At 39.0% G+C, this 72,089-nt stretch overlaps 1 pseudogene; it reads right to left on the bottom strand.

Annotated features, from left to right (window-relative positions):
- Positions 1 to 33,451: 33,451 nt before the first annotated feature.
- LOC131224983 (metalloendoproteinase 1-like) lies at positions 33,452 to 50,927 on the bottom strand (annotated as a pseudogene).
- Between the last annotated feature and the right edge of the window lie 21,162 nt (positions 50,928 to 72,089).

Here is a 72,089-nt window from a genome sequence, read left to right as displayed (position 1 = left end):
GCCAACCGATCAATGGTTTGGATCTCACTTTGGACCTTAAGATGTGGCCGATGGCCCACTTAGATCATCATGATGTTTATTTCTTTGCATGCTTAGGGTCATCTAGACCGTCTAATTTAGTGGAGAAGGGATCTCCACCGTTGGATTTAATTTTAATGGACCCACATGTAATGGGACCCACTTGATGTATGATTTAGTGCAAGGGAGGGCCCATAGTGCCGGGGTCCCTCCATCACGCGGGTCTCACTCTCTATCTCTCTCCCTTTTATTTTATTTATTTTTGTTAATAAGGTTATGTGGCCCACTTGAATGGACCCCACCATGAGGTAGGTATTTTATCCAAACTATTTATAAGTGGGGCCCACCTTATATGTGTAGTACCCTCACCATTCATCAGTGGTGGCCTACCTGAGCAGGCCCACCTTGTATGGCAGACCGTCCAGCGTCCCTGGACGCTGGACGTTTATTTGGGAAAACACAAATACTAGCTTGGTTTGAGGCTTTGGGTGGCCCACTCATGTAGGCCCCACCTTGATGTATGTATTAAATCCATGCCATCCATTCCTTTTCCAAGATTGGACCAATCAGACTTCTAGGCGGGCCATATCATGGCAAACAGTGGGCATACCATTGAAACATCCCCTATTACTTTTATACACTGAAACAGGCCCAATATTGGGCTTGTTTTGACTGTCGTGAGGCATGGAGAGCCATTGGATGGCGTGGATTCACTAGATGTGGACCCCACCTGTAAAATCCTCGAATTTTCTAAAAAATAAAAATAAAAAATAAAAATTATACGTTAACACAGCAACTACTGCTGCCGTGTCAGACGCAGCAGGCAGCGCCTGCGCACGGCGTCCGGGCGGACGGACGTAGCAACAGCCACCCACGGCTGAAGCCGTGGGCCCCACCTTGATGTCTATTTACCATCTAACCCGTCCATAGGGTGGGCCACTACCTGACGTGGGCCCACCCCAAAAATCAGCTTGATCCAAGACTCAGGTGGCCCACACCGTAGGAAACAGTGGGATTAGACTTCTACCTTTGAAATCCTTTTGGGGTCCACAAAAGTTTTGGATTAGGGTGAGATTTGTTTTCACCCTTCAACTGGGCCCATGTGACCTTATCAACGGGTTGGATGGCATCTAAACATTATGGTGGGCCCCACATGGAGCCCACAGTGGTGTGTGTTTTAAAGCCGAGCCCACTGGGATGTGTGTGCATGCGTGTGTGGGTGGGTGCATGCGTGTGTGTGCGCGTGCGTGTGTGGTGTGTGCGTGTGTGCATATTTATATATATATATATATATAATATTATATCATATATAATATCATATGTATTATGTATATATATATATATATATATTATATTATATCATAATTAATATAATATTGGTGGGAGGCCCACCTCAGTTTGCTTGTGGCCTAGGGCCTGTGATTGAGGCCCACCTGGATATAGATGTAAGGCCCATGGGTTGAGGCCCATAGATGTATTAGGGGCCCATGGGTTATGACCCATTAAAAATGTTTTGGGGCCTATGAGTTTAGGCCCATTTGATGTACATATGGGGCCCAATTGGCGAGGCCCATTTGATACACATACGGCCCATAAGATTAGGCCCATTTGATGCATTCTAAGGCCCACGGGTTATAGCCCATTGCGATGTACATAAGTACCATTGGTGCGGCCTATTGATGTGGCCCACTTAATGAATATAAGGCCCATGTGATTTGGCCCATTTGATGTATTTACGGCCCAATGGGATGTACCTAAGGTCCATTGCAATGTGTGATCCCAACATGGGTTATGTAGTGATGTTTACGTCGGGCTATGCCTTGGGAGCAATGGTGGTTTGACGTCCACATTGCAAGTATAGTGTGGTTAAATGTCCGCATTATGACTTTCCCTAAGGCCCATTGTTAGGCTTGTACGTCTAATGTGTAGGCCGTCTAGGCCCATCTTTGTTATAATTATCATCTATCCTATATAGCATGTTTAGTTCCATGATTCATGACCATATGCATCATACGTATGCTTGATATGAGAAATGACTGATCATCGCATATGCCTTCGGGCAGATTGTTTAGGGGCTCCCGTACAGGGGGTGTTGCCCTACATGAGCGCACGATACGCGCAGGATTGCTGCATGACTGAATAGTGTGATTCATGCATTCACATTGTGTGATATGGTTACTGTACACCCTAGCGACATCAGGGCCGTAGCCTCCACAGACGTATCGTGGTTGGCAGGATTGGATACCGAAAATACTGTTCTACATGGGGTGCGATAGATATCCCTGGGTGAAAGTCCCTAAACCCTTATGGTACCAGGAGGTTGCTCCAACGTCTAGACCGAGTGGATGCATGAGCGCTGAGTGCCGATTACCAGACAGTTGCGCTTTCCACTGTGTCGTGGTCGGTTGGAAGGGGGTGCGGCCTTACCCGCCCGAGAGTAGGGGGCAATGGTAGGCTGAGTCTGACCAGCTCGAGGAATGGGTCCGCTACTGACGAGCCAAGCCCGATATTGGCAGGCGGATAGTGAGGTCTTTTCCACTTACCTTATTGCGCGCGATGGGGCGGCAATCTGGCTTGGAGTGTACTAGACCCCGGTGATATTCCAGATTTTTGAGCTGTATTGATATGTGGACGTAGATGAGGATTTGCATGCTTGAGTTGCATTTCGCATTGCATGGCCTTGGTATGGCCGACATCATTCTTTGCACCGCATGGCCTTGGTACGGCTAATGGTATCCTTGGCATTCATCAGCATGTTCCGCATTACTCTGATACTGCACAACTGTATTATCACCTTAAGCATGCACTTTCACCACTCTCTAAGCTTTCTATAAGCTTATGCACGACCGTTGCGTGCAGGTGACGTTGGATCGCAGCTGCGCTGAGGCTTGGGCACGTAGCTGATCTTTTTGGAGCTTTTGGTCTATCATCATTGTATTTCCCTTATGCTCATTGTACTTGTAAAGTTTTTGATTATAGTGGAAATGTGATGGAGTTTTTGTTTGTTGTTTGTGGGTTATGCCTTTGGTTATGCTTATTACAAATTAAACTGATGTTGAAAATCCTCCTTGTAGCATCCCAGGATCGGAACCTGGCGAATGGGCGCTGGGAGCCGAGAATGGGGTTCTACAGAGGCTGTCGGCACCGGATTCGGTGATCGGGAATTTTGTGAGCCCGGTTTTCGAGTTTGGGGCGTGACACAAGATACCAAACATCATTTCTCACAAATTGGTTAAGTTCTTCTTGCATCGCAACAATCCAATTTTCATCAGCAAGAGCTTCTTTTACGTTAGATGGTTCTATCTGAGATGTAAAACATACGTAATTGCATATATCCTCAAGTTGCCTACGGGTACGAACACCAGTGAGAGGGTTTCCAAGAATCTGTGTGGCTGGATGATCTTTAACAGTCCTCAGTTCAGAATCAGTCTGATTAGATGAAATATCAGATTTATCAATTACTAATACTTCATCATTATCTGAATTTGAGACTGGTGTGTTTAAGTGATCATCAATGACCACATTGATGGAATCTTGAATCACACCGGTCCTTTTGTTTAAAACCCTATAAGCTCGACTGTTTAAAGAATATCCTAGAAAGATCCCTTCATCACTCTTCATATCAAACTTTCTCAAATTTTCACGATCTCGTAAAATATAGAACTTGTTGCCAAAAACTCGAAAGTATTTGACAGTAGGCTTTTTATCGAACCACATTTCGTAAGCCGTTTTATTACTACCTTTACAAGTGTAAACCCAGTTAATAATATAACAAGTTGTATAGGCTGCTTCAGCCCAAAGATTCTTAGAGAGCTTCATACTATTCAACATGACATTAGCCATTTCTTGAAGCACTCTATTTTTCCTTTCAACTATACCATTTTGTTGTGGAGTTTTGGGCGCTGAGAATGCATGTAATATTCCCTGGTCACTACAGAACTTCTCAAAACCGCTATTCTCAAATTTAGATCCATGATCACTATGAATCTTACTGACTTGAGAACCTTTTTCAGTTTGAATCCTTTTGAGAACCTTTTTTACTTCTTCAAGGGTTTCTGATTTGTTCCTTAAGAAGACAATTCATGTATATCTGGTAAAGTCATCTACTATTACCAAAATATATCTTTTGCCACCTCGACTTTCTGTCCTGGTAAGTCCTACTAGATCCATATGGAGAAGCTCGAGTGGTCTTGATGTGGTATTGAAATTCACCTTTTTGTGTGAGTTCCTTGTTTGTTTGCCAATCTGGCATTCACCACATATTTTATCTAATTTTTGTAGTTTAGGTAAACCTCTTATAAGTTCCTGTTTGCTCAATCTATATAGATTTCGGTAGTGTACATGTCTAAGACGTTTGTGCCACAAATCAGACACGTCTGTTTGGACCATGTAACATGATTGATTAGATGAGTTGGATTCGCTAACAATATAGCAGTTTTCAGACGTTCTACGTCCAGTTAGTATTACTGAACCCTTGTTGTTTAGAATCTCACAACTTTGATTAGAAAACCATACACTATGGTTATTGTCGCATATTTGAGATATGTTAAGCAAGTTATGTTTTAGACCTTCAACATATAAAAAAATTTTAAACAAAGGAAGGTTATAGAGTTTAACAGTACCTTGGCCCATAATCTTGCAGTTGCTGCCATCACCAAATGTGACTGAACCATCAGTCATGTCTTTGAGATCGGTGAATAAACCTTTATCACCAGTCATATGCCTTGAGCATCCACTGTCTAGGTACCACTTTGAATGATTTGTAGCTTTGAAAGCGGTGTGAGCAACCAAGCAGCCAACTTTATGAACCCATTTCAGAACTGTTTTGGGTTTAGGAGTATAGTTGGTTTTCTTCTAATTGATGTTGTAAGAAAGACCTACTGAGTTAGATTTTAAGAGCTCCTTGAGTAAATCTATTATCTTTTCAGCAAGAGGGTTTCAGTTCTGATTTTTAAAGTTGACATGGCTGCTTTTAGGTTTTTGAAAAGTTTTTATATTTTTAGAAAAACTTTGATAAGTACTTTTCTCTTTTGAGTTTGAGGACTCTCCTTTCACAAACTTGGGAGGAGTATACTTTTGATTAGGAGTTGTATTCTTATCATAGCCCAATCCAGATCGATCGCCACTTTTTCTTGATCCGGATAATAGTTTTTCTAACTTTTGATCTCCTTGAGCATACCTCCATGTATCCTTTAAACTCAGAAGAGAAGATACTTCATTTTTACGTATCTCATTTTCAGATTTCAGATTTTCAATTAGCGAGGTTTTGAATTCTAAATCACATTTTGATTTTTCAAAACAATTTGAAATTTGAGATTTTTCTAAAACAAGTGATTCAAAACATTCTTTGAGTTTAAAAAACTTTTCTTTTTGAAGTTTAAGTTTGACAGTAATTTTACAACTTTCCTTGTATAGGGCATTATAAGCATCTTGAAGATCATCTTCATTTTCATAATCACTATTCAGATTTTCTTCACCAGTCAAATCATCATGATCTGAAAAAGTGAATTTGGCTAGAGTCATAAGGGCTTTAACTTCATTGCCCGACTCGGTCTCAGAATCTTCTGATTCAGAAGAAGCTTCAGAATCAGATGATTCATCCCAAGTAGCCAACATACCCTTTCTTTTTATTTTGTCCTTTTTAGGACATTTGTTTGCTAAGTGCCCATACTCTTGGCAGTTATAACATTGACTATCTTTCAAAGACTTCCAACTTTTAGATCTAGGTTTAGATCTTTTCTTATCATTTGATTTTTGAAAATTTACCCTTTTCTTGCTTTTGAAAATCTTATAAAATTTCTTCGCTAAAAGAGTCATATCGTCTTCAGAATTTTCTAAATCCGAGTATTCTTGAGAAATAACTTTAGAAGATTTGAGAGCACTGGATTTACTTTTAGGAGCTTTAAAGTTTAACTCATAGGTTTGTAAAGAACCAACTAGTTCTTCTACCGTCATATTATCCGTATCACGAAGTTCCTGAATTGCGGTTACCTTAGAGTTGAACCGTTCAGGAAGTGAGCGTAGTATCTTTGCACACACTTTACTTTCTGAGATTTTATCACCAAGACCCCACATTGAGTTTATAATGTCATTTAATCTTGTGTAAAAGTCCATAAACATTTCATTTTCCTCTATATGAATTTCTTCAAATTTAGTTGTGAGGAGTTGAACTTTAGATTTTTTGACAATTGTAGTACCCTCATGTGTCATTTCTAATATATCTTAGGCTTGCTTTGCAGTATCATAGGATATGATTCTTTTGAATTCATCCGGTGATAGTGCGCAAGTATTTGCATTTAGTGCTTTTGCATTGGCACTACTTTCATTTTTCTGAAGGGTGGTCCATGGTGTTACTTTCATTGATTTTGAACCATCAATACCAGTCACTTTAGTGGTAGGTGGGTTCCATTCAGTCACTGTGGCTTGCCACATACTCTCATCCATTGATTTGAGGAAGATTCTCATCCTGGCTTTCCAATAGGCATAGTTGGAGCCATCAAAGGGTGGAGGCCTAGTGACTGATAGGCTATCAAAATTTGACATCTTTTATATAGCTGAGATCGTTAGCTCAGGAATTAAATCCAAATAAAAGCAATAAGAGCGAGCTATTAGGCTTTGATACCACTTGAAATGGCCAAGCTATATGTCCTAGAGGGGGGGTGAATAGGATTATGCCAAATTAAAAATAAATACAGCGGAATATGAAATAAAGAATAGATAGCAATTAGAGAATAGGAATGGAAAGCAACCTAAAATAGAGAAATAGAAACACAAATTGTTCTAAGGACAACCTTACACCAAAAACCAAAGTTTATGGTAGGACAACCTTATTTCTATAACAAATAAAGAAACTGAAGCTCAACATAATAATAAAGAGATAGCAAAAATATAATGCTGAAATGTAAATCTAAATTATTACAACATTCCCCACTGTGCTTGAAATGTAAAATTTACAACATTCACATCCACACATACATTCCACAATTCTAAATGATAAAAGATAGGAAATATAAATCACACATCCACAACACAAAGAATTATAGTGGTTCACCTGTGTGTTCACCAATTATTAAACAACAGCCACACAGAATGCTACTCCACTCCTAATATCCTCACACAGGGGATATTAGCGTTCACTATCAAATAGGTTTTCACAGGTTCACCCAAAACCTTCACAATTGTGTCTTTTTCAAAGGGCTTACACAATTCAAAAACCCTCACTTCTGAGTTTTCTGGCTCTCCTTAGATAACCAACAACTTTGAGATTTTTCTGGCTTAACCTCAAACAAAACCAAACAATGTAAATTACACAAATTGTAAAATACCTGATTTTCTCCTTCATTGTAGCAGCCCAAAAGAACCAAGTCAGAGTAGAGATTTGAATGTCAAAGTTCAATGTCCAATACTCACTTTATAATGGTTCTAGGTTCTAATAGATTTTAAATTAAAACAAAAGGGCTACCTCTAATTGATTTTGATTCCAGAAAAAGGAAAACAACAATTCCTCTTTTTCAGATTAGATTGAAATGCAAGAAACAAAATCAATTAAGAAAGCTAAAGAAAGAGAATATTAAATATGCACACTTAGCTTATATGGAGCACCGACTTATCTCTTAGAAGACCGAATTAATTTAGCTTAAAGTTCATATTTTATTCTGAGATTCGTGCTCTATTTATAGGTGAGCAAATCACACATTCGACTGGTCTAAGAACCTCTACGACAAATCGTAGAACCAATAGATATTTAAAAATTCAGGCGCGATAAGATTTGACAGTTTTACAACTGGTCGTAGGTGATCTACGACTAGTCATGGGCTACGACTGGTCGTAGGTTCACACGACTGGTTGAAGTAGGTCGATTTTCAGCGCTGTACATTGAGTCGTAGCTCTACGACAGATCGAAGATGCAGTCGACACTGTACCTACGACTGGTCGAACAGTCCCCAGGACTAGTCGAAGCCTAACAGAAAATTTTTGATTTTTGTAACAAACTTATGACTGATCCAGGAATTTCTTAGACAGGTCGAAGCAGTGTTAGGACTAGTCGAACAAGTCCAAGACTAGTCTTAGAACAGACCAAACTCACTTATATAAAACATATGAATTATGTATCCAAAATGACCTACTCTAAAGGTCAACCTCAGGTCAGTCATACCTCAATAGTGAAGTAAGGACATTGAAACTTTAGAGACGAGTGACCTTTAAAAGTAATGGAGTTTGAAGTCTTGATGGAGCTCAATCTTGAAAGCTTCTTGAGATCTTGAGGCAGAACTTGAATGCATCTTGAGATCTTGATAACAATCTCACTTTCTCGAGTCTTGACTTGTGAACAGTGATTGTTAATTGAAATTGATCTTGAGTAGAGCATTGTTCTTCATATATGCAAGCTTCATAGTAGTGTCTTTGGCACCACAAATTTGACAACACACAGGGATATAAACTATGGCACTTACAACCTAAACCTAAACCTATTCTCAAATCCCTAAACCTAAACCCGAACCCAAATTCCTAAACCTAAACCTAAACCTAAACCGAAACTCAAATCCCTAAACCTAAACATACACCTAATCCTAATCTCAACTCTCTAACCTAAACCTAAACCTAAACCGAAACTCAAATCCCAAAACCTAAACCTACACCTAATCCTAGTCTTAACTCCCTAACCTAAACCTAAACATAAACTTGAAAACCGAAACCTAAACCTGATCCCGAACCCGAACCCGAATCTGATTCCCTAAACCCTAAGCCTAAACCTAAACCTATAACCTAAACCTAAACCTATACCTAAAGCTATAACCTAAACCTATAACCTATAACCTAAACCTAAAACTAAACCTAAACTTAACTCACTTAACTTAAACCTACACCGAAACCCAAACCTATAACCCTAACCCAAACCCGAATTCCTAAACCTAAACCTAAACCTATTATCAAATCCTTAAACATATAACCTAAACCTAAACCTATAACCTATAACCTACACCTAAACCTAAACCTATAACCTATAACCTAAACCTAAACTTATAACTTATAACCTAAACCTAAGCCTATAACCTAAACCTAAGCCTAAACCTAAACCTATAACCTAAACCTAAACCTAAACCTATAACATATAACCTATAACCTTAACCTAAACCTAAACCTATAACCTAAACCTAAACCTAAACCTATAACCTATAACCTATAACCTATACCTATATATAAGTGCCATAGTTTATAACCCCTTTTTGTTGTCAAATTTGTGGTGCCAAAGACACTGTTATGAAGCGTGCATATGTGAAGAACAATGCTTTACTCAAGATCAACTTTGATTGACAAACACTGTTCACAAGTCAAGATCTTAAGAAGCTTTCAAGTTCAACCTCAAGATCTCAAGAAGCTTTCAAGTTTGAACTACATCAAGACTTCAAGCTTCACTACTTTCAAAGGTCTCTCGTCTCCTATTTTTAATGTCCTTACTTCACTATTAAGGTATAACTGACCTTAGGTTGACCTTTAGAGTAGGGCATTCTGGATACATAATTCATATGTTTTATATAAGTGAGTTTAGGCTGTTCTAAGACTAGTCCTGGACCTTGTTCGACTAGTCCTAGCACTGCTTTGACCTGTCTAAGAATTTTCTAGATCAGTCGTAAGTTTGTTACAAAATTCAAATATTTTCTGTTAGGCTTCGACTAGTCTTAGGGACTGTTCGACTAGTCGTATGAACAGTGTCGACTACTTCTTCGACCAATCGTAAACCTACGACTCAAAGTACAGTATTGAAATTCGGCTAGCTTCGACTAGTCGTAAGCAACCTACGACTTGTCAAAGTAGACCTACGACCAGTCGTAGACTACCTGCGACCAGTCGTGAAACCGCCAGATCTTATCGTGCCCAAATTTTCAAATATCTGTTGGTTCTACGACCAGTCGTAGATTTTTTTAGACCAGTCGAAGACATGATTTGCTCACCTGTAAATAGAGTACGAATCTCAGAATAAAACATTGAATTTCAAGCTAATTTAATTCAGCCTTCTGAGAGATAAGTCTGTGCTCCATTTTTAGCTAAGTGTGCATATTTAATATTCTCTTTCTTTAGCTTTTCTTATTAGATTTTGTTCCTATATTCCAATCTTATTTGAAAAGAGGAATTGCTGTATTCCGTCTTCTTGGAATCAAAATCAAATAGAGCTACGCCCCATTTGGTTTAATTTAAAATCTATTAGAATCTAGAACCATTATAAAGTGAGTATTGGACATTGAACTTTGACATTCAAATCTCTACTCCGACTTGGTTCTTCTAAGCTGTTACAATGAAGGAGAAATTCAGGTATTTTACGTTTGTGTAATTTACTTTCATTTTTTAAAAAAAATTTGCCAGAAAAATCTCATTGTATTGGTTATCTGAGGAGAGCCAGGAAAACTCAGAAGAGGAGTTTTTTTAATTGTGTAAGCCCACAGAGAAAAACACAATTGTGAAGGTTTTGGGTGAACCTGGAAAACCTATCTTTGATAGTGAACACTGACATCCCCTGTAAGAGGATATTAGGAGTGGAGTAGCGCTGTGTGGCTGTTGTTGAACAATTGGTGTACACACAAGTGAACCATTATAATTCTGTCTTGTGGTTTGAATGCTTCTTTAAGTTTTATATCTCTCTTCATTCAGATTTGTGGAATGTATGTGTGGATGTGAATGTTGTAAAATTTATATTTCAACCACAGTGGGAATGTTGTAATAATTTAGTTTTAAATTCCTGCAATTTATTTCAATTCCTTGCTATTTATATATTCCTCTCTGGTTTGAGTTTTTGGTACAAAGGACATTCTAGAAATAAGGTTGTCCTGTTATAAACCCTTGGTTTTTATGGTGTAAGGTTGTCCTTAGAACTGAATTCGTATTAACCTCTCAATTCTTGTTTAGAGAGGTTGCTTTTATTTCAGCATTGTGATTTGATTTAGTTTATTTGGCTATCTATCTTTCTTTACTCCGTTGTTAAAGTTTTTTTTTGGCATCATCCTATTCAACCCCCCCCCCTCTAGGACGTATAGCTAGGCCATTTCAAGTGGTATAAGAGCTTAATAGCTCGCTCTTATTGCTTTTTATTTGGATTTATTTCCTGAGCTAACAATCTAAGCTATTTAAAAAGATGTCAAATTTTGATAGCCTATCAGTCACTAGGCCTCCACCATTTGATGGCTCCAATTATGCCTATTAGAAAGCCATGATGAGGATCTTCCTCAAATCAATGGATGAGAGTGCGTGGCAAGCCACAGTGACTGAATGGATCCCACCTACCACTGAAGTGACTGGTATCGATAGTTCAAAATCAATGAGAGTAACACCATATTTCTCATGGACCACCCTTCAGAAAAATGAGAGTAGTACCAATGCAAAAGCACTAAATGCAATCACTTACGCACTATCACCGGATGAGTTCAAAAGAATCATATCCTGTGATACTGCAAAGCAAGCCATGGATATATTAGAAATGATACACAAAGGTACTACAATTGTCAAAAAATCTAAAGTCCAACTCCTCACAACCAAATTTGAAGAAATTCATATGGAGGAAAATGAAATGTTTATGGATTTTTACACTAGATTAAACGACATTGTAAACTCAATGTGGGGTCTTGGCGATAAAATCCTAGAGAGTAAAGTGTGTGCAAAGATACTACACTCACTTCCTGAACGGTTCAACTCTAAGGTAGCCGCGATCCAGGAACTTCGTGATACGGATAATATGAGGGTAGAAGAACTAGTTGGTTCTTTACAAGCCTATGAGTTAAATTTTAAGGCTCCTAAAAGTAAATCTATCACTCTTAAATCTTCTAAAGACAACTCTGATTCTGAAGATGATATGGCTCTTTTAGCAAAAAAGTTTTACAAGATTTTCAAGAGTAAGAAGATTAGATCGAAACCTAAATCTAAAACTTGGAAGTCTTTAAAAGATAGTCAATGTTACAATTGCCAAGAATATGGGCATTTAGCAAACAAGTGTCCTAAAAAGGACAAACCCATAAGAAGGGTATGTTAGCTACTTGGGATGAATCATCTGATTCTGAAGCTTCTTCTGAATCAGAAGATTCTGAAATCGAGTCAGGCAGTGAAGTTAAAGCCCTTATGACTCTAGCCAAATTCACTTTTTCAGATCATGATGATTCAACTAGTGAAGAAAATCTGAATAGTGATTATGAAAATGAAGATGATCTTCAAGACGCTTACAATGCCCTATACAAGGAAAGTTGTAAAATTGCTGTGAAATTGAAACTTCAAAAAGAGAAGTTTTCTAAACTCAAAGAATGTTTTGAATCTCTTGTTTTAGAAAAATCTTAAATTTCAAATTGTTTTGAAAAATCAAAATGCGATTTGCAATTCAAAACCTCCCTAATTGAAAATCTGAAATCTGAAAATGAGAAACTTAGAAATGAAGTATCTTCTCTTCTGAGTTTAAAGGATACATGGAGGTATGCCCAAGGAGATCCAAAGTTAGAAAAACTTTTATCCGGATCTAAAAATGTGGTGACAGATCAAGGTTGGGCTACGATAAAAATGTTCCTCCTAAACAAAAGAGTACTCCTCCTAAGTTTGTGAAAGGAGAGTCCTCTAACTCAAAAGGGAAAAATACTAGTCAAGGTTTTTATAAAAATACAAAAGCTTTTCAAAAACCAAAACATAGCTATGTCAACTTAAAAAATCAGAACAGAAACCTACTAGCTGAAAAGATAGTTGATTTACTCAAGGAGCTCTTAAAATATAACTCAGTAGGTCACTCTTATAACAACAGACATAAGAAGACCAACTATACTCCTAAACCCAAAATAGTTCTGAAATGGGTTCTTAAGGTTGCTTGCTTGGTTGCCCACACCACTTTCAAAGCTACAAGCCACTCAAAGTGGTACCTAGATTGTGGATGCTCTAGGCATATGACAGGCGATAAGGCTTTATTCACCAATTTTAAAGATATGACTGATGGGTCAGTTACTTTTGATGATGGAAGCAACTGTAAGATTATGGGCTAAGGTACGATTCAACTCTATAACCTTCCTTTGTTTAAAAATGTTTTGTATGCTGAAGGTCTGAAATATAATCTTCTAAGCATATCTCAAATTTGTGATAATAACCATAGTGTATGGTTTTCTAATCAAAGCTGTGAGATTTTAAACAACGAAGGTTCAGTAATACTAACTAGACGTAGAACGTCTGAAAACTACTATATTATTAGCGAATCCAGCTCATCTAATCAATCGTGTTACATGGTCCATATAAATGAGACTGATTTGTGGCACAAACGTCTTGGACATGTACACTACCGAAATCTATATAGATTGAGCAAACGAGAACTTATAAGAGGTCTACCCAAACTAAAAAAATTAGATAAAATATGTGGTGAATGTCAGATTAGGTAACAAATGAGGAACATCACACAAAAAGGTGAATTCTGATACCACATCAAGACCACTCGAGCTTCTCCATATGGATCTTGTGGGACCTACTAGGATGGAAAGTCGAGGTGGCAAAAGATATATCTTGGTAATAGTAAATGACTTTACCAGATATACATGGGTTGTCTTCTTAAGGGACAGATCAAAAACCCTTGAAGAAGTGAAAAATGGTTCTCAAAAGGATTCAAACTGAAAAAGGTTCTCAAGTCAGTAAGATTCGTAGTTATCATGGATCTGAATTTGAGAATAGCGGTTTTGAGAAGTTCTGTAGCGACCAGGGAATATTAGATGAATTCTCAGCACCCGAAACTCCACAACAAAATGGTATAGTTGAAAGGAAAAATAGATTGCTTCAAGAAATGGCTAATGTCATGTTGAATAGTATGAAGCTCTCTAAGAATCTTTGAGCTGAAGTAGTCAATACAGCTTGCTATATCATTAACCGGGTTTACACTAGTAAAGGAAATAATAAAACGGCTTATGAAATGTGGTTCGATAAAAAGCCTACTGTCAAATACTTTCGAATTTTTGGCAGCAAGTGCTATATTTTACGAGATCGTGAAAATCTAGAAAAGTTTGTTAGGATACTCTTTAAACAGTCGAGCTTATAGGGTTCTGAACAAAAGGACCGGTGTGATTCAAGAGTCTATCAATGTAGTCATTAATGATCACTTAAACACACTAGTCTCAAGTTCAGATAATGATGAAGTACTAGTAATTGATAAATCTGATACTTCATCTAATCAGACTGATTCTGAACTGAGGATTGTTAAAGATCATCCAACCACATAGATTCTTAGAAACCCTCTCACTGGTGTTCGTACCAGCAGACAACTTGAGGATATATGTAATTACGTATGTTTTACATCTCAGATAGAACCATCTAACGTAAAAGAAGCTCTTGCTGATGAAAACTGGATTGTTGGGATGCAAGAAGAACTTAACCAATTTGTGAGAAATGATGTGTGGTATCTCGTACCTAGACCTAAAGACAAACACATCATTGTAACCAAATGGATTTTCAAAAATAAGTCCGACGAGCTTGGCAATATAATTCGAAACAAGGCTAGGCTAGTGGTACAAGGTTACACTCAAATTGAAGGTATTAATTTTGATGAAACCTTCGCCCAGTAGCACGGCTTGAATCAATTAGACTCTTTATATCCATTACATGTTTTAGAAAGTTTAAGATTTACCAAATGGATGTGAAAAGTGCATTTTTAAATGGCAATCTACATGAGGAAGTCTATGTTGAACAACCGATGGGTTTTGAAGATCCCAAAAATACTGATCATGTGTATCGCCTTAATAAGGCACTTTACGGTTTAAAACAAGCTCCTAGGGCATGGTACGAGAAGCTAACAAAGCTTCTATTAAGCCATAATTTTTAAATGGGATGTGTTGATAAGAATTTGTTTATTAAAAAACATAATGATCATATTTTAATAGTACAGATTTATGTTGATGATATCATTTATGGATCTACCCATACTGACATGTCTATTGAGTTTGCAGATTTAATTAAATCTCAGTTTGAAATGAGCATGGTTGGGGAATTGAATTATTTCCTTGGGTTGCAAGTAAAACAAAAACCTGATGGAATGTTTATTTCTCAATCTAAATATGCTATGAATTTGATTAAGAAATTTGGATTTGAGAATGGTAAGAACTTTGATACTCCTATGAGTACAACTTTGAAACTCTTAAAAGATTCTAAAGGTAAAAATGTGGATCCGAAATTATATCGGAGTATGATTGGTAGTTTACTATATTTAACTGCTAGTAGACCCGATATCGCTCTAAGTGTTGGTATTTGCGCTAGATATCAGTCTGAACCTAAAGAGTCGCACTTAATTGTTGTTAAGCGGATTATGCGATATGTCACAAGTACTGTTAATCTCGGTCTCTGGTATCCACATGAGACTAGTGTTCAATTAGCTGGGTACTCGGATGCTGACTGGGCTGGTAATCTTGATGATTGGAAAATCAACCAGTGGTGGTTGCTTTTATATTGAAAACTGTTTAGTTTCTTGGTTTAGCAAGAAACAAAGTTCTATATCACTTTCAACAGCTAAAGCTGAATATATCGTAGCTGGTAATGCTTGTACGCAGCTAGTTTGGATGAAATGTATGTTAAGTGATTATGAAATTAAACAGGATTCTATGCTATTATATTGTGATAATTCCAGTGCCATAAATATTTCAAAAAATTTAATTCAGCATTCTCGTACTAAGCACATTGACATTAGATTTCATTATATTCGAGAATTAGTAGAAGAAAAGGTTATATCTTTGGAATATATTCCTACCGAGAATCAACGTGCTGACATTTTCACTAAACCGCTCGACAAAAGCAGGTTTAACAAAATGAAATTTGATCTTGGCATGTGCATTTTAAAATGAGTATTTATGCCTATTTGTATCATATTATATATATTTGCTTGATTAGATTTCAGATTTTGTATATATTGCTTGAAATCAGATTTTTTGGCCGGTACTCGACCAGTCGTGAGTATACACGACCAGTCGTGCTACAACCGGTCGTGTACATCCATGACTAGTCGTGAATCGCGTGAATCACTTGAAATTTAGGGAAAATGCTTCATCTTCTTCATTTCTTCTTCACTCTCCAACGGGCCAATGCACGACTAGTCGAACCCTTCAAAATCTTCAAGGTTAGTGCTCCATTTGTATTTTTCTTGTAGATTTGAGTTTAGATTTCTTCTATTTTTCTCTTGAAGTTATCTATTTCAAATTTTGTTGAGATTTGGGATTTTTCTTGGGTAAAATCTGTTTTGAGAAAACCCACTTCTCAATCCTTTGCAACTCTCTATTTCCTTGAAATCCTTGTTGCAAATGGCATCTAGAGGGAGAAAGACAAACATCCCGTGGTCCATCTTCTTCCTCCAAATCGGCCCCTATCACTAAGCGTCATCTTTGAGCTCCCGAGGACGATCCATTGTGTAATGTTATTGTTAAACATCCTGTTGACATTAATCATGTTGCTCCTTTTGATATCTTTCTTATGCTCCAAGTTGTAGGTTGGGATAACTTATTACATTGGGGCAGGCCAGCATACCGGTACATTGCCCAGTCCATGTTTGCATGCATATGTGATTTTTCTTTGAAAAATTTATCTTTTAAGATAACCACAAGAGAAGGACCATTTGACGTTGATCGTCATTTGATTTCAGCTCTTATGAAAATTCCTGTGAATGATGAGGGCATTCATATCCATAACTTATCTGAAAAACCCTCGATATCTGAAAAATGTATACTCACAAAAGATTTATGCAATTTGGATATTTAATGGACACATAAAGGGAAGGCGCTTCCCTCAAAGTATCTGTTACCCAAATACAGAGTTCTTCACAAAATCTTTGTGTCTAACTTGTATCCTCGATCGGTAATAAATCTGAATTGACTTCCTTCATAGTTCGTGTTCTTCATGCTGTTGCTAGCGGTGCTCATGTTTGTCTACCATCCTTGATTTGTCACTCCATTATTTAGTTTCGACTCCATCCTGGTCACAGTGACATTCCTTTTGGTTATTTGATGACTGTGTTGACTACACATATGTTAGTCGATATGTCGGTTGGAGAAGCCCCGATCCATCATCTGATATTTAACAATTCTAATATCAATAAGATGAAGCCTGATTTCCTTCCTGGTCAAGGTGTTGGTGGTGGCAATGCTAAAGCTAAACATGAGGAAGAAGCTAGTGATCTTCTTCTTGATGATATCAACATGGATGATATTTTTGAAGAACTTGAATCTGATTCTGTAACTGATTCAGATTATGAGCCTTCTGAGTTTGATGCACGTCTGCATGCATTGGAAGATAAAGTTGAGAATATGAATGTTAAGATGGAAAACATGTCTGTTGCCCATGATTTACAATTCAAGTATATGCACAAATATCTTAGGCGCTTGAAAAAGGGCATGCATCAACTTGATCCTTCCATCCCTGCTCCTTCATCTGGTTCAGATTAGTTCTTTTAAGTTAGTTGGTCTGTTATAACTTTATTACTCTTGTGTTAGCTTAACTGGTTTCGAGACTGTAGCTATCTTTGACTTAGCTCTGTTTATGAATTATGTGGGTTGTTTATACTGGTTAATCATATCTTGTCTTATTTCACTCATATATCTCTTTCCTTATTTCTCCTCAGCCATCTGTTCTATGCTTCCTTTGTCCTATTGTGACAAAAAGGGGGAGAATGGATATGGATGTGATGTCTAATGATTATGTTACAAGGAGGGAGTAGCATTGTATGTTACTCAGGGGCAGTAGTATGTGCAGTAGTGGACTGTATGTTATGTTGAATATTGATTTATAGGTTTGCAGGTTCATGTTAGTATGCCGGTTGGTAACAACTGATGCATGATATAACAACTGGTGCATGATTCTTTAATCAGATATTCTGTGTTACGTAACATATCTTGGAAGTGTTTTGTCACTAATTTGACAAAGGGGTAGATTGTAAGTGTTATAGTTTATAGCCCCTTTTTGTTGTCAAATTTGTGGTGCCAAAGACACTGTTATGAAGCGTGCATATGTGAAGAACAATGCTTTACTCAAGATCAGCTTTGATTGACAAGCACTGTTCACAAGTCAAGATCTCAAGAAGCTTTCAAGTTTAACCTCAAGATCTCAAGAAGCTTTCAAGTTTGAACTACATCAAGACTTCAAGCTTCACTACTTTCAAAGGTCTCTCGTCTCCTATTTTCAATGTCCTTACTTCACTATTGAGGTATGACTGACCTTAGGTTGACCTTTAGAGTAGGCTATTCTGGATACATAATTAATATGCTTTATATAAGTGAGTTTAGGCTGTTCTAAGACTAGTCCTGGACCTTGTTCGACTAGTCTTAACACTGCTTCGACCTATCTAAGAATTTTCTAGATCAGTTGTAAGTTTGTTACAAAATTCGAATATTTTCTGTTAGGCTTCGACTAGTCTTAGGGGCTGTTCGACTAGTCGTATGAACAGTGTCGACTACTTCTTCGACCAATCGTAGACCTATGCCTCAAAGTACAGTATTGAAATTCGGTTAGATTTGACTAGTCGTGAGCAACCTACGACCAGTCGTAGACCACCTACGACCAGTCATGAAACCGTCAGATCTTATCACGCCTGAATTTTCAAATATCTGTTGGTTCTACGACCAGTCGTAGAGTTCTTTAGATTAGTCGAAGACATGATTTGCTCACCTATAAATAGAGTACGAATCTCAGAATAAAACATTGAATTTTAAGAAAATTTAATTCAGCCTTCTAAGAGATAAGTCTGTGCTCCATTTTAAGCTAAGTACGCATATTTAATATTCTCTTTCTTCAGCTTTTCTTATTTGATTTTGTTCCTATATTCCAATCTTATTTGAAAAGAGGAATTGTTGTATTCCGTCTTCTTGAAATCAAAATCAAATACAGCTACGCCCCATTTGGTTTAATTTAAAATCTATTAGAACCTAGAACCATTATAAAGTGAGTATTGGACATTGAACTTTAACATTCAAATCTCTACTCTGACTTGGTTCTTCTGGGCTCCTACAACGAAGGAGAAATTCAGGTATTTTACGTTTGTGTAATTTATTTTCATTTATTTTTCTTTTGGGATTTGCCAGAAAAATTTCATTGTATTGGTTATCTGAGGAGAGCCAAGAAAACTCAGAAGAGGGGTTTTTTTAATTGTGTAAGCCCACAGAGAAAAACACAATTGTGAAGGTTTTGGATGAACTTGGAAAACCTATCTTTGATAGTGACCGCTGATATCCCCTATGTGAGGATACTAGGAGTGGAGTAGCGCTGCGTGGCTGTTGTTGAACAGTTGTTGTACACACAGGCGAACCACTATAATTTTTTGTCATGTGGTTTGAATGCTTGCTTAAGTTTTATATCTCTTTTCATTCAGATTTGTGGAATGTATGTGTGGATGTGAATGTTGTAAAATTTATATTTCAAGCACAGTGGGAATGTTGTAATAATTTAGTTTTAAATTCCTACAATTTATTTCAATTCCTTGTTATTTATATATTCCTCTCCGGTTTGAGTTTTTGATACAAAGGACGTTCTAGAAATAAGGTTGTCCTGCCATAAACCCTTTGTTTTTATGGGGTAAGGTTGTCCTTAAAACTGAATTCGTACAACCTCTTAATTCTTGTTTAGAGATGTTGTTTTTATTTCAGAATCGTGATTTGATTTAATTTATTTGGCTATCTATCTTTCTTTATTCCGTTGTTAAAGTTTTATTTTGGCATCGTCCATTTCACCCCCCCCCCCCCCCCCCGCCCTTCCCTCCCTTAGGACGTATAGCTAGGCTATTTCACTATAACCTATAACCTACACTTAAACCTAAACCTATAACCTAAACCTAAACCTATAACATATAACCTATACCTATAACTTATAACCTAAACTTAAACCTAAACCAATAACTTAAACCTAAACCTAAACCTAAATGTCACGTCCCAAACTTGGAAACCGGGCTCACAAAATTCCGACCGCCGAATCTGGTGCTGATAGCCTCCGTAGTACCCCATTCTCGGCTCCCAGCGCGATTCTGATCATGGGATCCTAAAAGGAGGATTTTCCAATGTACATTTAATTCGTAATAAGCATAACCACAAGTTTACCCAAATCACAAAGGCAACATCATCACCACATATCCACTAATATAAACAGTTAAATATAGTGCTGAAATGGAAATACATGTATCAATAATCAAAGCTCCAGAAGACAGCAGCATGCTCCAAGCTCAACGGTGTTGCGACCTAACACTACCTACACACATCTATCGTGCATAAGCTTATAGAAATCTTAGAGGGTGGTGTAAGTGTGTGCGCAAGATAAGTGCCAAGGACACAAATATCAATATAAGCGGAATACTGGCAAGGCTATAAGTCATTCAATATCAGAGTAATGCGAAAACATGTCGGTAAGTCCATAAGTACTATGAGCCTTATCCAGGTTATGCGATGCAAAAATATAATAAGTCAAATATCATATACTGAGGATGCAATGTAATATGCAAATCCTGATGAGTCCACGAATACTACCAGTCTCATCCAAGCCATATAAATGTAGAAACATATCGACCCAAATGCCATATGTCGCGGATGTAATGCAATATGCAGTGCGATTGAAATGACCAAGCTGGAGTGTGAAGTCGGGATGATAGTACGTAGTATCGCAGGCTATGGGGTTCATCACAAGAGACTTCTATCCAAACCAGTCCTATACATAAATTTGGATAGCCAGACTTAATGTGGTAAACTCCTGACCTCAGGTTAGTCGCACGCCCCAACCAAAATCTTGGCCATTGTGAAGGTATACATATCAATTAGTTGCGCACCACCAGCCCGAGTGGATACTAAATGAATGAATGAATGAATGAGTAAAATACTAGGTATGTGACTCCTGCTTAATAAGTCCACATATCAGTACTGTACATCTATGAGATCATCACCGGGGTCGAGTACACTTTACATGCAATTGCCGCCCACTGGACACGCAACCATGCAAGTGGAAGAGACCTCACTATCCACCTGGCCAGTGGTCAGCCAATATCTACCCGGCACGTCGATAGCGGACCCAATTACGAGCTGGTCAAACTTAGCCTAGCTATGCCCACTACCCTCGGGCGGGTAAAGCCACAACCCCTTCCCAACCGACCATGACACAATGGGGCATCTCTTGGCCTCAAAGGTTTAGGGAATTTCACCCATAGACATCTATGGCACGCATGTAGAAAAAGATTTTTGGTGTCTAATCTGGTCATCCACGACCTGCCTATGGAGGCCATGGCCCTGATGTCATTAGGGCGTATAGTAATCACAATCACACAATGTAAGATGTATAAGTCTCGCAGTCCAATCATGCATCAATCCTATACATACCATGCACTCATGTAGGATAAATCCACCTATCAGGGAGTCCCATAAACCATCTGTACTATGGCATATGCAATGGTCAATCACATCTCATAAGAAATATGTAGATGATGCGTATGAGCATGTATCATGATGTTATGCTATCACATACTCATAATCGGTATCAATAACCAGCATCGATAATCAACATCGATAATCAGCCTCGATAATTGGCATTGACAATCGGCCTCGACATCCGTCCTTGATGATCGGCCTCGATAATCAGCCTCAATAATCATCCTTGATAATCGATCCCTACAATCGGCCTCGACAATCGAAATTGGCCTTGACAATTGGATTCGGCCTCAACAATCGAAATTGGCCTCGACATCAGAATCGGCCTCGATGATCGGTCTCGACAATCAGCATAAGGGAAGGTCACAATGTAGACATTTAACCATCATTGCCTATCAATGTGGACATTTAACCAACATTGCTCCCAAGGAGTGGCTCACATAGAGCCAAACTTATAGTGGGCCCATGGCCTCACACAATGGCCTAATATACATCACCATGGGCCTCTTTCAAGGGCCTAATACACATCACGATGGGCCTCACTCATGGGCTACATATGCATCACATTAGGCCTTGCCCATAGACCTCATATACATCATAATGGGCCGCAAAACATGGGCCACAAAATGGGCCTCATCATATGGGCTGGAAATTTATAACAATGGGCCACGTCCCATGGGCCTCATTCATGGGCCTCATATACACCATAATGGGCCGTATATACATCTCATGGGCCTTATACACGGGCAACATATACATCAATTGGGCACATCACATGGGCTTAATACATATCACAGTGGGCCGCATTACATGGGCCTCACATGCATTGCAAATGACCACTCACACTGGCTTAATATACATCACAATGGGCCTCAAGCCTGGGCCCTAATTACATAACATCGGGCGTCATCAAATGGGCCACATACACATCAAGGTAAACTTCATGATCTGAATGGTCTGGATGATCTAGATGGTTGGACGGTTTGGATATAACACGTGCCTCAAGGTAAGCCACATGTCCAAGGGGTGGATGATGGAGATATACAATACATGCATCAATGGTAGGCCCCACATGGCACCGTCCTGTGATAAACGGTGTAAATATAGAATACATGTATCAAGGTGGGCCACATTGTATAAGATAGATGGCGTGGATAAGAAATACATCACATCTGGCCCTACATGGATGGACGGTGTATACAACACATATCATCAAGGCAGGCCCCACCGCCAATTACTAATGGACGGTGGGAATACAACAGATACATCAAGGTGTGCCCCACCCACACGTGTCACACGTGTGGACGTGGTTACACAATACATCATGGTGCCATCTCACCGTCCTAAATCAAATGGACGGTGGAGATAAAGGATACATTCATCAAGGTGGGCCCATCCCATACGTGCAGCACGTGTGGGTGGGTCCCACCCACTAGGAAAATAGATGGACAGCATTGAAGAAATGAATGCATCACGATGGATGCACAATGTGGATCAAACACATGCATCAGCGTGTGGCCCACCGTCCCTCATATGGACATTGTGGATACAATCGGTACACCATGAGAGGGCCCCATGTCCAGCATTGTTCGGTCCTCAGGACCTACTGATGCTGTTGTGTACACACCAGCCAATCCCTCTTCCATAAAGGTGGGTCCCACATGGTCTGACGCACCCATGATATACATATACATGTATATTATATTATATAATATTATTTATTTTATATATTATTTTTTTTATTTTTGTTCTGCAGGTCAGTAGCGTTTAGCGTCCAGTGATGGACGGCTAGATACATTCATCAAGTGGCCCATGGATGCCACACATGTAAATGGTCCACGTGATGGACGGCATGGATGGAATACAAATATTGGTGGGGTCCACATCCCATGGACTGATGTACGGCCCTGATGTAGAATGCATACATCAAACTGGGGTCCCCACTATTTAGAAATCGATGGACGATGTGAATAAAACATATACGTCTGGTGGGTCCCACCATCCCTTGTTGGACGGTGCGGACACCACACCATTAGGTGGGCCACACCGAGAGAGAGAGAGAGAGAGAGAGAGAGAGAGAGAGAGAGAGAGAGAGAGAGAGAGAGAGAGAGAGAGAGACGTGAAGGGGTGGGACCCTGCCACTATGGGCCCTCCCTATACAATGCATACATCAAGATGGGTCCCACCATATGTGGGCCCTCAAATCACAACAAAAACAACGATGGAAGTCATGAAATCATCCACCTATTACTCCTCTTCTTTAGCTCCTTGGACTCCCTAGCTCCAAAGCTTCAAGTTTGATGGAGGATGATGGAGATTGGATGGTGGAGATTGGGGTAGGGAAGTGGGCCACACCTAGCTTCTTTCTCTCCTTAGAAGCTATGGACGGTTGCTTGGGAGAAGATAAGAGAGAGATGAGAGAGAGAGAGAGGGGTTGTAAGAGAGAGAGGGATGGGTGAAGAGAGAGGGAGTTGACTTTGCGGTTGCTTGTACTTGACATGTGAGCTGATTGATTGATGGGATATTCTCTTGGGATTTGAAAATGAGTGGCATTTTCCTCTAACTGAACGCGGGCTCACATCTCCTCTCCTGGGTATTGCATCGATGTGCGAGACGCGACATTCGAAAGCGGCGACGACGCAGTCGCAAAGGTACAAGTCTCAGGCCGAGCTGACTCAGATCGATAAGACTCAACTTAGGGTCACGTGCAAATGCTATCTACGCGTCGCGGGTCGCCAGAATTCGATCAGGAGGACCGCGGAAGCCTATGGAATGTTACGGTCTAGGATACGGGCCTGGCAGCTCTCCCCTGCTAATAAAAATTTTATGCTCAAAATTTAAATTATAATACAACCAATAAAGAGCTCACCAAGGGAGGGAAATCCTACCAGAACACAACATACCAACATAATTATATACCTAAGAGATAGGGATAACGCCAATGAATCTCAACCTTTTGCTCCCAAAATGCCTCCTCAGCATTATGATGACCTCATTGAACCTTGGATCCCGAATCAGAAACGATCGAAATTGGAATACTATACAGCCTCACAATGTCAACGGTAGGGAACTATATCAGAAAATCTATAAGTTATTCGATCTCAGGGATCTAACCATTATAAGTTCTCAACAATTATAGAGTAAAGGGTAGCTATCAGCAGATATGTGATGTTATCCTCAGGTATTCCCAAGTTATGCTTTGATACCATCTTCTGTCACACCCCAAACTTGGAAATCGGGCTCACAAAATTTTTGATTGCCGAATCCAGTGCCAACAGCCTCCGTAGTACCACATTTTCGGCTCCCAGTGTGATTCTGATCCTGAGATCCTAAAAGGAGGATTTTCTAATGTACATTTAATTCGTAATAAGCATAAACACAAGTTTACCTAAATTATAAAGGCAACATCATCATCACATATCCACTAATATAAATAGTTAAATACAATGCTAAAATGAAAATACATATATCAATAATCAAAGCTCCAGAAGACAGCTGCACGCTCCAAACTCAACACTGCTGCGACCTAACGCCACCTGCACACATCTATTGTGCATAAGCTTATAGAAAGCTTAGAGGGTGGTGTAAGTGTGCGCGTAAGATAAGTGCCAAGCACACAAATATCAGCGTAAGCGGAATACTGGCAAGGCTATAAGTTATTCAATATCAGAGTAATGTGGAAACATGCCGGTAAGTCCATAAGTACTATTAGCCTTATCCAAGCTATGCGATGTAAAAACATAATAAGCCAAATATCATATACCAAGAATGTAATGCAATATGCAAATCCTGACGAGTCCACGAATACTACCAGTCTCATCCAGGCCATATAAATACAGCAACATATCGACCTAAATGCCATATACCACGGATGTAATTCAATATGTAGTGCGAATGAAATGACTAAGCTGGAGTGTGAAGTCGAGATAATAATACGTAGTATCGTAAGCTATGGGGTTCATAACAAGAGACTTCTATCCAAACCAGTCCCATACATAAATTTAGATAGCCAGACTCAATGTGGTAAACTCTTGACCTCAGGTTAGTCACGTGCCCCAACTGAAATCCTGGCCATTGCGAAAGTACACATATAATTATTTATGCACTACCATCCCCGACTAAATAGTGAATGAATGAATGAACGAGTAAAATGCTGAGTATGGAACTCCTACTCAATAAGTCCGTGTATCAGTACTGTACATCTCTGGGATCATCATGGGGGTCTAGTACACTCTACATGCAATTGCCACCCATTGGACGCACAACCATGTAAGTGGAAGAGACCTCACTATCCGCCTGGCCAGTAGTCAGCCAATATCTATCCGGCATGTCGATAGCAGACCCAATTATGAGCTGGTCAAACTCAGCTTACTTATGCCCACTACCCTCGGGTGCATAAGGCCACATCCCCTTCTGAAATGACCATGACATAATGGGAGACACAACCTACTGGTATTCGGCACTCAAGCGCTCATGTATCCACTTGGTCTTGACGTTGGGGTATCTCCTGCCTCAGAGGTTTAGGAAATTTCACCCATGGACATCTATAGTACCCCATGTAGAAAAAGATTTCTGGTGTCCCATCTGGGCATCCACAACATGCCAGTGGAGGCCAAGGCCCTGAAGTCGTTAGGTCGTACAGTAATCACAATCACACAATGTAAGATGTATAAGTCATGCAGTCCAATTATGCATTAATCCTGCGCATACCGTGCACTCATGTGCGATAAATCCACCTATCAGGAGTCCCATAAACCATCTATACTATGGCATATGCAGTGGTCAATCATATCTCATAACAAACATGCAGATGATGCATATGGGCATGTATCATGATGCTATGCTGTCACATACTCATAATCGGTATCAATAACTAACACCGATAATCAACATCGATAATAAGCCTCGACAATCGGCATCGACAATCAACCTCGACATCGGTCCTCGATGATCGACATCAATAATTGGCCTCGACAATCAGCCTCGATAATCGGCCTATACAATCGGCCTCAAGGCCTCGACAATCGGATTCGGCCTCGACAATCATAATTGGCCTCGACAATCGAAATCGGCCTCGATGATCGGCCTCGACAATCGGCCTAAGGAAAGGTCACAATGTGGACATCTAACCATCATTGCCCATCAATGTGGACATTTAACTAACATTGCTCCCAAGGAGTGGCCCACATAGAGCCAAACGTAAAGTGGGCCCATGTCCTCACACAATGACTTAATATACATCACCATGGGCCTCTTTCAAGGGCCTAATACACATCATGATGAGCCTCACTCATGGGCTACATATACATCACATTGGACCTCACCCATGGACCTCATATACATCACAATGGGCCGTAATACATGGGACGCAACAATGGGCCTAATATACATCAGGTCGGGCCTCATCATATGGGTTAAAAATATATCACAATGGGCCACGTCCCATGGGCCTTATTCATGGGCCTCATTACATGGTCCACATATACATTGCATGTGCCTTATACACGGGAAACATATACATCAATTGGGCCACATCACATGGGCTTAATACATATCACAGTGGGCCGCATTACATGGGCCTCATATGCATCGCAAACGGCCTCTCACATGAGCCTAATATACATCACAATGGGCCTCATGCCTGGGCCCCAATTACATTACATCGGGCATCATCAAATGGGCCACATAAACATCAAGTCGGCCCCATGATCTGGACGGTCTGGATGGCCTAGATGGCTGGACGGTCTGGATGACCTTGATGGCTAGACGGTTTGGATATAACACGTGCCTCAAGCTAGGCCACATGTCCAAGGGGCGGACGACGGAGATATACAATACATGCATCAATGGTATGCCCTAGATCGCACCGCCTAGTGATGGATGGTGTAAATATTGAATACATGTACCAAGGTGGGCCGCATTTTATAAGATGGATTGCGTGGATAACAAATACATCACGACTGGCCGCACATGGATGAACGGTGTATACAACACATATCATCAAGGCAAGCCCCACCGCCCACTGTTAATGGACGGTGGGAATACAACAGATACATCAAGGTAGGCCCCACCCACACGTCTCACACGTGTGGGGTGGGCCACATCCATGACAGGTGGACGGCATGGCTACACAACATACATCACGGTACCATCCCACCGTCCTAAATCAAATGGACGGTGGGGATAAAGGATACATTCATCAAGGTGGGCCCATCCCACATGTGCAGCACATGTGGGTGAGTCCTACCCACCAGGAAAATGGATGGACATCGTTGAAGAAATGCATGCATCACGGTGGATGCACGGAGTGGATCAAACACAAGCATCAGCGTGTGGCCCACCGTCCCTCAGATGGACGGTGTGGACATAACAGGTACATCGTGAGAGGACCCCACATCTAGCATAGTCCGGTCCTCAGGACCTGCTGACACTGTTGTGTACACACCAGCCAATCCCTCTTCCATAAAGGTGGGTTCCACGTGGTGTGGCCCACCCATGATATACATATACATGTATATTATATTATATAATATTATTTATTTTATATATTATTTTTTTGTTTTTGTTTTGTAGGTTAGTAGCGTCCAGTGTCTAGTGATGGACGGCTGGATACATACATCAAGTGGCCCATGGATGCCACACGTGTAAATGGTCCACATGATGGACGGCATGGATGGAATACAAATATCGGTGGGGTCCACGTCCCATGGACGGACGTACGACCCTGATGTAAAATGCATACATCAAACTGGGGTCCCCATCATCTAGAAAATGATGGATGGTGTGGATAAAACATATACGTCTGGTGGGTCCCACCATCCCTTGCTGGACAGTGTGGACACCACACCATCAAGTGGGCCACACATCAAGAGAGAGAGAGAGAGAGAAAGAAAGAGAGAAAAACATAAAGGGGAGGGACCCTGCCACTATGGGCCCTCCCTATATAATGCATACATCAAGATGGGTCCCACCATATGTGGGTCCTCAAATCATAATAAAAACAATGGTGGAAGTCATGAAATCACCCACATGTTGCTCCTCTTCTTTAGCTCCTTGGACTCCCTAACTCCAAAGCTACAAGTTTGATGGAAGATTCTGGAGATTGGATGGTGGAGATTGGGGTAGGGAAGTGGGCCACACCTAGCTTCTTTCTCTCCTTGGAAGCTATGGATGGTTGCTTGGGAGGAAATGAGAGAGAGATGAGAGACAGAGGTTGTAAGAGAGGGAGGGATGGGTGAGTGATGGGTGAGTGAGTAATGGGTGTACTTGAAAAGGGATGGGTGGAGAGAGAGAGAGAGTTGACTTTGGAGTTGCTTGTACTTACATGTGAGGTGATTGATTAATGGGATATTCTCTTGGGATTTGAAAATGCATAGCGTTTTCCTTAAACTGAACGCAGGCCCGCATCTCCTGGCCTGGGTATCGCATCGGCGTGCGAGACGCGGCATCGGAACCACGGTGACGACACGGTCCCAAGGGTACAAGTTTCAGGTTGAGCTAACTTAGATCGACATGACTCAAATCAGGGTCACACGTAAATGTTATCTACGCATCGCGGGTCACCAAAATTCAATTGGGAGGACCACGAAAACCTATGGAATGATACGGTCTAGGATACATGCCTCACACTAAACCTAAACCTATAACCTAAACTGAAACCTAAACCTATAACCTAAACATATAACCTATAACCTACACCTAAACCTAAACCTAAACCTATAACCTATAACCTAAACCTAAACCTATAGCCTATAACCTAAACCTAAACTTAATTCACTTAACTTAAACCTACACCTAAACCCAAACCTATAACCCTAACCCGAACCCTGACTCGAATTCCTAAACCTAAACCTATTCTCAAGTCCCTAAACCTATAACCTAAACTTAAACCCGAAGATGCGGTTTTGTCACTTGCACATCTGAATGGAGTCCCGAGAGACCAGATTTCTCCTATTATAACTAACATGTTGGCTGTAACAATATCGAGTGCTTCACACAGTTTGGCATATACTTCTATAGTGTACGATAACTTACGCAGGGAGTACTTCAGATAGTTGATCCGAAGTTGTTTTGTATTACAAAGAAATACATGTATTTAATATAGAATGACGGTGTGTAGTGAAATTTTTAAATTTTACTAGAATGTTTGTAGTTTTATTATATTCTGCTTGCATTATAGTGTAATGGTCTAATCATATTTAAATCATCTTTCTAAGCATAAGCACAAATTTATTCTACCATCAACACTACTTGTATAATGTTTTAGTATATTCCACTTGCACTGTAAAGTTTAATGTGTTTATTATATTGATGTTCATACACTTGTACTGACATTGTTTAAATTTATAAGTTCATAGTTTACACATATTCAATCATGGCACCAAGTGAGAGATCACGTCGTTCGCGTACTGGATCTACCCCTTCCACCCGTGATGCGACGGAGACAGCATCGACGTTGCATGCTGGATCACAAGCGTCTGAGCTCTCGGTTGAGCATACACCGGGCACTGCATGTAAGTGTAGACATATATTTTTTTTAGTGACTTCTATTTATGTTTAGACTTACATATTTCTTTTACGACAACATTGTTGACCAGTCGATGAGGACATGGACCCACGTGTGGGTTAGTTTTAGAGTGACTTACACATGAGGGTATGGTGATGGTAGAGTTCCCACAGGACTACCTTAGACCTATTGGGGACAATGTTAGATTGTTTACGTTGAAGGTGGGTATCCTATGCCGATCTCTGATCTCCACCACCAACCCCGTTGGACAGACGTGACAGATGATATGTGGTAGCTCATCCGTCAGCACCTTCAGAAAAATTTTAGTAAATTAAATTTTCTTTTATGAAAATTCATTTACGTTTAAGTTATTTTCTTAATAAGTTTATCACATTAATCTATTATTTACAAAACTACAAGATAAATTTGTCTTAAATCTGAGTGTTCCCTACATTTCTCATATCGTCGACGACATGGTCAGGGAGCGGTTCAAGGAGTACCGCCGGGAATTACACCAGTGGTACAAGCAGTTTAGGACCCACAAGGAGGCCGTACTGTCCACACTGCCGTATGTGACTATAGACAACTGACGGATACTCTGTGAGAGATTTTCGTCTGAGTCTTTTCAGGTAATATTTACATATTTATGATATCTTAAGGTAACAATTAAATTCGTAATTAATAACAATGTATTATGAATAATGTGTTCAGAAGAGGAGCAAAATAATTTTGCGAACAGGGGAAAGTTAGAAGTGAGCCACGTAGCTGGTTCAAAGTCATTTGTACGATATCGTCACCATATAGTAAGAAATTTTTGGTGATTATTAAGTTAATATATTCTTTCCATGCATTTATATTAACACTATTTTTCTTTTAATTGCGCAGTGAGATTCCATCACCGGACAGGAGCCTAGACCAGTAGACCTCTACAAAGGGACTCACTGTCGGCAGGCGATGTGATCTTAGGTTCATCCTAAAGCCAGCAAGAATTGGGTAAAAATTCTTACATTGTAAAATTTAATTGTATTGATTTATAATAATGTCATTCGTTATGAAAATTCATATGTTTTCATTACAGGCGGCGATGGACACCATACGCAGTCAGCCTACTCCGGATGGTAGTCAGCAGGTGAGCTAGATATCCTGAGTGATGTGGTTAGCACCCTTTCTGGATATGTATGTGGGCTTGGCCATGGAGCTAAGTTCATGACACCCGCTAGAGCTGCCTCCAGCCGATCCATCGCTGGAGAGAGCGCCCTGCGCCGAGCTGATATGGCAAGAGAGGTTCAACATCTACGGCTCATCGTTAATGACATCAGAGAGCAGCTAGAGAGGCAGAGGGAGGAGGAGCAGCAGAGGCGGAGAGAGGAACAGAGGCGTATGGAGGAGGAGGAGGAGCAGAGGTGGAGAAAGGAGGAGATGCGACGGGAGGAGCAGGAGAGGAGGATCGAGGAGATGCGGGTGGAGCATGAGTGACGGATGTAGGAGATGTTTTAGCTCTCGCTGCACGCTTTGCCACCGATGTCCCACCACCTCTGCCTTTATCTTCATGAATTTTTTTTATTTTTTTTATGATTTATTTTATATACTAATGTTAAACTTATATGTATTTATGCATGGATGAATATGGGTTCTATATATGTGGATGTGGATAGAATTGTTTGTGTATGGATGGATGTGGTTTGTGTTTGGATGGATGTGGATGTGAATATGATGAAAATGTATTATAACAGGTGTATATCAGGAATTTTTTCTAGAATTTTGAAAAAGAAAAAGAGACTATTACCAACGAAATATTTCGTTGGTAATAGTAAGTCGACAACTTATACCGATGAAATATTTCGTAAGTAATAGTAGGTTGAAAACTTATACCGATAAAACATTTCTTAGGTAGAAATTAATACAAATATTTATACCAACAATCTAGATATGAGATATACTGACGAAATAATTCGTCGGTAATAGCGGTCTTATGCCGACGAACATATTTCGTAGGTAATGGTTTATACCGACGAAATATTTTATAGGAAAAGTTTATACTGATGAATATATTTCGTAGGTAATAGTTTATACCGACGAAATATTTTGTAGGTAAAAATCGATCTATATATGAGATATACCAATGAAAGAATTCGTCGGTAATAGCTGGCTTATGCCGACAAACATACTCGTTGGTATTATTAATCCACAGTTTTACTGACGAAATATTTCGTCGGTATAAGTTGTGTTTACCGACGAAATATATTATTTTTTGCCTACCAAAAGTAACATGTTTTGCTGACGGTTTTTTTCGTCGGTATTTGTTTTACCATTGCTGATGAAGTAATATTTCGTCGAGAAAAGCCTTAGCCACGGTCTTATTGCGATGATATTTCCGATGACATATTTCATCAGTAATAATCATTACCGACGAAAAAAGATAAAATAACGATAAATGTCATCGGTAAAAGAGCAATTTCCTGCAGTGAGAGATCTCACAAACGTTCAACGTGGCAGATATGTATGAATATCATGAACCGAGTCTGTTGAATAACTCGGGAATAAGTTATTTTTGAGTGGAGGGGACTGATGTAGGGTAAGCTGCAGATGCATTCTTAACATAGTTGGACCAAAAGAAGCCCGAACTGAAGCGGAAGTAATCCATCCAATCTAGGCCCAGTCCTACATAAGCCATAACGTAACTTGGCCCCAGGCATATCCAATTTGAAGAAATTCATTCTAGATAGGGAGAAATTGCCTTTTAAAGTGTTGACCATTAAATTAATCATAGTTTTTTATCCAAGCATTGTCACGAAACACATTACCTATCGATCTTTATGTAATGATGGTTCCAGGGTCAACCAACTTGGACAGTAGGTCACATCCATCCATTTCGCAAGAAATGCACACTTGTAGTTCAAAAATGGGATTTTAGGAAACTTTACTATTTTTAGTAATTTCAATGTCTTTTTTAGAGATTGATTGTAATCATGCTAGGAATCCACAGATAAGATTAATTTATGATTTATTTTTTTACAATACTTATTATTGTAGAAGTTCTATTCTAGTTGAATTAAGACTTGTATTAAGTTATAATTTTGCAGTTTAAGTAATTTTGAATTAGAAATTTATTTTTATCTTTTTATAAGTGATGTCATCATGAAATCTTAAGGATTTTGAATAATAAATTTTCAATATTTTCTTTTTATCTTATGGATTTAAGAATAATCCTATGAATTCAAGATTGAAGATGAACGGTGGTCTTTCTCTTCAAGCTCTTGCTTGTGTCACCTTGGGAGGACATTTTTGCACGCGTCACTATTCTTGCTATGATATACACTTCAACATGAAATTTTACCGCTCTCAGCATGTAAAACTGATATCATGAAAAGGAGCAACGGCAGTATCTTTGCAACAAAACCATAATATATTTTGTATTCTACTACAAAAACAATCCTTATATACTCTTTCCAGCAAACGGTTCCCATATACAGAATGTAAAGTGAAAGTTTGGCAGAGTTAACATAGGCCTTCCGAGCATAAAATTTGTAAATAAATATCCAAACAACCATTTGATAATAGAATCCAAACTCTATTATTCTCTATAAGACTTGTAAATATAGATCCAAAATATCCTTTTAGAACATAATCCAAATCCTCTATTCTCTTAAGCAAACAGGAAGACATTTTGAGTCGGGATATTTACGTACATAGACCTAGAACAAAGGAAAAATAACCAATCAACCAAGAGGTAGATACCTAATGATATGGATACGTCCTATGAGGACATGAATCAAGCAATATTATACAGGGTTCGAATTCCCTGTATATCATCCCCATTCAAATCCACTTTCTTCACCCCATCAGAAATATGTGAAAACATTATAGCTTCACGCACTGAAGAGTGGCCAAGTCCAAGTAAATGCCCAATCTCATGCATGACAATGGATTCCACATCGAAGGCACCTGCAACTGGGTCAGTGGCCCACCTTTCATCCGCATCGAAATGGAACCTTCCATTAGGAGGTTCAAAAGCATGTGCAAGTATTCCACTGCTCCCATCAAATGGGGCCGTGTCACCATGATTTCCCCTATAAAATTCGATCTTGAGTTCCGCAGTGTTAACATTTTGAGTCACCTGGAACGTGAAATGACTCACGCACGCCCATCTATCGAAAGGACTTCTACAAATAAACCTCAGGTCCTGTGCACCAATGACCTGAACTCTAGGGAGGAAACCATAGGTGATCTGTCTCTTGTGGGATTTAATCTATATGTGGAATAGGCCCACGGATCTGTCTGTGCATGGGACATGGCGATCAGGGGTTTAGATAGCGTACCTAGATGAGATGCCACCATGGAAGCTGGATAAGAATACCAGAATACTAGAATTCCTGTAGAACTTAGGATCTTCCTTTCCTTCACACCCTTTCTGCAACTCAAAAGATGGGACTCGAATTCTGTCATGGTGTAGGATCGGGGACCCAGCTCTCTTTTATAGAGTCTGTGCAGAGAGAGTTTGAAACCCATCACAACTCTCTCTACCACTCTCTACATTGCAGTATCCTAGTTCAACTCAAATTACTGTCTGCGAAAGACAGCTATAGCATTCCAGCCCTAGTACGCAAAGCTACGCAGATAGACTGCGTAGCGCATCACCTGAAGTGGGGCCCACTGTTCTACTTAATCATCAAGTCCAACTAAATGACAATCTAGACTGTTGATCAGTAAGGCCCACTAAATAGAGTTCTTACATTCTCCCACTTGGGCATCATTGAGCAACGTCAATGATAGTCATATAGAATAATTTTGAAAATAAGTTTTGAACTTTTTAGAAAATATCCAAATGGATAACCAATGAAATAGTTGGACAATATGAGTAACACTATTCAATCTAGTCAATTAAGACTGTCAGTATCGAAATGCGGTAGTCATCACAACATTTAATTTAGGTGAAGTGAGACTAAGCACGATCACAAGTACTTTCAATCTTAACGACATAGATCACAAACTAAGAAATGTGGTATAAGGATTATATACTTTAGTGTGATGATATGTGCTTATCCTTAAGAGGTCCTAAAGCTTTTACATGTCTCCAACAAGACACAACTGTAGTTCTACTTACTCAAAATTTATGCATATATATAGAGAAGCAAAAATAAATCTTTATATCAAAATCATCCAAATAAACTGTATAAAAATGAGATCTCTAAGTGTTAATGAAAATCAAAATACGCTCAACTCCCACTAACTGAAAACATCTGTGGGATCAATGACTCTCATGGATGTTACATGCTCTTGAAATAGTGTGATAGGGAGTCCTTTAGTGAGCGGATCTGCAATCATCTGCTTAGTGCCGATGAATTCCACGGACACTTGATGATTCTGAACCCTTTTCTTTACAACAAGATACTTGATGTCGATATGTCTCGACCTTGATGAATGCTTGTTGTTACTAGAGAAGGAAATAGCAGCCGAATTTTCACAAAATATTCTCAATGGTTTCGGGATATGCTCCAGTACCCGCAAACCTGAGAAGAAACTCTATAACCATAGTGCCTGATTAGATGCCTCATGGCAGACAATAAATTCAGCTTTCATAGTGGATGAGGCTGTGGTAGATTGTTTCACACTTTTTCACGACACAGCTCTTCCCACCATCAGAAGATGTATCCTGAAGTAGACTTTTTAGTATCAACGCAGCCTGCAAAGTCTGCATCTGAATATCCGATCAACTCCAACTGATCAAACCTTCTATATGTGAGTCCGAAGTCCTTCGTTCTCTGAAGATACCGTAATACTTTCGTCGCAGCTATCCAATGTTGCATTCCTGGATTAGATATATATCTTCCCAACATTCTAATGGCAAAGGCAATGTCCGGTCACGTACAGACTTGAGCATACATGATGCTCCCTACTACTGATGCGTACGAAAATTCTTTCATTTGATTCTTTTCTAAATCATTCTTTGAACACTGAAATAGACCAAATTTGTCGCCCTTTATAATGGACGACTTTCCTGAAGCACAATTTTGCATTCCATACCTTTCGAGTACCCTGGTAATATAGGCCCTCTGTGACAAGCTGAGAAGTCCAAGTGTTCTGTCACGGTGAATCTCAATGCTGATGACGTAAGAAGCTTCGCCAAGGTCTTTCATTTCAAACCTTTGAGATAAGAATTTCTTGGTGTCACTTAACATCCTGGTATCACTACTAGCCAACAGAATGTCATCAACATACAAAATCATCATAACGAACTTACTCCCACTGGTTTTAATATAGATGCATTCATCTGCAGTGTTTTCTACCAAACCATATGAGGAAATTACTTCATGAAACTTAAGGTACCACTGTCGCGATGCCTGTTTCAACCCATAGATGGACTTCTTAAGTTTGCAAACCAAATGTTCTGAGCGAGTAGCTACAAAACCTTCGTGCTGCAACATGTACACATTTTTATTCAGATCCCCATTGAGAAATACAGTTTTTACATCTATCTGATGTAACTCTAAATCCATATGAGCTACAAGAGCCATTGTGATCCTGAATGAGTCTTTCTTGGATACTGGAGAGAAAGTCTCCTTACAGTCAATACCCTCACGTTGGTTAAAACCCTTGGCAACAAGTCGGGCTTTATACCTTTCGACATTACCCTTGGAGTCCCTTTTGGTTTTAAATATCCATTTAGAATCAATCGGCCTTCTTCCAGTAGGTAACTCTACAAGATCTCATACTTTATTGTCCTGCATAGATTTTAGCTCATCTTTCATGGCATCAAACCAACGAGAAGAATCAACACTTTGTTTGACTTGTGTAAAGGATTCAGGATCCTTTTCCACCCCTATGTCAAAGTCGTGCTCCTATAAGTATACGATATAATCATATCGATTTACAGGCCTTCTCTCTCTTTCATATCTTCTCAATGGTTCAGCTTGTTAGGTTTGATCTTGATTTTCCTCATCAGTGGTTTGTATATAAGGTTCTACATAATGCTCTGCAGTGATTGCAGAATCAACTGTATCAGTAATATCCACATGATCTGGATTGACTATGACTGGAGTCACAGTCCTTTGTTCCTCAAATACAAAATTTCTTATGTTCGTACTCCCACTGTTTTCAGTTTCCTGAATGAATCTAGCATTCTCAGTCTCAACAATCTTGATGGAGTGGGAAGGACAATAAAATCGATGCCTTTTGATCTTTCTGGGTATCCAATGAAGAAACAACTTACGGTTCTAGGATCAAGCTTCTTTTCATGCGGGTTATAAACTTTGGCCTCAGCAGGACAACCCCAAACATGTAGATATTGGAGACTTGGTTTTCTCCTATTCCACAACTCAAAAGGATTTTTGCTTATTGCTTTGCTGGGAACCCTGTTTAGTATAGGAAGTGTGGATTGAATCACCCCATAGAGATTGTGGCAATGTCAAATTGCTAACCATTCTTCGCACCATATCCATAAGGGTACAATTGCGTCTCTCAGTCACTCCATTCTGCTTTGGAGTACCATGCATAGTGTACTAAGCAACAATGTCACAATCTTGTAGGTATTTAGCGAATGACCCTAGATTGCGTCCTGATTCGTCATATCTGCCATAGTATTCACCGCCACAGTCAGATCTGACAACTTTAATTCTCTTATCGAGTTGATTTTCAACTTCGGCCTTGTAGATTTTAAAAGCATCCAAGGCATCTGATTTTTCATTAATAAAGTATAGGTATCCGAAGCGAGAGTAGTCATCTATAAAGGTAATAAAATATTTGTGTCCACTCCATGATGCTGTAGGGAATGGTCCACAAATGTCTGTATGTATTAACTCTAATAGACCTACACTCATGGTTGCACCGTTCTTTCTAGTTCTAGTCTGTTTCCCTTTTATTCAATCATTGCATACTTTATAGTCAAAGAAGTCTAGAGAATGTAAAATTCCTTCTCGCACAAGCCTATTTAAACTCTCACGAGATATATGGCATAGCCGTTGTACCACAATATGGAGAAATTTTCATAGTCTAGCCTTCACTTAGATCCCATTTTAATTTCATGGAAGGTATTAATATTATAGACGCGAGAGGCAATCAAGTCTAACTGGTATAAGTTATTTGCTACAGAGCCGGTTCCAACTTTAATCGAATTAAAGTAAATTCTAAGACTTTTATTTCCAAAGTGAAATGAATATCCCAACTTATCCAAACAGGAAATTGAAACTAAATTACGCCTTATAGACGGCACACAGAATGTATCTACTAAATTCAATAAATGACCAGACTTCAACTTAAGCCTATAGACTCCTATTGCCTCCATGTCTACCTTGACACCATTGCCTATGTATATGAGCGCTCTGCATTAGTTGGTGGCCTAGCCTATAGTAATTCCTGCATAGAAGTGTATATGTGAATAGTAGTTCCTGAATCTATCCACTAGGAATCTGCTGACACATCGGTTAGATTAGATTCAAAACAGATAAGAACAGAATGATTACCTTTCTTTATGAGCCAATCCTTAAATCCTTCGTAGTCTTTCTTTAGATGTCCCACCTTTTAGCAAAAGAAGCACGATTTGCCTTTAACCCGTTTGCATTTAGATCCATTTCTAAATTGATTCTCATGGTTTTCAGATGGAGGACCAGAGAATCCATTATTAGAAGCTTGTTTCCTTTTCCTTTTACATTTATTCCCCTGCCCATGCCCTTGTCCTGAAGTCACCATATTAACATATTCAATTTTTACCATCTGCATGATCCTGTATTCTTCTTGGACGTACTGAGTAATGTGTTCATCCAATGTCCACATGTCCTTCAGAGTGTTATAGTTTACCAGGAACATGCCGAATTGGAAAGGTAGGTTGTTCATGATCAAATGAACCAGTTGATCATTAGTGAGTACAAGCCCTAGAGCATGGATCTTAGAAACAAGTTCAATCTGCTCTACAATGTATTCACGGATGTTGCCTTTTCCATTGTAGGACAAGCAAGTCAATTTATTCAGAAGAATGCCCACTTCAGATTTATCAGATTTCTTGAATTATTTTTCCATTTTAGTCAGGAAAACTTTGGCCTTATTTGTTTCAGGCATGGCACCCTTCATCGATTCAGAAATTGAATACTTAATGACTTTTAAGCATGTATCATTTGATCTAAACCATGCAACCTATCGATTATATTCAGCTTCAGTGGCATTATCAGATGGCTTTGGCGGTTCTGGTGTTATTAGGGCTAGATCTAATTAAAGATAGCCCAGTACAACTTCAATGACGCTCTTCCATTGAGCGTAATTAGATCCATTAAGGGCAGGGACTTGATTCTGATTAGTTGGAATTGAGACTGAAATAAAATAGATGTATTTATACTCACATTAGCTCATAATTTCACAAAGCAATTTAGTGAATGTAAATAAATATCAGGTAAATTTAATCAATTCAGTTGCTAAGGGAGGCATCAACTAAATCATCCAGGATGACGATGGGCCCAACCATCTTATCCTGGTAGGAATCTGTTACATCATCATCATTCCTCCTGTGGGCGGTAATAACAACTGTTAGTGATCCTCCTGAACATGAAGCTAAGTGATGTCAGTCACGTAAATCTGAGACACTCAACACCTGTGGGTGAGATGAGTCTTTCAGCTTTACATCACCAGCACCATTTACTTCACCCGTTCACATGATTGCCAAACGGTAATCGTCTATTTTTTTGTTACTGTATGCATGAAAAAATGTGAACGCAACTGTATGCAATCCTCCTTATCCCAATGTTATAAGTCTGTACTTGTAAAATTTTCATCGATTAAGGTCACTATGGTGGCTAACACAACCAAATCCAACATTACAAATATAAACTTAGGATTGCGATTATAATCCTGCCTCTCAATGGATTATATCCAAATTAGTCTAATACGGTCCACAAGATGGTCGGTATTGATCATTAAAAAATATAGGAACCTTAAAGTGAAACATACGAATAATTTTCACATTATATAATCCAATGGTCCATATCAACTATAAAAGGTGGGTAATGGGCTATAACTGGGCCGAATTAAGACTCTGAATGATGTGTTCACCATCAATGAGCATTTTAATTTAGACCTTTTAACATTTACATGATAGACATGGTTAAATAGATCCCTGCATTAGATTCCTTAAGATTGATAGTTTAGATCCAATGCAAATGATCCACGTGATTAAAGGTTTATTTTCTTTATCGTCTATCTTATGAATGGTATATATAGATCAGATGGGGCCAACATATGATCTTAATGGAATGTGATTAAATGGTCCAAAAGATGGGTCGGACAACCATTTATGCATATGAACTACAGATGGGCCCAGAACAAGTATCAGGACCAACAAAGGATTTAAAGTTGAACCTGTATACCCGACTAATGAAACCGGATTCTCAGATCTGATTAACACCCGTAATCAGGTTCGAATGCTTGTCCAGTTAAAGAAAGGGAGGATATCTCCCGACCGTAGAAGGGTAGTAGGCCCTAGCTTTAGATGGGGTCAGTCTCTGACCTAGCTATTGGAAAACGGTCTATTTTCAACCGAACAGCGGCTAGAAGAGAGGAATGGAGATCTCCTCTGATACAAGAGACCATGGCCGAATCGAGAGTCCTCGTCGCTGCCATCCTTCTCGAATCCGACACAGGTGGTTTCTTCCTCATGGTTGAGAGAAGAAGCATACACCTACAACCATGAAAATGGTTGCCGCGGCTGAAGATGAAGAGGACAAGCACGACAAGGTTTATAAGGCCATGCGTGGAGGCAGAAGAAACCAGATTGGGCCGAATCGGAGATTATACATAGAGCCGGTGGTGGACAGAGCATACATGGCTACCTCCATCGATAACACAGGTAAGGGTATGTAAAATCCCCAGTTTTGGGATTATCGGCTTCGAATCTGGGCTTTGAAATCATGAATCTAGAATCCCTAATTGAATGTCTGCATTTAGGGGTTCGAATCCCAAATCCCTAATTTTTTATTTTGGGGATTCTGAATCCGAAAATCCGTAATTTCACAATTTGGGGATTCCTATTTGAAAATCCCCAATCGACATCTGGATTTGGGGATTCGAATTCGAAATCCCTAATTCTGGATGTTCGAATTGAAATTCCCAATTTGAATAATTATTTTTAGAGTTTTCGAAATTCAAATCCCTAATCTGAATATTTTTGGATTCAGTGGTTCGAAAATCCCTGATCACAACTGTTTCAGGAATTCGAAAATCCCTGATGTGATCAGATATACCTAGATGTGATCATCCATACCTATGCATAGATGGCTTTGATACCAACTGTGGGATTTAATCTATATGCAGAATAGGCCCACGGATTTGTCTGTGCATGGGACATGGCAATCAGGGGTTTAAATAGCATACCTAGATAAGACGCCACCATGAAGTTGGATAAGAATACCAGAATACTAGAATTCCTGTAGAACTTAGGATCTTCCTTTCCTTCACACCCTTTCTGCAACTCAAAAGATGGGACTCAAATTCTGTCGTGGTGTAGGATTGGGGACCCATCTCTCTTTTATAGAGTCTGTGGAGAGAGAGTTTGAAACCAATCACAACTCTCTCTCCCACGCTCCACATTGCAGTATCCTAGTTCAACTCAAATTGCTGTCTACATAAGACAGTTATAGCATTCCAGCCATAGTACACAAAGCTGCGCAGATAGACTGCGCAACGCATCACCTGAAGTGGGGCCCACTGGTCTACTCAATCATCCAGTCCAACTGAATGACAATCTTGACCATTGACTAGTAAGACCCACTAAATAGAGTTCTTACATCTCTTGGAAGGAGGCCACCTGGGGTTGCTGGGAAAAAGTTGAAATGAGCCACGGTGTGGTGCATCTACAATGTCTGGGACACCACACCATGGCAACGCCACTTCTTGCAGCGTCTTCCCATCTGCCAATAACATTGAGATGGTAGTTGAGCTGGTAAGTCTTAACTGCCTGACTCCAGGGAATCATCAACTGTGTCGTCGTCACCACTGCCAGTTTTATTGTGGTTATGGTGAGGGAGGAACCAAACTTCTCAAGATATTACTTGATTGTATGGAGCCCTTTCACAGTCTGACCCTTGTGACATCCCTCTAGGGACTTGAAGGGTTCCTGATGTTGTTTTGTGGAATGGGACTGGATGGAAAGAGGGAACAATAGAAGCATAAGAAGGTGAAAAAGAGGGGAAGTAATAAAAGTAGAGCATGGTTTGGATGTCATTGCTATTCTTTTATTACTTTGATGCTCAAAATCTCTTACGTTTGAGGAGTTGAATACCAATCCACTCTATTTACAGTGGGCATGTATCTCAAAGAATCATGTTGCACGAGAGCAGATTGCATGTGCCCCCGGGCAAGGAGATATACCGGTGCCCGAGGTTGTGTGGGTCTCACAGATATGTCCATTACAAATCCACTCTGTCCATTTGTTTTTAAAGACAACAATTAGATAGGATTTCTCGGGCAGCTCCAAAAGTCAGATAGGCCACCACAAACTAAAAAGTGTTAACAGAAACATCTACGTCGAAACCTTCTTAGAGTTGAACATGATTTTGACATACCATCCAGACCGTTCACATGGTTATTATCACTCAGGTAAAATTATAGGAACAAATATCATCCCGATACAAAACTTCTTTCACCCCGGGCATTCAATCCCCACTATTTCATGTGGTATGGCCAACATGAGTTTTGGATATATATGATTGAGTTTTAGATTCCCACCCTATTGTGGTCTTTAAAAATAGATGGACGGAGTGGATTTGTCGCGCTGTGGGCACCACACAGCCCCAGGGACAGGTATATTTATGTGCCCAGGGCACATGCAATCCGCTCTCGTGTTGCACATGCACCGGATCGGTGCAAAGTCGTGGTCTCGATCTTCTCCGTTAGGCTAGAAATAAGGCATGCTTAACGTGGTGACCAGATGTCCAGGTATTTTGATTTGGGAAATTGACCGTACTGGCCTCGATGTATGGTCAAATTCTCTAAAGAGATTCAACCTTTCACATATTCCGACAGTGGCCTCCTACCAAGCTTCCGAAAATTACTTGGACCAAAATGTCTTTTGTCCTTGGATAAGTAGTTGTCTGGTTTTTCAGTGAATAAGAAGTTACGTCGTATTTAATGACATGTACGGAACCCTTTTTTTAGACGTGGGCAAGGTCAACTCGTGGGGCCCACACTGATGTATGTGTATAATCCATGCCACCCATCATTCTTGCTATGTCATTTTAGGAGGGCCCAAATATCAACTTGATCCAGAGCCAGTAAGGGCCACATAATAGAAAATAATGGTGATGGTGTCAACCACTGTTGATACTTTCCAGGCTTATTACATTATTTGTTAGAAGTAGACACCACACAAGGCAGGACTTTTTGAGCTCACGGTGAGCTAGTCGACAAGGTGGATGGAATGGATCACCCCATTGTGGGCCTTAAGCTATGGTACCAATGGCTGGGTAGTAAAGGAAGTTAACACGTGAAAACCACGATCCATATAACATGAAAACCACGACCCATATAACATGACAACTACGACCCATGCAAACCAAGACCCATGTGGGCCCACATTGATGTATGTATATAATCCATGCCGCCCATCCTTTTTGCCGTGTCATTTTAGGCTTATGGACCAAATTTCAAGCTGATCCAATGCTCCTATGGGCCACAAAATAGAAAATAATAGTGACTATTGAAACTTTACAGGTTCACTGTGATGTTTGTTAGAAGAGTCCATGGCAAGCTGGACGACAAGGTGGATGGATCGGATCACCCCATTGTGGGCCTTAGGCTATAGTACTGATGGCTAGGTAGAAAAGGAAGTGAATACGTGCAAACCATTATCCATATAACATAACAACCACGACCCATATAACATGACAACTACGACCCATGCAAACTATGACACATATGGGCCCACATTGATGTATGTGTATAATCCATGTCGCCCATCCTTTTTGTCATGTCATTTTAGGGCTAGGGACCAAATATCACCCTGATCCACTGCTCATGTGTGCCACAAAATAGAAAATACTAGTGACTGTTGAAACTTTCCAAGCTCACTATGACGTTTGTTATAAGTGAACACTGCCCAAGTCAGGATTTTTTGGGCCCATGATGAGCTGTTCGACATGGTGAATGGATCAAATCACCCCATTCCGGGCCTTAGACTATGGTACCAATGGCTGGGTAGTAAAGGACGTGAATACGTACAAACCACGATCCATTTAACACGACAACCACGACCCATATAATATGACAACTACAACCCATGTAAACCACGACCCATATAGGCCCACATAAATGTATGTGTATAATCCATGCCGCCCATCCTTTTTGCTGTGTCATTTTAGGCATAGGGACCAAATATCACCCTGATCTAGTGCTCATGTAGGCCACAAAATAGAAATACTGGTGACTGTTGAAACTTTCTAGTCTCACTGTGATGTTTGTTAGAAGTGGACAATGCCCAAGTTAGGACTTTTTGGGCCCACAGCAAGCTGGCCGACAAGGTAGATGGATCAGATCACCCCATTGTGGGCCTTAAGCTATGGTACAAATGGTTTGGTAAGAAAGGAAGTGAACACGTTGAAACCCACCATCCATACAACATGAAGACCAGGACCCATATAACATGTCAACTATGACCCATGCAAACCATGACCCAAATGGGCCCACACTGATGTATGTGCATAATCCATGCCGACCATCCTTTTTGTCATGTCATTTTAAGGGTAGTGCCCAAATATCAGCTTGATCTAGTGCTTGTGTGAGCCACAAAATAGAAAATAATAATGATTGTTGAAACTTTTCAGGTGCATTGTGATGTTTATTAGAAGTGGACATTGCCCAAGATAAGACTTTTTGGGCCCATGACAAGCTGGCCGACATGATGGATGGATCAGATCACCCCATTGAGAGCCTTAAGCTATGGTACTAACGGTTTGGTAGAAAAGGAAGTGAACACATTGAAAACCACAACCACGATCCATGCAACATGACAACCACAACTCATATAACATGGCAAGTATGACCCATGCAAACTACGACCCAAGTGGGCCCACAATGATGTATGTGTATAATTCATGCCGCCCATCGTTTTTTGTCGTGTAGTTTTAAGGCTAGGGACCTAATATCACCTTAATCCAGTGCTCATGTGGGCCATAAAATAGAAAATACTAGTGACTGTTCAAACTTTCCAAGCTCACTGTGATGTTTGTTAGAAATGGACACAGCCCAAGTCAGGACTTTTTAGGCCCATGACGAGCTAGCCAACACGGTGAATGGATCGGATCACCCCATTCTAGACCTTAGGCTATAGTACCAATGGCTGGGTAGAAAAGGAAGTGAACACATGCATGAAAAGGCCGAGCTAAAAGTCCTAGAGGAGCGGGGGGGGGGGGGGGGGGGATGAAAAGGACTGCCAAATTAAAAATTAAATGCGGAATTTAAACAAATATAATTAAAGATAGCAATTAAACAATCCCACAATGTAGAAATGTAAAACAACCTCAAGTGTACAAGTATTGAAAGACTGATATAGATGTTGTTCTAAGGACAACCTTACACCAAAAACCAATGGCTTATGGTAGGATAACCTGATTCCTAGAACGGTCTGTGTATCAAAATCTCAAACTGATACAGAGGAATAAAGAAATAAATAGCAAAGGAAATAACTAAGCTATTACAATATTCCCACACTTGCATAAAAGAAATTACAACATTCTCCACAAATGCATAAAGGGAAAATACAACATCCACAAAAAAAATATTCAATCAATCACCACAAGACCAGAAATTATAGTGGTTCGCTTGTGTGTACACCAACTTTTTAGAAAAATAGCCACATAACTACTCTACTCCTAATATCCCCACACAGTGGATATTAGCGTTCACTAAGAAATAGGATTTTTCAAGTTCACCTAAAACCCTCACAATTGTGTCTTTCAAGTGGGCTTACACAATTAAAAAACACCATACTCTGAGTTTTCTAGATCACCTCAGACAAACTAAAATAAAGAGATTTTTCTGGCACAATCTCAACGAAACCAAAAACAATGAATTTACAAAATAGTAAAATACTTATATGGATATTCTCCTTTGTTGCAGCCCGGAGAACCAATTCGGAGTAGAAGTTCAATGTAGATGTTCAATGTTCACACTCACTTGTGAAAAGGTTCTAAGTTCAAAATTGATTTTAAATTAAATCAACTTGGGCTAGCTTGATTTGATTTTGATTCCAAGAAATGGGAAAACTTCAATCCCTCTTTCAAATAAAATTAGAATGCAGAATACAAAATCTAATGCAAATAAAGCTAATTAAAGAGAATATAAAATGAGCACTAAATAGCTTAAGAATTTCACTAACTTATCTCTAAGAGCAACATATTGATTTTATTTAAATTGGATATTAAACTCTGAAATTCATGCTCTATTTATAAGTGTAGAAATCGCACCTTCGACTAGTCTTGAGGTCAGTTCGACTGGTTGAAGGACCAACAAACTTTTGAAAATTTGGGCACAATAAGAACAGACCGTTCCACGACTGATCGAAGGACCTGCTCGACCGGTCAAGCGGCCTCCATGACCGGTCAAGTCCTGTCCACGATTGGTCATGTGGAACCCTTTTTAATTGTCGGACTTTGAGTCGAGCCTGCAGGACTAGTCGAGCACTATTCACACAACCGGTCGAGCAGTCTTTAGGACTAGTCGAGGCAATAAAAAAATTTCAAAAATTAGTAACAGACTTAGGACTGGTCGAGGATTTCTTGGACTGGTCAAGCTAGTGCTAGGACTAGTCGAACTTAGTCAAAGACTAGTCAAAAAACAGATTATGCACTTATAAAATGACCCAATTAAATTATGTATTCAAAATGACCTATCCTATAGTCAATCTAGGGTCATTCATACCTTATAAGCAATGTATGAACATTGAATCTTCTTTTTCTTCAGTTGATAGTCATTCTTTGAAGTTTACGAACCTTGAGATCTTGACATATGATGAAGTTTGAACTTGAGACCTTTTGAAGCTTGAATTTGTAATACATTGAAGCTTGAGCTTGAGGTACTTGATTTGTACTTCAACTTGAACTTTGAGTATAAAAGTAAAGACTTGCCTTTAAATATAGCTTTGAAATCTTGAACTTTGAAACTTGGAGTGAACTATGTACTTGAACTTGTATATCTCTTAATCTTGCATTTGAAGTTCTTGAGATAAAGACCTTTGATCTTGTACATGAGATGCCCTATCTTGAATATGCAGATGAGCTATACAAGACACAGATTCCAAGAGGTTTTGACACTACAAAATTTGACAATCACAGGAGCTAGAAAACATAGCACTTACAATCTCCCCCTTTGTCAAATTTGTGATAAAACACACTTCATTAAAATAACATAAGCATTCCATGCATAATAAAGAATCATACACTAGTTATTAACAAGTCAAAACAATTCGCATCTACTCCCCCTTACTTACTCCCCCTTACAAAATAAAAATAAAAAATTCCACAATCCACAATTCACACATATCATAAGCATGATAAAATTCTCTCCCTTTTTGTCACAACATGACAAAGGAAGGAACCAATAAATGATAGTGGAAGTAGATAAATAAGAAAGAATAAGAAGAGTAATGAGGAATAAATGAACAAGATATTCAAGATAGTAAATTCATAAACAAGCATTGTTCAATCATGATCAACCATGTTCAACCCGGAAAACAAAAGAACTCCAAGTATCTAAAAGGTTATTACAAACCAAATGACCAAAAACTAATCTGAACCCGATGAAGGAGCAGGTATTGTAGGATCAATCTGATGAAGTCTTTTGTTATTACGCCTTAGATACTTGCGCATATATTTAAATTACAAATCATGGGACACATTCATGTTTTCAACCTTTTCCTCAAGTGAGCGCAAACGCGCATCAAAATCAAATGGCTGATAATTAGGATTATCTGCTGAATCGGATTCGATTTCATAAAAAATATCATCCATATTGATGTCATCTAGAGGCAAATCACCTTCTTCTTCATTTGCGGCATCAGCTCCACCAGCACCCATATTGACTTGGCCTAGGGCCAACTTCAAATTAATCTTATTAATATTGGAGTTGTTGAATGGTAAGTGATAAATTGGAGCTTCTCCTATAGGCATAGCCACTAAACTATGTGTGGCCAACACAGTCATAAGATACGCGAAGGGAATGTCACTGTCCTGGATGGAGACAGAACTAAATGATGCAATGACAAATCAAGGAAGGAAGACATACAGATGTACCAGAGATGATGGAATGAAGAATACAGACCATAAACATAGTGAGTTCAGTTTTGTTACCAGAACGAGGATAAACATTCAAAATGAATATCCTGTGAAGGATTTTGTATCTGGGTAATAAATACTTTTAGGTAAGCACATTTCTAGCAATATTCCGTTCTGCATCTATATTCCATAAATCTCTAGTAAGCATACGTTTCTCAGTTTCAGATGGTTTTGCTACTAAAGTGCTAATGGGAATACCTTCATCATTGATAGGTAAATCCATTAAGCCAGAAATAAGATGTCAATCCACATCAATTGGACCTTCTCTAGTTGAGATAGTGAATGTTAGATTTTCAGTAGAAAAATCAGTAATGCAAGCATACATAGCTTACGCAATGGAGCGGTATGCTGGCCCACCCTAAAGCAATATGTTATCTTATCTCACAGACTGAAGGAGAGGAAGGATATCAAATAGAGCTAGATGATCAACATTAACAGGTCGTTCAACTATAACATTGTGCAACCGAATATCTCGCACATAAGAAGGATCATCTTCGGGTGACCGAAGGTCGCGTACTGTTATAGGAGTCGACTTAGAAGTAGAGGGACCACGAGCTCATTTCTTTTTGGCTCTACCATCCATTTGTACCAAAGATAACAAAGAACAAAGAGATTACAAAAGATGTAGAGAGGGTTTTCACTATATCAGATTTTTGAGGAGAAAACCCTAAAAACAACTATGAATTAAGAAATAAATCACACCAATGATGAAAAGGGAGTGCAAAAAACTTGATTCTACAAAGAAAATGAAAACCATACAGTAACCTTGAAGAAATAGGAGATGGGTTCGACCGGTCGACCTAGGAGCTGTTGGAGAAGACACGCAAAATAAGGAAAAAGTAATTTTTCCCCCAAATAAAGCAACAAACCTGCGCTACATGGCTAGTCGAGTATATTCTTGATCGGTCGTGCCATGACTGGTCGAGTATATATTTGACTAGTCATGCACAGCCCAAAATATGCACTTTTCATAAAATTTGAAATTTTAAAAAAAATAACAAAAATGTACATTATGATACAGAAATGCATGAATAATCAATTTAAATTGCACATACTAAGATTAAATTTCAATTTAGCAAACCTGCTTTTGTCAAGAAGTTTGTGAATATGTCAGCAAGTTGAGTCTTAGTCGGAATATATTCCAAAGAAATTGTCTTTTCTTCCACTAATTCATGAATGTAGTGATATCTAATGTCAATATGTTTGGTTCGTGAATGCTGGATTGAATTTTTAGATATATTAATTACACTGGAATTATTAAAATATAAAACCATAGTATCTTGAGTAATTCCGTAATTGCTTGATATTCTTTTCATCCATACAAGTTGAGTACATGCATTACCTGCTGCAATGTATTTAGCCTCAGCAGTTGAGAGATATACAAAACTTTATTTCTTACTTTGCCAAGAAATTAAACGGTTCTCAACATAGAAATAACTAGCACTGGTTGATTTTCAGTCATCAATGTTACCAGCCTAACTAGCTAATTGCACACTAGTATCATGTAGATACCAGAGACCAAAATTAGCTGAACTAGCGATGTATCGCAAAATGCGCTTAACATCAATTAAATGTGACTCTTTAGGGTCAGATTGATATGTAGTGCAAATTCCTATGTTAAATGCAATATCAGGTCAGCTTGTAGTTAAATAAAGTAAACTTCCTATCATACTGTGATATAGCTTAGGATCCACATTCTTACTTGTATAGCCTTTTGAGAGTTTTAAGGTAGTACTCATAGGAGTATCAAAATTTTTCCCATTCTCAAATCTGAACTTTTTAACTAAGTTTAGAGCATACTTGGTTTAAGAGATAAAAAAATCATCAGGTTGTTGTTTAACTTGTAACCCTAAAAATAATTCAATTCTCCAACCATGCTTATTTCGAGCTTAGATTTCATAAGATCTGCAAACTCAACATTCATGTTAGTACAGGTAAATCCATAAATAATATCATCAACATAAATTTGCACTATTAAAATGTGATCATTATGTTTCTTTATAAATAATGTCTTATCAACACTTCCCATTATAAAGTTATGACTTAGTAGAAACTTAGTCAACTTTTCGTACCATGCCCTGGGAGCTTGTTTTAAACTGTAAAGGGCCTTTTTTAAGACGTATACATGATCAACATTCTTAGGGTCTTCAAAACCTGTTGGTTTTTCAACATACATTTCTTCATGCAAATCACCATTTAAAAAAGTACTTTTTACATCCATTTGATATATTTTGAACTTTCTAAAGCATACAATGGATATAAATAGTCTGATTAATTCAAGACGAGCTACTGGGACAAAGGTTTCATCATAATCGATGCCTTTAATTTGAGTGTACCCTTGTACAACCAGCCTAGCCTTGTTTCTAATAATATTATCAAGTTCATCAGACTTATTTTTGAAAATTCATTTTGTTCTGATAATGTGTTTATCTTTCGATCTTAGAACTAAGTACCAAACATCATTTCTAACAAATTGATTGAGCTCTTCTTGCATCGCAACTATAGTTTTCGTCAGTAAGAGTTAATTCTTGAAGTTAAATTCAAGCCATTTTTTTATGCAAGTTAGCTTGGCATTTAATGGTTGAAGTGGATTTCATATAATTATCAAAGGTGGGCCTACCTCTCATGATCCTTTTCTGTCCTATGGAGAACCTCTTCCCTTGACTTAATTACAAGTGCCTTTATAAGGTAATTGCTATCAAAGAAGTAGTACTTGACATCAGACATGAGCTAGAAAAGTATGTTGCATGATATGTTAATTTGAATCAATTAACCATTCCTCATTAGAATTGTTCGGAATTCCACATCAACTTTTAGTTCACTTTTGTCAGATATGACTTGGCTTATAGCATTGTCAAACCTAATTTTACTTGCTTTTCCCTTTTGGATGGTGCCTACTTTTCTTGCACATGGTTGCAAGTTTCATCATTCTTGAATATGAAGCAATTAAAAGTAAACAAAATATCAGAATCATCAAAGAATGCATGAAATGATCCCAATTTTCAGAAATTTACTAAAAACCAATCTTGTTTCATTTTCAGCATTAACTCCATTCGAAATTATCGCAACACAACAGGTTGGGCCTTTATCAGTGTCATTTTATACAGGTGTTGAGAGTTCCAACTCCATAGAAGCAGAAACTTGTACTTGAGATAATTACCAGTGAAAAATAAATGAATGAGTGAGGATAATAGCATCCCCCCTTTTGAAATCATGTTGAATTTCTTAATTGTTTAGATTAGGATAATAGCAACCCTACATAGAAGGAATATAGATACACTAGTAATTCCTCTCAATATGTTCATATGGATGTTTCTTGCCTTACTTACCTTTTATGTTGTTTTTAAATGTATTAGCTTGAAATTGATGGAGCAGACCCGGATGTGCGTCGGAGCTATCCGGATGTTGAGCGGGGGTCCCTGGAAGGTGGGAACCGCTGTTATGACCATGATGAAGCTATCCATTTCCTATAGACAGCATTGGAGTGGCCTGGCTATTTGGACAGGCCATGTCTATGTATTTGCTTGAAATTAATGGAGCAGACCTGGATGTGCGTCAGAGCTATCCGGATGTTGAGCGGGGGTCCTTGGAAGGTGGGAACTGCTGTTATGACCATGATAAAGCTGTCCATTTCCTATGGACAGCATTGGAGTGGCCTGGCCATTTGGACATGCCATGTTTATGTATTAGCTCGAAATTGTTGGAGCAGACCTTAGTATAACCCTAAACCTAAACCTACACCAAAAACTAATACCTAAAACTAAACATCATGGTGGGGACAGTGCCCTCGACCGTTGATTCCTTCCTGGGACCCACCATGGTGAATATTTGAGATCCAACCTATTGGTAAGTTCACATAGACCTAGACCTGAAGAAGGAATAACACAAATATCAGCTTGATCGAAAACTTTTGTGGCCCCAATTTGTTTCAAGGCCCACTTGAGCTTTGGATCTACCCCAAAACCTAAACTTAAACCTAAACATAAACCTAAACCTATTCTCAAATCCCAAAACCTATAACTTAAACCTAAACCTTAACCTAAACCTAAATCTATAACCTTAACCTAAACCAAAACCTATAACCTAAACCTGTAACCTCAACCTAAACGTAAATGTAAAACCTAAACCTATAACCTTAACCTGATCCCAAACCCGAACTCGATTTCCTAAACCTAAACCTTAACCTATTCTCAATTCCCTATAGCTATAACCCTCAACTCCCTAACCTATAATCTAAACCTAAACCTAAACCTAAACCTATAACCACAACCTAAACCTAAAACCTAAACCCAAACTTAAAACCTAAATGTATTCTCAAATCCCTAAACCTAAACCTACACGTAATCCTAATCTTAACTTCTTAACTTAAACCTAAACTTGAAAACCCAAACCTAAACCCGAACCCGATTTCCTAAACCTAAACCTTAACCTATTCTCAATTCCCTATAGCTATAACCTATAACCTATAACCTATAACCTATAACCTAAACCTAAACCTATAAGCTAAACCTGTAACCTTAACCTAAACATAAAACCTAAACCTATAACTTAAACCTAAACCTAAAACCTAAAGTTAAACCTAAAACCTAAATGTATTCTCAAATCCCTAAACCTAAACCTACACCTAATCCTAATCTTAACTCCTTAACCTAAACCTAAACTTGAAAACCCAAACCTAAACCCAAACCCGAACCCGATTTCCTAAACCTAAACCTTAACCTATTCTTAATTCCCTATAGCTATAACCTATAACCTAAACCTAAACTTAAACCTAAACCTATAACCTTAACCAAAACCTAAAACCTAAATGCATTCTCAAATCCCTAAACCTAAACCTACACCTAATCCTAATCTGAACTCCTTAACTTAAACCTAAACTTGAAAACCCAAACCTAAACCCGAACCCGAACCCGATTTCCTAAACCTAAACCTTAACCTATTCTAAATTCCCTAAACCTTAACCTATAACCTAACCTAAACCTAAACCTATAACCTACACTCATAACCTATACTTATAACCTAAACCTAAACCTAAACATATTCTCAAATCCCAAAACCTATAACGTAAACCTAAACTTTAACCTAAACCAAAACCTATAACCTTAACCTAAACCAAAACCTATAACCTAAACCTTAACCTAAACTTATAACCTATAACCTAACCTTAACTTAAACCTAAAACCTAATCCTAAACCTATAACCTATAACCTAAACCTAAACCTAATACCTAAATGTATTCTCAAATCCCTAAACCTAAATGTACACCTAATCCTAATCTCAACTCCCTAACCTAACCCTAAACCTAAACTTGAAAACCCAATCCCAAACCCGAACTCGATTTCCTAAACCTAAACCTTAACCCATTCTTAATTCCCTAAAGCTATAACATATTACCTATAACCTAAACCTAAACCAAAAACCTAAAACCTAAACCTAAACCTAAAACCTAAATGTATTCTCAAATCCCTAAACCTAAACCTACACCTAATCCTAATCTCAACTCCTTAACCTAAACCTAAACTTGAAAATCCAAACCTAAACCCGAACCCGATTTCCTAAACCTAAACCTTAACCTATAACCTATAACCTATAACCTAAACCTAAAACTAAAACCTAAATGTATTCTCAAATCCCTAAACCTAAACCTACACCTAATCATAATCTCAACTCCCTAACCTAAACCTAAATCTAAACTTGAAAACCCAAACCTAAACCCGATCCCGATCCCGAACCCGAACCCGAACCCGATTTCCTAAACCTAAACCTTAACCTATTCTCAATTCCCTAAAGTTATAACCTATAACCTAAACTTAAACCTTAACCTAAACCTATAACCTAAACCTAAACCTTAACCTAAACTTAAACCTATAACCTTAAGCTAAACCAAAACCTATAACCTAAACCTTAACCTATAACCTAACCTTAACCTAAACCTAAAACATAAACCTATAACCTAAAACCTAGACCTAAATCTAAAAACTAAATGTATTCTTAAATCCCTAAACCTAAACCTACACCTAATCCTAATCTCAACTCCCTAACCTAAACCTAAACCTAAACTTGAAAACCCAAACCTAAACCCGATCCCGAACCCGAACCCGATTGATGTAATAATGTAGCCCAATCACATGGCAACAAACAAGAAAATCTTGCTTTGTTGGCAAGCATATTCGAACTCAAGCATCACAATGCATCTATTTCTATCTCCACTATCTCTCATAGCATAGATTATTTGAGATTTGGATTTATCTCATTTTTAGAGTCATGTCCTAACACAATATGATAATATTAATAGACAAGGTGGATTTGTCACTAACATTATTCCAAGACCCATATAACTTCTCCTTATATGAAGTTGGGTAGGGCACATGCAGCTTGAATCCATTAAAGGAGATAAGGATCACCTCTCATATGTTCTCTCTCTTTTAATTTTTTTTCTTCCATAGGATTGTTTATTTTGTGGTGTCTGCTCAAATATACGTACAACATTTTATCATGTTAATATAATTATAAGTGGCCTAATCTCACCTTTCTAAAAACAACTAATAATAATTTCTACTGAATGAGAAATCACCAAGTACCATTAGGCTCAACCCAAAAGATAAATCAACATTTTCTTTCTTTCTTTTTCTTTTAACACACATTCACACACTAGAGTCACTTACAGCCACAATGGGTACTTGGACTCGTGACATTGTATTGAAACTATTTTGAATCTACCATGAAGGCATGAGTAAGGACCTAGGTGTGTGTGCACAATCAGCGATATGTTCACCACACAGAATTTTGTGAGCCGCACCAGGAAATAACCTATGAATAATTTTTTGCATTTTATTTATGATGTTAAACTTATTTGTATTTATGCGTGGATGAATGTGATGTGGATAAGATTGTTTGTGTTTGGATAGATGTAGTTTATGTTTGGATGGATTTACGTAGTTTGGGTTTAGATGGATATGAATGTGAATATGATGAAATATATTATATAACAGGTATATATCAGGAAGAATATATTATAACAGGTGTATATTGATTCTCTCAAATTTGAAAATGTGCTTTGAAGGCTCATAAGAGACAGTCCATGACAGTCTCATCCACGTTTTTTACCTACGAATATTTTTGTTGGTAAAAGTTTTTTTGTGCTTTTTACCGATGAAATTATTCGTCGGTAAAACTCAGCAGGAAAATTTTCAATTTTTTGATTTTTCAAAAATTCAAAACACCCATTACCAACGAAAATATTCGTCGATAAATATGGGTTTTACTGACGAAATTATATTTCGTCGATAAAAATAAACTTTTTGATTTTTTGTTTTTTCAAAAATTCAAAACACCCTTTATTGACAAACATTTTCGTCGGTAAAAGTGGTTTATTGCATTTATACCGATGAAATGGTTCGTCGGTAAAACTCAGGGCAAAATTTCTTTTTTGAAAAGAATAACACTTTTATCGACAAAAATTGTCGTTGGTAAAAATATTATTCTCGATGGTTTTGGTTCGTCGGTAAAAGTCAGGGCGAAAATTTTCTACCTTTTTTTCACCGACGAAACGGTTCATCCGTAAAACTCAAGGCCAAAATTTTTTATTTGAAAAGGATAACACTTTTACCAACGAAGCTTTTCCTTGGTAAAAATATTATTTCCGACAGTTTTGGTTCGTCGGTAAAAGTCAGGGCAAAAATTTTCTAACTTTAAAATAAAACATTTTTACTGATGAAAATTTTCGTTGGTAAAAGTGGTTTATTGCATTTTTACCGACGAAATAGTTAGTCAGTAAAACTCAGGGCCAAAATTTTTAATTTGTAAAGAAAATTTTTGCCCTAACTTTTACAAACGAACTAAAACCGTCGGGAATAATATTTTTACCGACAAAAATATTCATCGGTAGAACTCTTTGTGATAAATTTTCTAAGTTAAAAATACAACACTTTTACCGATGAAAATTTTCATTGGTAAAAATATTATTCCCGACGGTTTTGGTTTGTCAGTAAAAGTCTGGGTGAAAGTTTTCTAACTTAAATACACCACTTTTACCGATGAAAATTTTCGTCGGTAAAAGTGGTTCTCTGCTTTCTACTAACGAAAATATTCGTCGGTAAAACTCTTAGCGGGAAAATTTTCAAAATAGCGGTAAAATTACTTTTACCGACGAAAATTTTCGTCGATAAAAAAAATATTTCTAATGAAAAAAAATTTCATCGGTAAAAGTGTTGTTTTACCAACGAAAAAAATTTCATCGGTAAAACAGTACTTTTACCGACAAAAATTTTTTCGCCAGTAAAATTTTCGTCGCTAAAAACGCTGTTTCTTGTAGTGAAACTTTACTTTCTGGGATTCTATCACCGAGACCCCACATAGAGTTGATAATGTCATTTAATCTTGTATAGAAGTCCATGAAAGTTTCACTTTCTTCCATATGTATTTCCTGAAATTTGGTTGTGAGGATTTGGACTTTAGATTTCTTGACAATTGTTGTTCCCTCGTGTGACATTTTTAAAATATCTCAAGCTTACTTTACAGTATCACAGGATATAATTCTCTTGAATTCATTCGGTAATAGTATGCAAGTAATTGCATTTAGAGCCTTTGCATTCGCACTACTCTCACTTTTCTGAAGAGTGGTCCAAGAAAAATAAGGTGTGACTTTCATAGTTTTGGATCTGTCAGTACCAATTACTTTAGTGGTAGGAGGGATCCAATTGGTCACTGTGGCTTGTCACACGCTCTCATCCATGTATCTATTTCTCATCCTGGCTTTCCAATGGCATAATTGGAGCCATCAAATAGTGTAGGCCTAGTAACTAAAAGCTATCAAAATTTGATATCTTATAAAGCTCAGATCGATTAGCTCAGGAAATTAATCCAAAAGAAGTAATAATTAAAGCGAGCTATTTAGCTCTGATACCACTTGAAAAGGTCGAGCTAAAAGTCCTAGAGGGGGGGAGGGGGGTGAATAGGACTATGCCAAATTAAAAATTAAATGTGGAATTTAAACAAATATAATTAAAAATAACAATTAAACAATCCCACAATGCAGAAATGTAAAATAACTTCAAGTATACAAGTATTGAGAGGTTGATACAAATGTTGTTCTAAGGACAACCTTATACCAAAAACCAACTACTTATAGTAGGACAACTTGATTCCTAGAATGGTCTGTGTATCAAAATCTCAAACCGATATAGAGGAATAAAGAAATAAATAGCAAAGGAAATAACTAAGCTATTACAACATTCCTACACTTGCATAAAAGAAATTACAACATTCCCCATAAATTCATAAAGGGAAAATACAACATCCACAAAAAAATATTCAATTAATCACCGCAAGACTAGAAATTATAGTGGTTCGCTTGTGTGTACACCAACTGTTTAGAAAAATAGCCACACAACTACTCCACTCATAATATCCTCACACAGTGGATATCAGCGTTCACTAAGAAATAGGTTTTTCAAGATTTACCTACAACCCTCACAATTATGTTTTTCAAGTGGGCTTACACAATTTAAAAACCCCACACTCTGAGTTTTCTGGATCACCTCAGACAAACCAAAATAAGGAGATTTTTCTATCACAATCTCAATGAAACCAAAAACAATGAATTTACAAAACAGTAAAATACTTATATGGATATTCTCCTTTGTTGCAGCCCGGAAGAACCAATTCGGAGTAGAAGTTCAACGTAGATGTTCAATGTTCACACTCACTTGTGAAAAGGTTCTAAGTTCTAAATTGATTTTAAATTAAATTACCTTGGGCTAGCTTGATTTGATTTTGATTCCAAAAAATGGGAAAACTTCAATCCCTCTTTCAAATAAAATTGGAATGTAGAATACAAAATCAAATGCAAACAAAGCTAATTAAAGAAAATATAAAATGAGCGCTAAATAACTTTAAAATATCACTAACTTATCTCTCAGAGCAACGTGTTGATTTTACTTGAATTGGATATTAAACTTTGAAATTCGTACTCTATTTATAAGTGTAGAAATTGCACCTTCGATTGGTCCTGAGGTCAGTTTGACTGGTCGAAGGACTAACAAACTTTTGAAAATTTGGGCGCGATAAGATCTGACTGTTCCACGACTGGTCGAAGGATCTGGTCGACCGGTCGAGCGGCCTCCACAACCGGTTGAGTCCTGTCCACGAATGGTCATGTGGAACCCTTTTTAGTTGCTGGACTTTGAGTCGAGCCTGCAGGATTGGTCGGGCACTGTTCACACGACCGGTCGAGTAGTCTTCAGGACTAGTCGTGGCAATAACAAAAAATCCCAAAAATTAGTAACAGACTTAGGACTGGTAGAGGATTTCTTGGACTGGTCGAGCCAGTGCTAGGACTAGTCGAACTTAGTCTAAGACTAGTCACAAAACAAATTATGCACTTATAAAATGACCCAATTAAATAATGTATTCAAAATGACCTATCCTATAGTTAATCTACGGTCATTCATACCTTATAAGCAATGTATGAACATTAAATCTTCTTTTGCTTCAGTTGATAGTCATTCTTTAAAGTTCACGAAGCTTGTAATCTTGTCATATGATGAAGCTTAAACTTGAGACCTTTTGAAGCTTGAATTTGTAATACATTGAAGCTTGAGCTTGAGGTACTTGATTTGTACTTTAACTTGAACTTTGAGTATGAAAGTAAAGACTATTGTTTTGCCTTTAGATATAGCTTTGAAATCTTGAACTTTGAAACTTGAAGGAGTGAACTATTTATTTGAACTTGTATATCTCTTGATCTTACATTTGAAGTTCTTAAGATAAAGACCTTTGATCTTGTCCATGAGACGCCCTGTCTAGAATATGTAGATGAACTACACAAAACACAGATTCTAAGAGGTTTTGGCACTACAAAATTTGACAATCACAGGAGCTAGAAAACATAGCACTTACAGTGCAAACCATGATCCATTTAACATGACAACCACGACCCATATAACATGACAACTACGATCCACGCAACCCACAACCCATATGGGCCCACATTGATGTATGTGTATTATCCATGCCGCCCATCCTTTTTGCCATGTCATTTTAGGGCTAGGGACCAAATATCACCCTGATCCAATGCTCATGTGGGCCACAAAATAGAAAATACTGGTGACTATTGAAACTTTCCAGGCTCACTACGATGTTTGTTAGAAGTAGACACTGCCCAAGTCAGGACTTTTTGGGCCCATGGCAAGCTGGCCAACACGGTGAATGGATCGGATCACCCCATTTTGGGCATTAGGCTATGGTACCATTGGCTGAGTAATAAAGGAAGTGAACGCGTACAAACCACGATCCATTTAACATGACAACCACGACCCATAAAACATGACAACTACAACCCATGCAAACCACGACCCATATGGGCCCACATTAATTTATGTGTATAATCCATGTCGCCCATCCTTTTTATCGTGACATATTAGCGCTAGGGACCAAATATCACCTTGATCCAGTGCTCATGTGGGCCACAAAATAGAAAATACTAGTGACTGTTGAAACTTTTCAGGTTTACTATGATGTTTGTTAGAAGTGGACACTGCCCAAATTAGGACTTTTTAGGCCCACGGAGAGCTGGCCAACACGGTGAATGGATCGGATCACCCCATTCTTGGCCTTAGGCTATGGTACCAATGGTTGAGTAATAAAGGAAGTGAACATGTACAAACCACGATCCATTTAACATGACAATCACGACCCATATAACATGACCCCATATAACATGACAACTACGACCCATGCAAACCACGACCCATATGGGCCCACATAAATGTATGTGTATAATCCATGCTACCCATCCTTTTTGTCGTGTCATTTTAAGGCTAAGGTCCAAATATCACCCTGCTCCAGTACTCATATGGACCACAAAATAGAAAATACTAGTGACTATTGAAACTTTCCAGGCTCATTGTGATGTTTGTTAGAAATGGAAACTGCCCAAGTTAGGACATTTTGGGCCCAGGATGGATCGGATCAGCCCATTGTGGGCCTTAATCTATGGTACCATTGGTTTGGTAAAAAAAAGGAAGTGAATATGTTGAAAATCATGATCTATACAACATGACAACCATGACTCATATAACATGTCAACAACGACTCGTGCAAACCATGACCCAAATGTGCCCACATTAATGTACGTGTATTATCCATGTCGCCCATCCTTTTTACCGTGTCATTTTAGGGGTAAGGCCCAAATATCAGCCTGATCTAGCGCTTGTGTGGGCCATAAAATAGAAAATAATGGTGAATGTTGAAACTTTCCAGGCTCACTATGATGTTTATTAGAAGTGGACACTGCCCAAGACATGACTTTTTGGGCCCACGACAATGTAGCCGACAAAGTGGATGGATCAGATCACCCCATTGCAGGCCTTAAGTTATGGTACCAATGGTTTGGTAGAAAAGGAAGTGAACACGTTGAAAACCACAACCACGATTTTTATCCATGCAACATGGCAACCACGACCCATATAACATGGTAACTACGACCCATGCAAACCATGACCCAAATGGGCCCAGATTGATGCATGTGTATAATCCATGCCGCCTATCCTTTTTGCCATGTAATTTTAGGGCTAGGGACCAAATATCACCCTAATCCAGTGCTCATATGCGCCACAAAATAGAAAATACTAGTAACTGTTGAACTTTTCCAAGTTCACTGTGATGTTTGTTAGAAGTAGACACTGCCCAAGTCAAGACTTTTTGGGCCCACGGCGAGCTGTCCGATATGGTGAATGGATCGGATCACCCCATTCTGGGCCTTAGGCTATGGTGCTAATGGCTAGGTAATAAAGGAAATGAACAGGTATAAGCCATGATCCATTTAACATGACAACCACAACCCATATAACATGACAACTACGACCCATGCAAACCATGACCCATATGGGCCCACATTGATGTATGTGTATAATCCAAGCTGCCCATCCTTTTTTATGTGTCATTTTAGGGGTAAGTCCCAAATATCAGCCTGATCCAGTGCTCATGTGGGCCACAAAATAAAAAATAATGGTGACTGTTGAAACTTTTCAGGCTTACTATGATATTTGTTAGAAGTGGACACTGTCCAAGGTAGGACTTTTTGGGCCCACAGTGAGCTGACCGACAAGGTGGATGGATTAGATCACCCCATTGTGGGCCTTAAGCTATGGTACCAATGGTTTGGTAGAAAATGAAGTGAACATGTTGAAAACCACGATCCAAACAACATGACAACCAAGATCCACATAACATGACAACCACAACCCATATAACATGACAACTACGACCCATGCAAACCATGATCCATAAAACATACAAACCATGATCCATATAACATAACAACCACTACTCATGCAAACCACAATCCATACAAAATGACATGGGAAAAAGGATGGGCGGCATGGATTATACAAATACATCAATGTGGGCCCATTTGGGTCATAGTTGCCATGTTATATGGGTTGTGGTCACACCCAGATCCATAGCTCAAGTGGTAGACTGAGTGAAAGATACCTCATTACAACACTGAGGTCTTTGTATCAATTTCCTAGGGGGGGCCAACAGTGTGGTGTGAATTGACAGCAGGTGCACTAATAAGCTAACAAATAATAATAATAATAAAATGCATCGTGGTTGTCATGTTATATGGATCGTGGTTTGCATGTTGTATGGATCGTGGTTTACATGGGTCATAGTTGTCATGTTATATGGGTCGTGGTTGTCATGTTCTATGGATCATGGTTTTCATTAGTCAAAGTTGTCATGTATATGGGTCATGGTTGTCATGTTGTATGGATCATGTTTTGCATGGGTCATAGTTGCCATCTTATATGGGTCATGGTTGTCATGTTATATGTATCGTGGTTTTCATCGTGTTTACTTCCTTTTCTACGAAACCATTAGTACCGTAGCTTAATGCCCACAATGAGGTGATTTAATCCATCTACCTTGTCAGCCAGCTTGTCGTGGGCCCAAAAAATCCTATCTTGTACAGTGTCCGCTTCTAATAAACATCACGGTGAGCCTAGAAAGTTTCAACAGTCACCATTATTTTCTATTCTGTGGCCCACACAAGCGCTGGATCAGGCTGATATTTGGGCCCTACCCCTAAAATGACATGGCAAAAAGGATGGGCGGCATGGATTATACACAAACATTAATATGGGCCCATTTGGCTCGTGGTTGTCATGTTGTATGGATCGTGGTTTTCAACGTGTTCACTTCCTCTTTTTTTTTTCAAACCATTGGTACCAAAGCTTAAGGACCACAATGGGGTGATCCGATCCATCCACCTTATCGGCCAGCTTGTTATGGGCCCAAAAAGTCCTAACTTGGGCAGTGTCCACTTCTAACAAACATCATGGTGAGCCTAGAAAGTTTCAATAGTCACCAGTATTTTCTATTTTATGGCCCACATGAGCATTGGATCAGGGTGATATTTGGTCCCTAGCCCTAAAATGACACGACAAAAAGGATGATTGGCATGGATTATACACATACATCAATGTGGGCCTAAATTGGTCGTGGTTTGCATGGGTCGTAGTGGTCATGTTATATGGGTTGTGGTTGTCATGTTAAATGGATCCGCACCACGTGTTCACTTCCCTTTACTATCCAGCCATTAGTACCATAGCCTAAGGCCCAGAATGGGGTGATCCAATCCATTCACCGTGTTGACCAGCTCACCATGGGCCCAACAAGTCTTGACTTGGGTAGTGTCCACTTCTAACAAACATCACAGTGAGCTTGGAAAGTTTCAACAGTTACTAGTATTTTCTATTTTATGGCCCACATGAGCACTGGATCAGGGTGATATTTAGTCCCTAGCCCTAAAATTACGTGGCTAAATGGATGGGCGACATGGATTATACACATACATCAATCTGGGTCCATTTGGGTCATGGTTTTCATGGGTCGTAGTTGCCATGTTATATGGGTCATGGTTGTCATGTTGCATGGATAAAAATCATGGTTGTGATTTTCAACGTGTTCACTTCCTTTTCTACTAAACCATTAGTACCATAGCTTAAGGCCCGCAATGGGGTGATCTGATCCATCCACCTTGTCGACCAGCTTGTCGTGGGCACAAGAAGTCCTGTCTTGGGCAGTGTCCACCTCTAATAAACATCACAGTGAGCTTGGAAAGTTTCAACAATTACCATTATTTTCTATTCTGTGGCCCACACAAGCGCTGGATCAGGCTGATATTTGGGCCCTTCCCCTAAAATGACATGTCAAAAAGGATGGGTGACATGGATTGTACACAAACATCAATGTGGGCCCATTTGGCTCGTGGTTTGCATGGGTCGTATTTGCCATTTATATGGCTCGTGGTTGTCATGTTGTATGGATCGTGGTTTTCAACATGTTCACTTCCTTTTTTTTTTCAAACCATTGGTACCAAAGCTTAAGGACAACAATGGGGTGATCCGATCCATCCACCTTATCGGCCAGCTTGTCGTGGGCCCAAAAAGTCCTAACTTGGGCAGTGTCCACTTCTAACAAACATCACGATGAGCCTGAAAAGTTTTAATAGTGACCAGTATTTTCTATTTTGTGGCCCACATGAGCACCGGATCAGGGTGATATTTGGTCCCTAGCCCTAAAATGACACGGTAAAAAGGATGGTTGGCATGGATTATACAAGTACATCAATGTGGACCCATTTAGGTCGTGATTTGCATGGGTCGTAGTTGCCATGTTATATGGGTCGTGGTTGTCATGTTGTATGTGAAAAGGCCAAGCTATATGTCCTAGAGGGGGGGTGAATAGGACAATGCCAAATAAAAACTTATAACAGCGGAATAATAAAGAAAATGATAGCCAAATTAAATAACAATGCAGGAAAGTAAAACAACCTCAAAATTCAGATCTTGAGAGGTTGATACAAACGTTGTTCTAAGGACAACCTTACACCAAAAACAGAGTTTATGGTAGGACAACCTTATTTCTAGAAAGGTCTTTGTATCAAGTCTCAAATCGAAGAGGAATATAAAAAGAAATACAAACTGAATTGAAATAACTTGTAATTAAAAATGTATTGTTCTAGGGACAGCCATACACCATAAAAATGGCAGGGCAACCTTGCTGGAACAACTTTCAAAAGAAATTGAAAATCAAGCTTATAAAGGAATAGCAGAAAGTAAATTCTAAGCTATTACAACATTCTCACAAAGCTTGAAATAATTACAACATTCACCACCATACATACATCCCACAAAAAGAATAAAAATTAGAAGAGTAAAACAATCAACCACAACACAAGGGTTTATAGTGGTTCGCCTGTGTGTTCACCAACTGTTATCGAACAGCCACACAAAAAGCTACTCCACTCCTAATATCCTCACACAGGGGATATTAGCGTTCACTAAAGATAGGTTTTCCCAGGTTCACCCAAAACCCTTACAATTGTGTCTTTGTCCGTGGGCTTACACAATTAAAAACCCCCACTTCGAGTTTTCCTGGCTTTCCTCGGATAACCAATATAACAAGATTTTTCCGCAAATCTTGAAAGAAACCAAAATAATAAAAAGGAATTTACAATATGTAAAATACGAATATCTTCTTCGTTGTAGCGCCGGTAGAACCAAATCAAAGTAGATGATTGAATGTCCAAGTTCAATGTCCAAGACTCGATTACAATGGTTCTAGTTCTAATAGATTTTAAATTAAACCAAATAGGGCTTGCCTTAATTGATTTTGATTCCAAAGAAAGGGAATAACAATTCCTCTTTTCAAATCAGATTGGAATAGCGAAACAAAATCAATTAAAATAAAGCTAAGGAAAGAAGATATTAAATAAGCACACTTAGCTTAAATGGAGCACAAAATTATCTCTCGAAGTTCGACGAAGATTGGCTTGAATACTATAATTAAATCGATGATTTCTTTTGAGATTCGTGCTCTATTTATAGGTGAGAAGATCAGGTCTTCGTGGTCTAAAGTGCTCTTCGACTAGTCGAAGCCATAAAATATTTGAAAGATTAGGCGGGATAAGCGCAGTACGACGGGTCGTAGCCCTCCTACGACCGGGTCGTAGGTTTCCTTCGACTCGTCCTGCAAAAGTTCTCTGGACTTCGAGTCGTAGATTCTACGACCGGTCGAAGATGCAGTCGACACTGGTCCTACGACTGGTCGAACAGATTCTGGACTAGTCGAAGGATACTAGATTTTATCCGGAATATGTAACAAACTTACGATGTCGAGGATTTTCTTAGATGGTCGAAGCAAGTCTAGGACTAGTCAAAGAAGCCCTAGGACTAGTCGAAGAACAGACCAATCACATGTAAAATAACATTCGGTTTATGTATCCGAAATGACCTACTTCTAAGGTCATCCTATGGTCAAACAAACCTCAATCATGAAGTATGGACATTGAAACAAGAGACCATGAAGAATGAGCCTTGAAGTCTTGATGAAGATTAAACCTTGAAGTAGCTCAATCTTGAAAGTGGCTTGAGTTTCAGCTTGAGTCTTGATTTCAGCTTGACTTTCAACTTGAGTCTTGAGTTCAGCTTGAGTCTCAACTTGAGTCTTGCCTTGTACTTTCTTTTCGGCTTGAGTCTTATTTTGTGAGCAGCTCTTGCATTCAAGATCTTGAGTTTTGTACTTGAGAGCTTTGCTTGATGTGAGCTTAGCTTGTTCATGTATGTTGATCCTTGAGAGAGCTTCACTTATGCAAGTTATATATAACAGAGTATAATAGTGATTTTGGCACTACAAATTTGACAACACATAGGGATAGAAACTATAGCACTTACAGTATGGATCATGATTTTCAACGTGTTCACTTCCTTTACTACCTAGCCATTCGTACCATATCCTAAGGCCTACCATGGGGTGATCTGATCCATCCACCTTGTCAGCCAGCTTCTCGTGGTCCAAAAAAGTCCTGTCTTAGGCAGTGTCCACTTCTTACAAACCTTAGAGTGAGACTGGAGAGTTTCAACAGTTACCATTATTTTCTATTTTGCTACCCACACGAGCATCGAATCAAGCTGATATTTAGGCCCTACCCCTAAAATGACACGGCAAAAAGGATGGGTGGCATGGATTATACATGTACATCAACGTGGGCCCATTTGGGCCGTGGTTTGCATGGGTCGTAGTTGCCAGGTTATATGGGTCATAGTTGTCACGTTTTATGGATCGTGGTTTTAAACATGTTCACTTCATTTTTTACCAAACCATTGGTAGCATAGCTTAAGGCCCACAATGTAGTGATCCGATTCATCCACCTTGTCGACCAGCTTGTTGTAGGCCCAAAAAGTCTAACTTGGGCAGTGTCCACTTCTAACAAACATCACAATGAGCATTGAAAGTTTGAACAGTCACCATTATTTTCTATTTTGTGGCCCACACGAGTGCTAGATCAGGCTGATATTTGGGCCATACCCCTAAAATGACACGTCAAAAAGGATGGACGGCATGGATTATACACATACATCAATGTGGGCCCATTTGGTTCGTGGTTTGCATGGGTCGTAGTTCTCATGTTATACGGGTCGTGGTTGTCATGTTGTATGAATCGTGGTTTTCAACATGTTCACTTCTTTTTTTACCAAACCTTCAATACCGTAGCTTAAGGCCCACAATTGGGTGATCCGATCGATCCACCTTGTTGACCAGCTTGTCGCGGGCCCAAAAAGTCCTAGCTTAGGCAGTGTCCTCTTCTAACAAACATCACAGTGAGCCTGGAAAGTTTCAACAGTCATCATTATTTTCTATTTTGTGGCCCACACGAGCCTTGGATCAAGCTGATATTTGGGTCCTAACCCTAAAATGACACGGCAAATAGGATGGGCGACATGGATTATACACATACATTAATGTGAGCCCATTTGGGTCGTGGTTTGCATGGGTTGTAGTTGCCATGTTATATGGGTCGTGGTTGTCATGTTGTATGGATCGTGGTTTTCAACGTGTTCACTTCCTTTTCTACCAAACCATTAGTACCATAGCTTAAGGCCCACAACCGAGTGATCCAATCCATCCACCTTATCGTCCAGCTTTCCATGGGCCCAAAAAGTACTCACTTCGGCAGTGTCCACTTCTAACAAACATCATAGTGAGCTTAAAAAGTTTCAAGAGTCACCATTATTTTCTCTTTTATGGCCTACATTAGCACTGGATTAGGCTGATATTTGGGCCTTACCCCTAAAACTGACATGGCAAAAAGGATGGGCGGCATGGATTATACACATACATCAATGTGGGCCCATATGGGTTGTGGTTTACATGGGTCATAGTTGTCATGTTATATGGGTCATGGTTGTCATATTGTATGAATCATGGCTTTCAACGTATTCACTTCTTTTACTACCTAGCCATTGGTACCATATCTTAAGGCTCATAATGGGGTGATCCGTTCCATCCACCTTATCGGGCAGCTTGTTATGGGCCTAAAAAGTCCTGACTTTGGCAGTTTCCACTTCTAAAAACATCAAGTGAGCCTAGAAAGTTTCAACAATCACCATTAGTTTCTATTATGTGGGCCATATGAGCACTGAATTGGGCTGATATTTAGGCCCTAGCCCTAAAATGACATGGCAAGAAGGATGGGTGGCATGGATTATAACATACATCAGTGTGCACCCCATGAGTTTGGCCTTGCCATGCCCTAAAAAATATTCTCATACACGTCATTAAATACAAAATAACTTCTTATTTATTGAAAAACCATACAACTACTGAACCAAGGTCAAAGGGCATTTTGGTCCAACTAATTTTCAGAAGCTTATCAGAAGGCCACCCTCGAAACATTTGAAAGGTTTAATCTTTTTAGGGAATTTGACCATACATCGAGGTTAGTACGTTCAATTTGTCTTTTGATTTTTATATGCTGGCTCACATGATCGCATTGAAAATTAGGCAAATTTTCACATTGGGTGGGCCATACTTAAAAAAAAAAAAAACAAAACAAAACTTTTATTCGTGATTTGTAGAGATCAGGCAACAAATTATATTCAAAATCCCCAAGGAATAAAAGTACCTAGGGGGAACCTATCATAAACTAAGCCCAAAACAAAAAAAAAAAATTGACGACCTCGGGCAAGCCTGAAACCCCAGTAAATAGGTAGAGAAAACCTAACCTAAGACCAAAACAAAACAACCTCCGCCCATCAATCCACCCCCCTAGCTACCTCCCAGATAGCTCCCAACCCCACCTTATCAAAGAACAAGAGCCCTCAAACCTAAGGAGGGAGGTCAGCGAGACAAAGCACCAAGGAAGAGGATTGACTGACATTGCCCTTTCGGGCCATGGTATCTGCCGCCGCATTACCTTCCCTGAAAATATGAGTAAACTCAAACTGCCCTCTAAGCTTGAGCCTTTCTATCCTCGAGATCCAGTACCCCCATTTCTAGCCAGGGTTGGAAGCTCCCAACAAGACTCTAACCACCAGCTGCAAGTCAGATTCCACGACCACTTTAGACTAACTCCTATTCAGGCATAGAGCCATGCCATCATAAACTGCTCAAAGTTCTGCATTGACACTTGTGCCTTCGTCGTAACCTTCCAAGAAAGCGAAGAGAAACTCGTCATGGTTTCCTCTGCATATGCCCCCTCCACCGGATTTGACTGGATTGCCCATGGCAGATTCGTTGACATTAATCTTAGCCCAGCCTTTGGTTGGATTGTGCCATTTCACTACCTTAGAATGCGAAGCCAGGGCAAGATTTAAGATCCCTCTGAGGGCGGGAGGAGGGATGTCCCCAGTGTTAAAGCTCTGGTGGCGAAAAACCTAACCCCCAGATTGAGGCCGCTGATAATGAAAATCCACCACCTACCTCAAGTAATCAGTTCTACTATGGAGGTGGGTTTTCCTTCGAGTACCACATCATTTCTTAATTTCCAGATCTCCCAAAGGATCATGCAAAAGGCCACCTTCTGAGCAATTGATTTTACTGTCCTGGTAGCGGTAGCACTCCACCATTGGGCTAATATGCTCTCGGCCGATGAGGCCCCCATGACATTGATGCCAAGTAAGTTCCTAAAATAACTTCATGTTGCCGTTGCCAAGGAGCTTTGAAGGAATAGATGATGGATCAACTTAGTCGAGTTGCTAGGCTGTTCTCTCTCTACAGCAGATGCACTTGGATGCCATGATGACTCCTCAGGATTGCACTGCTTCATCCACTGCAATTGCTTTCATTAGAACTTTCCAGACAAAGAGAGAGATTCTTGGGGGTAGCTTTGCGTGCCAAACCCATCTCGCCCAGCCTTTACAGGGCAGGGACGATCTGCACTTATACCAGGCTGAACTAACCGAGAATGCACCCTAGCGACCAGAATTGACTGTCTGGCCCCTCCGATAAGCAGAAACCAGCCTGGATAATGAAATCCACTACCCGTTGAGGAAGAAAATTGAAGACTGCTGAGGGAGGGAGAGGACCGTCCTTACCCAAAAAATGGAGGGCTTTCATTGATAACAAGGCTGTAGGAATTGGACTTGCAGCTAAGTTTTGGAGAGGGCCGAGTCTCGACCAGTTTGAGTTCCATAAGCTGCACTCTCCCTCACTAAGCTTCCACTGCACAAGGGGTTCAAGAGAGGGTAATAGGGCACGAATCCTCTTCCACAATGGAGAGGTGAACATAGCTGGAGTGTCAGGCCTAGAAGGAGAGAGATCCTGAGCATATTTACCAGCCATAAACAAGCTCCATGGGCTTTTATCCTCCTTGTATTTTATGGCCCAGGCCATCTTCAGACGGAGCGCAGCTATAGTATCCATCAATTTTCTGATGCCCAAGCCCCCTTCCTCTTTTGGCACAGTGTTCGCCTTCCAGCTTTTCCAATGAATTTTCTCTTTCCATCAGCCCATCCCAAGAAGAAGTTAGCAAATCTCCTTTTTAAAGAGCCCAAAACTTGCGAAGGAATGTGTGCTGCTACTAACACATGAATTGGGATGCTGGCCAAGACATGTTTCACTAGAACTGTCCTACCTACCTGGGAAAGACATCTCACCTACCAACCTTTCATGCACCCCTCCATTCTATCTAAAAGAGGATGGAAATCACTAGGTTTAAGTCTGCCCGTGGCCATTGGGACTCCAAGATAAGAAAAAGCTCCTGAATATCTACCGGCCATAATGTGGGGCCTACTTTTGATATGACTATTCATTATGTTGGGCCCACCTTATCTTTGACTTTAATGGGAACCGTCTATCCTGTAGGGCCTACCTTTAATGTGGACCATCCTCCTTGTACGTCCTCATTGGTTGGTTATATGAATGATTGAGTATATAATGATACATTAGGTCTCGAAGGTCTTAGTAAGGTGTATGGGAGTTTAAGTGTGTTAATGTGTGCAAGTTCAAGTGTCATTCTCCTAAATATATGGGTTTAATGTGAAATATATATCTAGATGCACACTTGTGTTCCTATAAAAGAGCAAAATTTTTTGGAGTATTACATGGCCCCCACAGCTATGAAGATTATCACTAACGAGCATAATAATAGAGATCAGGACAAATGAAAAATAACAAAAGGAGTAAGCGCACATTACAACAATTCAAACTTTTTGCGACAAGTTAACTCGTCGCTAAAACTTTTTCTGACGAGTGTTGCTTGTTGCAAATACGGCATCACAAATTCTATTTAGCAACAAAAACGCCAACCCATCGCCAATGACTCAATTATTTGCAGCAACCTAATAACTTGTTGCAAAATATAGCTAATTAGCGATGAGTTGACATGTCGCTATTGCATATCGTAAAACGTCACTAAATATGAAACTCGTTGCGAATAAAGACGTTTTGCAATGAGTCCTCGTTGTCACTAATAACCCTAAAATTATCACAAAAGCATTTTTGTGATGAGTGTTGCTTGTCGCCAATTTTATTGCAAATACTAATTATTTGAGATGATTTAATAAGTTGTTGCTAAATATAATTCATTTGCAACGAGTTTACATGTCATCATTACATATCGTAGAACGTCACTAAACATGAAACTCGTCGCGAATAAAGACGTTTTGCAACGAGTCCACTAATTTCTTAAAAATAAAAAATAAAGTCATCGCCAAAGCCTTTGTGGCAATGAGTGTTGATCGTCGCTAATTTCATCGCAAATACGATGTCACAAATTCTATTTAGTGAAAAAACAACAAATCGTCGTCAATGAGTTAATTATTTGTCACGACCTAATAACTTGTTGTAAAATATTAGTGATAAGTTGAGAAATCCTAAACACGTCGCCAAATTATATTGATTTATTTATTAGCAACAAGTAAAAGTCATCCCTAATACAAATATTTTTTTAAAATATTTTTCCTATATGAACCAACTTAATCAAACAAAAATAACATGTATTAATCAATATTCATCATTATCCATTGAAATATAAAAATAATTAAATTAAATTAAAACTAAATTTATAATTATAGAGAACACAAAAAGTCTACATGTCCAAATTGTCCAATAAAATTCAATAAACAAAAGAAATGTGCGTCCTCGATAATGCAGTAGAGCCTAGGAAGATAGCACCAAATGTAGAAAAATCTGCAAATTAATTAAAATAAAATATTATTAGTAACTATTCTACACTACTTGAATAATTTAAATATGACATTCAACTTACCACTGGGGATGTGATTGGGGTTGTGACATGAGGGTACACACCATCTCCTCTAACTGAGCCTATCGTGTCTGCATATCATTTATCGTCCCTTGCATGACTTCCACCTCAGTCCTAAGCTCAGTCGCAGTTGCCTCTAACTGCTCAGCCCTCCTCGTAGCCTTATCCACATCAGTATGGCTACGATGGGTTGATGCAGGCACTTCCCCATGCCCGATGTAATGTGTATCAACCTAATTTTTATGGACTCTGATTTCATAGTTACCCATCTTCACTATTGGTCAGTACTATCTTCCCCATAGTAAGGCATGCGTTTTATCCATTTTCATGGGGCA

Source organism: Magnolia sinica, chromosome 14, assembly GCF_029962835.1.
Source record: "Magnolia sinica isolate HGM2019 chromosome 14, MsV1, whole genome shotgun sequence".
Taxonomy (NCBI): domain Eukaryota; kingdom Viridiplantae; phylum Streptophyta; class Magnoliopsida; order Magnoliales; family Magnoliaceae; genus Magnolia; species Magnolia sinica.
Note: the sequence above shows the minus strand (reverse complement) of the source record. Positions and strands in the feature narration are given on the sequence as shown.